We start from the raw sequence: 72089 nt of genomic DNA on the forward strand, positions 1-72089 counted from the left end.
TATAAATGTTGCCCCATCATAGACACTCTTCATCAATCTCCCTGCCATACATACCAATAGTGCCACATTTATACTTGTGTTGTGTACATTCTCACAATCCTACAGTCATTCCTTCTCATTCACACTCATACTCTCCCTAAAAAACCTAAGCAAATTATTCACTAATGAAAATTATTTTACATAATTCCAACAACACTTTGTTTGTACAATAGGCCATCGAAAGATTCACAAAACAGTAAAAAAAATTGAAAGGAATTGACTTTGCAGAATTGGCCTAAAATATCGTCGTCGACGCGCTTCGAATCCCTTTCTTCAAGGAATTCTCCTCAGGACCAAAGATGTATTTAAAAAGACTGACAAATCGACTTGTATTGACCTTTCTTGTGACTTATTTGGAAGTTGTAGGCATGAAGGGCCAGATGTAGGTAATTCATATTTACCGACTCTTAAATACCGAATTTTACCGATTCGGTATTTAAGAGTCGGTAAATATGAAGGGGGGAGATGTAGGTAATTCCAGATGTGGAATTACCGAATCGGTAAAATTCGGTATTTACCGATTCGGTAAATACCGAATCGGTATTTCCTATTGATTCCTATGGGCTTCACAGCCCATAGGAATCAATGGGAAATACCGATTCGGTAATTACCGAATCGGTAACTACCAATTTTTGCAAGGATGCAGGGGGTGTCACTTTGACACCCTCTTGCACCCCAAAAATTGACATGTGCGCAATGTGGCACACAGACATGCCCTAAGGGCATGTCTGTCTGCCACATGGCATAGGTGTGCATGCACACATGTGCATGCACACCTGAATTCAGTATTTTAACACCCAATTGGATTGGGTGGTAAAATACTGAATTTGTAGGACCTTTGGGACTCTGAAGAGTCCCACCTACATCTGAGATTTACCGAATCGGTAAAAATACCGATTCGGTATTTTACAGAATCGGTAAATTTACCGAATCGGTAAATTTACCGATTCTGTAAAATTGTGCCCCTACATACCGAAAACCCATTTACCGGTCGGTAAATGGCTCCTACATCTGGCCCGAAGTGCCTAAGTGTGGGCCACTGCCCCAAATTTTGGATATGTTGCAACCGTTCTGCTTTTCGTCACTGTGCGTAGTAAATTAAGCCCCGAAATTCTTACTTCGCTACGGCGGGGAGAGCGCGGCCATTCATTCTGGAAGAAATCGGATGTATCATACATTCATTCTGGAAGAAATGGGATGTATCATACATCCGATTTCTTCCGGAATGAATGGTTGCGCTCTCCCCACCGTAGCGAAGTAAGAATTTCGGGGCTTAATTTACTGCACACAGTGACGAAAAACAGAACGGTTGCAACATGTCCGAAATTTGGGGCAGTGGCCCCGCTTATGCACTTCATGCCTACAAATTCCAAATAAGTCACAAGAAAGGTCAATACAAGTCGATTTGTCAGTCTATTAATAACATCTTTGGTCCTGAGGAGAATTCCTTGAAGAAAGGGATTCGAAACGCATCAACCACGATATTTTAGGCCAATTCAGCAAAGTCAATTCCTTTCAAACATCTTTACTGTTTTGTGAATCTTTGGATGGCCTATTGTACAAACAAAGTGTTTGTTGGAATTATGTAAAATAATTTTCATTAGTGAATATTTTGCTTAGGTTTTTTAGGGAGAGTATGAATGTGAATGAGAAGGAATGACTGTAGGATTGTGAGAATGTGCACTACACAAGTATAAATGTGAATGTGAGAATGTACACAACACATGTATAAATGTGACACTATTGGTATGTATGGCAGGGAGATTGATGAAGAGTGCCTATGATGGGGCAACATTTATAAGATATATTCAATTTTTCTGTGTTGGGGAGAAAAGAGTAGTTTTTTTATGGTTTGAAGTTTTGTTGGAATTTATCTATGTAAAATAATTTTTGGAAAACTGAAAATAAAAGAGATTAACTCAAACGGAAAGAGTGGTTTAGAAAAGAATTGTTCTATTCTGTTTTTTCTAGCGTAATAAGGTTAAAAATAAGTAGCAGTATTGGCATTTCTAGTTGTTATCTCTCATTGTGGCGTGGTCTTGCTGCGTTTAAGCCAAACCCTTTCTGATAACACTTTCAGAAAGTGGGCGTTTCTCTGCTCTGAAAGCTATGTGTGCCTGCAGCCTGTCTCCAATACATGTATGGGGTGGGGTGACAGCTTGACTGTGTGCATTCCTTCTAGATACCCACACACAATGGAAGGTTAGGTGTGTCTGAGTGCCCATGTGCATCCTTATGGCTCATCTTTGGCAGGATTGGAGGGAGGAGCTGACACGTACACCTGAATAGGCAGCATCCTGTTCCATCACAAAGGTTTGATTATCCCCCTGTAGTGAGTCTGGAGCCAGGGCTAGGAAGAAAGGACCTTTTCCCACTTCAAAGAACCCACTTTGAAGTAACCCTCATGCCAAAGGCACAACTGGGTAGACGTACTTGGTGTCGGACCCTACCAAATCAGACACTTCTGGACCTGTAAGGTAACTTGGCCAGGAGAAAGGACTGCTCTGGTGCTACAGGGACTGCCCCTCTGCTGGATCGCTGCTCTGGAAGAACTACTTTTTCTGTTGTGCTGCTCTGCTGCCTGCTTCCCCCTGGCCCTCCTGAGGAAGAACTTGACTCTGCTTTAACCCAGAGTGATCCCCAAGGGCTTGTTGGCTTACCTCCTGTTTTTGAAACTTAGGGACATCAAAGTCTCACATCCTGCTTCTGTGTCTGGTCCATTGGAAGTGGACCCAGGTGTTTGATCCAGATGAACCAATGCATCTCCTGTCTGTTTATAGCAGAACTGATGCATTATTGCAGTTGCGGGAGTAGAATTGGCGCATTGCACTCGTAATCAGACCACTACCTTAAAGAATCAATGCATCAGAACCAAGGCATAGCCGCCGCTGCAGTGTGGGAAGATCAATGCATCCCCTTGACTGGATGGAGAAACCCCACACATCGTCTATGCAAGCAAAGCCTCTCAGCTCGGCGCATCTTCTTTGGAACCATTATAATTACAAAAAGGGGGCGGTGATGGACAGAGTATCTGAGTTAATCAGAACACTCCTACCCAGTCAACAGATCAGGGCTTGATCCATCACCGTTTTTTAGCTCACTGCACCATCCCAGTTCAGAACCTGGCTATATGCAAATTAGTCTGTCCCTGGCCCAGTGCATCATGGGAACAGGGCAGACCAAACTACCAAGCCAATTCTTCACTGGAAAGGGAACAAGCTTCCGGGGACCGGTTTCTGGCATTACAGCCGTCTTCGGCCCGGCTTGCTTGAATCCTGATGGTGCAATGAGCAAGGGACTCATGTCTGAGCATACCCTTCCACACTCATGGTGGCCAAAATAATTACAAAAAGGGGGCGGTGATGGACAGAGTATCTGAGTTAATCAGAACACTCCTACCCAGTCAACAGATCAGGGCTTGATCCATCACCGTTTTTTAGCTCACTGCACCATCCCAGTTCAGAACCTGGCTATATGCAAATTAGTCTGTCCCTGGCCCAGTGCATCATGGGAACAGGGCAGACCAAACTACCAAGCCAATTCTTCACTGGAAAGGGAACAAGCTTCCGGGGACCGGTTTCTGGCATTACACCCGTCTTCGGCCCGGCTTGCTTGAATCCTGATGGTGCAATGAGCAAGGGACTCATGTCTGAGCATACCCTTCCACACTCATGGTGGCCAAAATAATTACAAAAAGGGGGCGGTGATGGACAGAGTATCTGAGTTAATCAGAACACTCCTACCCAGTCAACAGATCAGGGCTTGATCCATCACCGTTTTTTAGCTCACTGCACCATCCCAGTTCAGAACCTGGCTATATGCAAATTAGTCTGTCCCTGGCCCAGTGCATCATGGGAACAGGGCAGACCAAACTACCAAGCCAATTCTTCACTGGAAAGGGAACAAGCTTCCGGGGACCGGTTTCTGGCATTACAGCCGTCTTCGGCCCGGCTTGCTTGAATCCTGATGGTGCAATGAGCAAGGGACTCATGTCTGAGCATACCCTTCCACACTCATGGTGGCCAAAATAATTACAAAAAGGGGGCGGTGATGGACAGAGTATCTGAGTTAATCAGAACACTCCTACCCAGTCAACAGATCAGGGCTTGATCCATCACCGTTTTTTAGCTCACTGCACCATCCCAGTTCAGAACCTGGCTATATGCAAATTAGTCTGTCCCTGGCCCAGTGCATCATGGGAACAGGGCAGACCAAACTACCAAGCCAATTCTTCACTGGAAAGGGAACAAGCTTCCGGGGACCGGTTTCTGGCATTACAGCCGTCTTCGGCCCGGCTTGCTTGAATCCTGATGGTGCAATGAGCAAGGGACTCATGTCTGAGCATACCCTTCCACACTCATGGTGGCCAAAATAATTACAAAAAGGGGGCGGTGATGGACAGAGTATCTGAGTTAATCAGAACACTCCTACCCAGTCAACAGATCAGGGCTTGATCCATCACCGTTTTTTAGCTCACTGCACCATCCCAGTTCAGAACCTGGCTATATGCAAATTAGTCTGTCCCTGGCCCAGTGCATCATGGGAACAGGGCAGACCAAACTACCAAGCCAATTCTTCACTGGAAAGGGAACAAGCTTCCGGGGACCGGTTTCTGGCATTACAGCCGTCTTCGGCCCGGCTTGCTTGAATCCTGATGGTGCAATGAGCAAGGGACTCATGTCTGAGCATACCCTTCCACACTCATGGTGGCCAAAATAATTACAAAAAGGGGGCGGTGATGGACAGAGTATCTGAGTTAATCAGAACACTCCTACCCAGTCAACAGATCAGGGCTTGATCCATCACCGTTTTTTAGCTCACTGCACCATCCCAGTTCAGAACCTGGCTATATGCAAATTAGTCTGTCCCTGGCCCAGTGCATCATGGGAACAGGGCAGACCAAACTACCAAGCCAATTCTTCACTGGAAAGGGAACAAGCTTCCGGGGACCGGTTTCTGGCATTACAGCCGTCTTCGGCCCGGCTTGCTTGAATCCTGATGGTGCAATGAGCAAGGGACTCATGTCTGAGCATACCCTTCCACACTCATGGTGGCCAAAATAATTACAAAAATTCAGAGACTCTGTCCATCACCACCCCTTGTTGTAAATTATTTTGTCCACCCTAAGCGTGGAAGGGTATACTCAGATGTGAGTCCCTTGCTCATTGCACCATCAGGATTCAAGCAAGCCGGGCCGAAGACACCTGAAATGGCAGAAACCGGTCCCCGGAAGCTTGTTTCCTTCCCAGTGTAAGAATTGGCTTTTGTAGTCTGGTCTGCCCTGTTCCCATGATGCACTGGGCCAGGGACAGACTAATTTGCATACAGCCAGGTTCTGAAACTGGGATGGTGCAATGAGCTAAAAAACGGTGTTGGATCTAGCCCTGATCTCTTGACTGGGTGAGAGTACTCTGCTTAATTCAGAGACTCTGTCCATCACCACCCCTTGTTGTAAATTATTTTGTCCACCCTAAGCGTGGAAGGGTATACTCAGATGTGAGTCCCTTGCTCATTGCACCATCAGGATTCAAGCAAGCCGGGCCGAAGACGCCTGAAATGGCAGAAACCGGTCCCCGGAAGCTTGTTTCCTTCCCAGTGTAAGAATTGGCTTTTGTAGTCTGGTCTGCCCTGTTCCCATGATGCACTGGGCCAGGGACAGACTAATTTGCATACAGCCAGGTTCTGAAACTGGGATGGTGCAATGAGCTAAAAAACGGTGTTGGATCTAGCCCTGATCTCTTGACTGGGTGAGAGTACTCTGCTTAATTCAGAGACTCTGTCCATCACCACCCCTTGTTGTAAATTATTTTGTCCACCCTAAGCGTGGAAGGGTATACTCAGATGTGAGTCCCTTGCTCATTGCACCATCAGGATTCAAGCAAGCCGGGCCGAAGACGCCTGAAATGGCAGAAACCGGTCCCCGGAAGCTTGTTTCCTTCCCAGTGTAAGAATTGGCTTTTGTAGTCTGGTCTGCCCTGTTCCCATGATGCACTGGGCCAGGGACAGACTAATTTGCATACAGCCAGGTTCTGAAACTGGGATGGTGCAATGAGCTAAAAAACGGTGTTGGATCTAGCCCTGATCTCTTGACTGGGTGAGAGTACTCTGCTTAATTCAGAGACTCTGTCCATCACCACCCCTTGTTGTAAATTATTTTGTCCACCCTAAGCGTGGAAGGGTATACTCAGATGTGAGTCCCTTGCTCATTGCACCATCAGGATTCAAGCAAGCCGGGCCGAAGACGCCTGAAATGGCAGAAACCGGTCCCCGGAAGCTTGTTTCCTTCCCAGTGTAAGAATTGGCTTTTGTAGTCTGGTCTGCCCTGTTCCCATGATGCACTGGGCCAGGGACAGACTAATTTGCATACAGCCAGGTTCTGAAACTGGGATGGTGCAATGAGCTAAAAAACGGTGTTGGATCTAGCCCTGATCTCTTGACTGGGTGAGAGTACTCTGCTTAATTCAGAGACTCTGTCCATCACCACCCCTTGTTGTAAATTATTTTGTCCACCCTAAGCGTGGAAGGGTATACTCAGATGTGAGTCCCTTGCTCATTGCACCATCAGGATTCAAGCAAGCCGGGCCGAAGACGCCTGAAATGGCAGAAACCGGTCCCCGGAAGCTTGTTTCCTTCCCAGTGTAAGAATTGGCTTTTGTAGTCTGGTCTGCCCTGTTCCCATGATGCACTGGGCCAGGGACAGACTAATTTGCATACAGCCAGGTTCTGAAACTGGGATGGTGCAATGAGCTAAAAAACGGTGTTGGATCTAGCCCTGATCTCTTGACTGGGTGAGAGTACTCTGCTTAATTCAGAGACTCTGTCCATCACCACCCCTTGTTGTAAATTATTTTGTCCACCCTAAGCGTGGAAGGGTATACTCAGATGTGAGTCCCTTGCTCATTGCACCATCAGGATTCAAGCAAGCCGGGCCGAAGACGCCTGAAATGGCAGAAACCGGTCCCCGGAAGCTTGTTTCCTTCCCAGTGTAAGAATTGGCTTTTGTAGTCTGGTCTGCCCTGTTCCCATGATGCACTGGGCCAGGGACAGACTAATTTGCATACAGCCAGGTTCTGAAACTGGGATGGTGCAATGAGCTAAAAAACGGTGTTGGATCTAGCCCTGATCTCTTGACTGGGTGAGAGTACTCTGCTTAATTCAGAGACTCTGTCCATCACCACCCCTTGTTGTAAATTATTTTGTCCACCCTAAGCGTGGAAGGGTATACTCAGATGTGAGTCCCTTGCTCATTGCACCATCAGGATTCAAGCAAGCCGGGCCGAAGACGCCTGAAATGGCAGAAACCGGTCCCCGGAAGCTTGTTTCCTTCCCAGTGTAAGAATTGGCTTTTGTAGTCTGGTCTGCCCTGTTCCCATGATGCACTGGGCCAGGGACAGACTAATTTGCATACAGCCAGGTTCTGAAACTGGGATGGTGCAATGAGCTAAAAAACGGTGTTGGATCTAGCCCTGATCTCTTGACTGGGTGAGAGTACTCTGCTTAATTCAGAGACTCTGTCCATCACCACCCCTTGTTGTAAATTCTTCTTTGGAACCAGCACATCACCACCACTGCGTGGATAAAATTGATGCATCACCTCGAATGCGGGATTGATACCAAAGCATTGTTTGACTGCATCCAGCATCCCACTGTTGCAATCAGGATCAAGGCTCTTTGTTCAGCAGGCCTTGCGTGGCTCTTGTATCTGGCCCGTGCTCCATCGTAGTTAGCCTGAGCTTTAGACTTTGCCCCATTCCAGAGTGAACAGATAACCCCTACAAGCACGTATTGCTTCTTAGTGCTATTTTTACTTTAATCTTTAAAAATTCAGATCTTGGATTCTACTTATTGGATTTTTGCTGATTTAGACTTATTTTATTTGTAAAAATCAGATCTGTTTTTCTAACCTGTGTTGAGTCTTTTTTGTGGCGTTTTCATTGTGTTACTGTCCGTGCATTGCACAAATAACTTTAAACATTGCCTTCTAAGTTAAGCCTGCCTGCTCTGTGCCAAGCTACCAGAGGGTGAGCACGGGTTAATTTATGACATGAAACTGACTCACCGTGAATAGGATTGTGGTCCCTACTTGGACCGTGTGTATACATCTGCCAACTAGAGACCCAATTTCTAACATTGGTGATCAGCGGTGAGGATAGGACACGTGTTTGTGCCGTGCTACACAATGAATGATATATACTACTATCCATAGCTAAGACCATTGTGAGTTTTAAATTCTCTTCTTTCTGTCAATTGCTCATTTTTCTAAATGTGACTCCTATTTCACTTTCATCAACTTGGGACGTCTTTTGTTGTTAAACTTGTGATACCTTGTCAGAATGTCCATAGATCTCAACTGCCTAGCCTACTACACTGGGAGTGAGCTGATTGAGTTCTGAAAGGAGAGGGGGCTGAATGTGGGCAGGAAAGCTTCCAAAGTAGACCTACAGATAGAGCTTCATGCCTACGAAGAAGTCAGGAGGGTACAAACAACAAAGGAGGAAAACCCTAAGCTAAGGGAAGGTCTCCCGCCTCTAGAAGGAGAATCAGGATACCCAGGATGGGGCAGGGAGCAATGTATCTCCCAGGGGCCTATCACATATGGAGTTAGACATCAACACCATTGAGAGCTACTGTATGGCTGAGGTGAGGAAGATGTACAGAGAGAGAAGACTGAAGATTCCTAAGGGTGAACCAGTGTTTGAGTTCCAGATAGCCCATAAAGTCTAGGAGGAGGTCGGCAGAATGCAATCTGCCCCACAAGAAAAGTCTGAAGAGGGATACTTCAGCACTCTTGAGAATGCAGAAACCTGGTTGTACCTGACCTCAGAATCAGGCCCCAAGAGGGTAGTAGCCCTGAATAGGGGGGAGAGGATCAGAAAATGACCTGTGCAAAGGCTCTGGAGGAGAGCGTTATGATCCCACAGAGTCCCATGTTGGATCCTATGTAGGAAACAGCGTCTCCTCCCAAACCCTGTCTCCTGAGGAGTAAAAGGACAGACAGGCTGAAATGGACCTGAGGCTGCAGCTGACCCAGATGGCTGTAGAGAAGATATATGCTGAGTCTGAGAGAGCTTTTTAAAAGAAAAAGGACCTTGCTGGGTGATGAACTAAGGTGCTGGTATTGAAGACCAAACAGCTGGTAGAGTCCAGTAGACATGGTAGCAGCAATACCACAGTGTCCAGTGGTGGAGAAAGGATCCACATTCCCATGGACATGGTGCCTGACTTCAAGGAGGGGGGTGACATAGACAGGTGATAAGAGGCATATGAGATTACTCTAGATTTGCACAGGATACATGAGGAGGTTTGAGGAGCTGGCATATGTCTGCATATACCTAGAGATGGTAGGGAACCCCTACTGGCCCTAAAAAGCAAGCCAGGCTGAAGAATGCCACAGTGAAGGAGACCCTTGTCAAGAAGTATGGATTCTCCCCAGAAGAGTATAGGTTGAACTTCAGGGGCAGTCACGAAACTGTCTGACCAGTCCTAGGAGGATTTTGTGGGCTGTTTTTTCATGGTGCTGGATGGTTTGGTGAAGGGTATGGAGGTAAATGCGTACGAGGGGCTGTACAATTTGATGGCTAGAGACCACATGTTCAGTCACTATATTGCAGAGTCATGCCAACTCTTGGTTGATTGTAAGTTCTCTGACTCCGGGGAACCTGCAAAAGAGTCAGATCTCTGGGTTAGAGTGTCTGAGAAGGCATTGGTGAGTAATCCTAAGGAGAGTGGTTCAGGTTCCTCTCAACACAGTGAGAGGGAGGTACGCAGTGACCCATACAGGCCCCAGTATAGTGAAGGGAAGGATCCCATGTCCCTCCTAAGAGTAGGAGGAAAGTTGGGGAGTGGGCAGGTGTCCTCTTTCTACCTCCAAGGATTGGATCACTCCCAGAGGGGTCACAAGCAGGGGGACTCGGTGTGTACCAAGAGGCCATCCACTCGTGGAAGCTTCACAGGCTCAGGTGAGCAGAGGGGTCGTTGCAGGTGCCCTACCAGTTCTGCCTTCTGGGGGTACCACGCCACAGAAGAGAGTGCACAGGCCCAGGGTAGGGACAGGAGGTGGAAACAGTCCACAGTGGGAGGACCAATGGGTCAAGGGTTGCAAGCTCTGAGATCAGAGCACCGCAAGAGTGACCCTGGTGAGGTCACTTCTGACCTGGAGGGAGCTCCATGCACTGTCACACGGACAGAGGGCTGGGGACGTGCATCAGGCAGACTCTTTAACAACACATGTGTAAGAAGCTGGCTTTTTATGTAGTATACCAAATGAGGTAAACTACTTACAAAAGTCCAGACAACCCTTATTGGTTTACAGACCTTAAATGAATATTCCCAAATGCTCTCTTGTGTGGCAGTGTGGGCGATCAGTTTAGTCTTATCAAAGGGTAATTTTAGTGCATTTGTTGAACACAGACAGAGTCAATAAATGAGACACACACACAAAAAAACTGAGACCAATTTAGAAAAATAATAATATTTTTATATTTATTTTAACACCAAGAACTTCGTAAATGGGTAAGCACTTTTTGTAATAGCAATTTTAGCAGGTAAGTAACATTTTCGCTTAAATTCGTTTTTACCTGTAATGCTTTCCTATGGAGAAAAAGGCATGTTCTGCATATGGTTATTTGCAAACAGTTCTTCAAGGTCCCCTTTAAGACTTATGGTACTAGGGTGCCAAGGTCCAAACTATCACCAGTATTGCCCTTGAGTGTCCATTGGCAAAGGTGCTGGACAAGATGGTAACCTTACACATAATATCTGAGGTGGGTACCCAGATGCAGCCTGTAGAGGGGGACAAGTCCAGGAAGGGTGCTTGGTTCGTGGGGTCCTGGGAACAGGGGAGAACTGTTGATTTTCTTGGACCAATGCCGACGTGCTTGAGTGCAGAGGGATTTGGACGGATGGTGCACATGTGTCTAAGGTACCCATAGTTCTTGATTAGACCTGCAAAGGGGGGCATATCAGGACATCTGGGCCGCTCTTGGTGCTGGCCTTTGTGATGCTGATGTCCCTCATCAGTTGCACAGTTCTGCGGTCTTGAAGTCTGGTTTGGACTCAAACAAGCTTTGGTTTTTGCAATGAGCCTGGTACCCCAAGTATTAGTGCAGGGTGGCTCCGATTGGGGTGGTGTCTTCTCACTTGGTGGGGAGATGGATGTGATCTCAAGAAGCATGGTGACCTCTTCCTGGGTAGCTGCTGTGTTAGAGGACCCCGTGAACAGCAGAACAGTGAACCTGACATTGCAGTTAGTGCCTGCAGAGAAGTAGCTCCTCCACTTCAAGGGAGATGCTGACGGCTTGGCGAAGTGCTAGAGGCCCTAAGAGACTTTTGGAGGATGCATAGCTGCTGGACGAATCGGGTTGTCGCAATTGTAGGCACAGGAGCAGTTAGGCAGGCAGGGTCCACCAGCAGTGTGCAGTTCTTGCTTCTTCTGCTCGTCTTTGTCCTCATCTTTTTCAGTCAGTCAAATCTGAATTCCTGGTGTCAGGTGGCCACCTAAATGCTCAATTTAGGGGTGTTAAGGGGAGTGAAGGGTAGTAGCCAATGGCCTACTTATCCTTGGGGTCCACTTCCTGTGGGTAGCGGGCATAAACCTGTCCCAGAATTCCTATTTCTACCAAAATTAAAAGTGGTGGAACCCTTCCTTCGCGAGGCACATCAGGCAGCCTACCTTAGAGGTGTGACTGACCTGGTAGGGTACCACACCTCCTAGCATAGCCAATTTCCCACCTGCACTGGTGCCAAAAGGGTCTCAGAGCATGGGCTGGCATCTCCCAGGTCTAGGGGAAGCTGGGGTTGCATATTAAAGACGGCAGGGACTTTGAAGGTCTTGGTATGCAGATTTACTAATCATCCTGCTGGAGGATGTGTGAACTCCTTCCTTCAGAGCAAAACAATTTTTTTCTGGCCTTAGAGAGCACGGGCCCTCAACTGCAGGGCTTCAGGATCATGTATGTGGTAGCATGCTGGACAATACTAGTCAGCCAGCACACTGAGAGACTGGAAGGTTTTCAGGGGGCACCTCTAAAGTATCCTCTGGCTCCATGTTTTATTAAATCCATTACTTGCATCAGTATGGACTAATTAAGAACAGGCATTTAATACTAAACATCATAAGTTACAGTGAAGCCATCAAGTAGCTGGGGAACACGTAATGGCCAATGCCCAGTACATATGGCTTCCCTCCTCACTTGTACTATCTAGCAATTGAACTAGCCAGCACAGGATCATATTTGTTCATGCAGATATATCCTCACATGTGATATAATGCACCCTGCATTAGGGCTGTAAGGCCTGCTGTAGGGGTGACTTAAATATGTTGCCTGCAATGTCTGTGGGCATGGCAGGGTATGCTATAGCCCTTGGGAACCCTCTTCAGTATCCATACCCTAGGTACCAGGGTACCATTTATTAGGGACTTACAGGGGTGCTAAAGGTCTGCAATTGGGAAACAATTGTTCTGGTATCTTGTTTTGCGGAAAGAACACTGGGACTGGGACCTGGTCAGCAGGAAACCAGTGCACTTCAGTCAAAATTGCATCAAATACTAGACAAAAAGTGGGGGTGAGCATGTCAAAAAGGGACAGCCATGTGCTGGTCCAGCTCTGGAAAACAAGTATCAAGCATGCGCTCCTTCAAAATTAAGTTGTACAGCCCTGAATAGTCATTAACCTTGCTGCCCCTCACCCAGCCTAATAGTTCCTTGCTAGCATAGTCCAAGAAACCCACCCATGTTTGTGATGAGATCTTGTGATTGCCCCTGAATATCTGCCTATATCTCTCAGGGGTCAGACCAAACTTGCTTACTACAATGGCTTTTGCTATAGTGCAGTGTGTCTCGTCACCTACCTCCAGTGTTAAGAGTGTGTCCCTCCCCACTGTATGAATGTACCTCCACAAACTACCCCCTGGACTCCTCAGGAATCTTGTGCACCCTTAGAGCCACCTCATAGGCTGCAAACCATTTATCCATGTAATTCCCCACAACATAACTGGGCATCAAGTCTTTTGGTATGCAGGCTCTTACTTAACCAGTGGACACTGTAGGTAAGCTGCCACAATTACTGCTGGACTCCACCTGTAGTTCTCTGCTGTCCATCTCTCTGAGGCTTAGCTCTTGAGCCATCTTCCTCTCCTCTAGAACTAGCCTCTTCTCAGATAGAACCTTCTCCAACTTAGCAAGATACAGCTTCAGTTTTCTATCCACTCTCCCTCCTGTACTCCAGCTCCTCTGGGGACAGGATGCTTGGTGAGACACTGCTCCCTGCCCTGGAGGCAACCACTGCTCCTGACTAGATTCTGGCTTCCTTCTCCCCAGATAGTCCCAGATCCTCCTCTGATTGCAGGATCAGCTCCTCATGCTCCTCAATTGTTTGAACCTCTTTTCCCGGGGTCACATGCCCTGCACTTTGAGCTTCTCCACAGACTCTCAGTGCCTTTTGCAGGTCCTCCTTCCTGAGGAAGCCATTAGAAGACAAGTCAACCCCTATGCAAAAGTCCTTCAGCTGGACCGCAGTGAAGGTTTTCAGCTTGGCCAGCTCAAAATCCATCTTTGCAGGTACAGATGCTGCTTCTCCAGACACAGTCTTGTTTTTGCATAAAATAAAAAAATACCAATTAGGGAGAATTAAAACGGTTTCGAATTGGTCTAGGTATGGAGTAGTAGTGTACAATAAGTCACTGTATGGCACTGAACAAACATAAGTTCTATCCTCGCTGCTGATCACCAATGTTAGAAATTGAGTTTCTGATCGGCAGAGGTATGCACCTTATACAAGCAGGAACCACAATCCTAGTCAGGGTAAGTCAGATACACACCATAAATTAACCTGTGCTCACCCTCTGGTAGCTTGGCAGAGAGCAGTCAGTCTTAGCTTAAGAGGCAATGTGTTAAGAATGTGTGCACCACTTCAAACAGTAACACAGTGTAACACATAGAAACTCCACACCAGGTTAGAAATAAAATAGATTTATATTTATTTCTGTTACCTTATAAAGTACATGACTCACTCCTGGAGGAGTATATGTGTGTTGTACTGACCAGGCAAGCAGAATCATTCTAAAACAGCCAGGTTTTTAACATATTCTTGAAATGTATACCACCTGGGCAGATATGAAGATCAAGAAGGTGTTTATGCCAGTAGTGTGGGGCCATATATGAAAAATATCTGTCTCAAATCTTGAATTATGAATGCATGGGGCGCTTTGTTTGAGGACCTTAGCTGCCTAGAGGGATGATAGTGACTAAGTTGTGAGTACAGACAGACTATACGGGCCTTGTAGAGTGCCTTCCATGTCATACAGCAGAGTTTAGAAACAGCGCAATTTTCTTAAAATGGCGGTCGAAGACGACCATGCCGGTATTGTAGATCAGCCGAGCAACTGTTTTCTGTACTTCCTGCAGCTTGGTCAGCAGGGTGTGATTTACTGCTACCAGTAAAGCATTCCAATAGTCCAGGTGACTGATTATAAGGGCCTGTAAGAGTTTTTTTCTGGACAGGTCCTGAAGTCAAGGAAAGTTTTTTTATGTGCCTCATTGTGACAAAACAAGTGCCACCTGTGGCATTAACTTGGTATTTCATGGACAGTGATTGATCTATTTTTACTCCAAGATTTTTCAGCACATGCTTAGGAGCAGGGGCTGAACCAAGTTCCGAAGGCCACAGTCCATTGACCACATCTTGTTGGCTTTGCCGTATAACATGATCTCTGTCTTCTCGTTGTTTTTTTGAAGGTAATTCAACCAGACAGCGATTTTCCTCATGCAACCCATGATTTTAGCTTTCCCTTTATCTGGGTCACTGCTGGAGGAAATTTGAAGATGAGTGTTATCTGTATGTGACACGATGTCCACACCACACGTTCTCACAATTTGGACAAACAGCACTTCATAGATATTAAACAGTGGTGGCCTCAGGCACAATCTTTGAGGAACGCCCTTTTTATTTATATTTAGTTTTTTTTATTTTGAGAGTTGTATGTAGCGCTGGCTAGACCCGGAGGTATCAGAGCGCTTTACATAAGGTTCCACAGAAATTACAAAATTACATCAGTTACACGTTACATCTGTTACCAGGAAAACATTTCAAGAGTGTAGACGACTAAATAAAGGGAGCTTAGAAGGATAAGGGGGTGGGGTAAAGGGGTAGGAGTTAGATAGGATGGAGAGATGAAGGAGAGTCTGCCCAAAGTCCGGCTGGGTAGGTGACGGCCGAGGGAGAAGTCCACAGCCCTTCTCTTTAGCAATCAGGTAGCTCCACCGGGCATCAGCTAAACAGCTAGGTCTCAACGGAAAAACAATTAAAGAGCAAAGAGGAGGGATAAATGGGGTGTAAAGGAGAAAGGGGGTGGGGTAAAGGGGTAGGAGGGAGAATACAACGGAGAGACGAAGTAAGTTCTGTACAAAGACCGGCTGGGTAGGTGACGGCTGAAGGGGTAGTCCACAGCCTATCTCCTCTTTAGATATCAAGTAGCTCCACCGGGCAACGGTAAAAAAGCTAGATCACTACGGTCAGAGGTAGGTTCACAGATTCCTTATCCAGAGGGAAGGCCGGATAGGGGATGTGTTTGAGGACTGGCCAATGAATGTTTTTTCTAAGAGTAGTAGCACAACGTTGAAGTACCTAAATTTCACCAACCCCCAAAGGATTATACTTACAATTACCAAATACCATTCATCAATAATCAGTCGATTGGCAGTGTAGAAAGTTCAAGCGTTTATTAAACAAATAATACTCTGCCAGAGGAGCTCCCAACGACCTCACACCCCGAGGACCGCAGAGAGACTGCTGGCACATTGTCAGCTCTTCACATATATACTATCACAATTTGCAACCGTTACCTAAGATGGAAAAGTACAAGTTGGTGCAGGAGGTGGCAAGGAATATGCCCATATATGGCACACAAAGCGTCTATCTGAGCTTAGTATATCAAGGTCACGCTGGTCGACTCCCTTCTGGTAGTTTCGGTGAGAGTCCGCACAGCGCTTGCAAGAATGTGCTTATCTAACCTTGGCGGGCCCAAAAGCAGAAGCAGCTGCTTGCTACATGTGTCTAGCTATTTCTCATGAGAACGGGGAGATGCGAAAATGCAGAGCCAAGGAGGTTTTTACAATTAGTGCTATGTGTTGACTAAACAAAATGGCGCCGGGCCTGTTGACCGACGCTAACCTATTTACAAGGAGAGCGGAGTGAAATGATTATACAAGGAATGACAGAATGTAACGAAAAGAGTGTTTTATGCCATAGGAGTGTTCTCAGCATGTTAATTAGTTGCATCGCGCTGATCACAGACGGAGAGACTACAATCTATTTCCCAGTGCTAGGCCTAATCTAATTCTGATTCCTCAACGTAGTGGGGACCCTCTTATCTCTGGGGGTCCCCTCTTTGTGCTGCGGGTAAAGGACGCATCCATTGAGAGTTGGCCCAGATATGGGTCCAGGTCCTTCTAAGCCCCTGAAATGGTGGGTCTCCTCGAGAGTACTGTTACCGGCCATCTTAGGGTCAGGCATGTGCTGGGTGTTTCCATGTCTCACTTCTGACAGTTTCGGCGAGTAATCGTACTCGGTGCAGCAGTGATATTCTTGCAGCCCCACACTGGTTTAGGCGCTGATCTGAAGTTGCAGGGAGACGCTTCGTGTTGCTGCTGTTGTGTGGTGGGGCCCGAGGAGAACCACAAGCCCGAGGACGCTGCGGGGCTCGCACCGGCCCCTCCCCTGTAACCGGGGGTTATTTCTACTTCTCGCGTCTTCCGCTCCGCGGGAGCCACTTCATGTTGCTGCTGTTGGGTGGTGGGGCCCGAGGAGAACCACAAGCCCCAGGACGCTGCGGGGCTCGCACCGGCCCCTTCCCCCCTGTAATCGGGGGTTATTTCTACTTCTCGCGTCTCCGGCTCTGCGGGAGACGCTTCGTGTTGCTGCTGTTGTGTGGTGGGGCCTGAGGAGAACCACAAGCTCCAGGACGCTGCGGGGCACACACCGGCCCCTCCCCCCTGTAATTGGAAGTTCTAAAAGCGCCCAGACCTCCTGCGACGCGGGATGCGTGCGGGCGGGTGCCGGGCTAAGCCCGGGCAAAGGGAAGACCGTCTGTGTCCGTCAGGGGCTGTTAGAGGCTGGGCTGGGCCCCCCCCCCTTTCAAGGAACAGTATGTTGACCTTTGAGGGCACGTTGGATCCCGTCGGTGTTGACTCTGGACCAATGAAATAAGAGCTAGCGTCCTGGACTGTGAGTGACTAGGTGGAGTTGCCACCACAGAACTTTTGTAACAAATGCAAATAGTGGGGTGGAGCTGGGTGGTTTGAGAAATTGGTTACCAGGGGCGGGTTTATCCAAAGTACAGGTCTTTTTGGGGACTGGGAGTTGCATTTTGGCTGTGTCTGCTAACTTGGCACCTATTATTGTAGGCGTGTGTTAGATCTGTAATATAATGGCCGGTACTGTGCAAACAAGATCAGCCAAACGGTGTCACAGTATTCCATCTAACCCCAGCTCTGCGACCAAACAAAAGAAAACACTTCCCCCTACAACCGCTCAGCCCACCACAATTGATCGAATGTTGCAAAGGGCGATTGGGGTGATATCCAGGGAAATAGAGCGAACCAAAAGACGCCTATCATTAACCCCACAGATCTATCTGACCATAATGACTCAAGAGACTGAGAATTATATTATGGTCAATTCCCCACATAGCCCAGTAGCGTCGCCAGTTTCGGAGATTCCATGTGCTCAGGTGGCGAATAAAGCTGATCCTGTGAAATCTACAGCCGGGAGAAAGGCATCTACCAGTAAGAAAAAGGAGGCTAGTCTCAGAAAACCAAGTCTAAGAAGTGTAAAACAACCCCTGCTCCGAATAAAGTAAAAAGTGTGGCAGGGGAGGAGGTCGGGCATGTGCCGCAATTGCAAGTACCCCCATCTGGGTGTCCCAACTTATAATTGTTCTACAGTGCCATTTTGACCAATTGGTTAGTACTCAGATGAAACTAATTGTGAGCAGATTAGACAAAATAGTAACCCTAGTGAAAACAATGGGGGGGGGGTCAGAGTGGCATTATGCCTCCCACCATTGTAGCTAACCCCAATCTCCCTATTGCTGGAAATGTACCTAGTAGACCTCCCGCTGTGCAAACTACCATCAATACTACCCATAACTAGCCAACAGCCAAGCACTAGAGGTCCCCCCCATTAGAAGCACCATGAGTACAGGGAAGGTAACTACTGCCCCATCAACTACTGCCCCGTCAACTACTATTACATAAGTCCTAACTAGCGGTGCCCCTATTAGAAGTACCCCTAGCACAGGAAAGGTACCTACTGCCCGCCAACAACTATTGCACAAGTTCCAGCTCACAAGTGGACCACTCCGGAACACCCAATCCTGGGTCAATCAAGAGTGTCACCCCTTTAGACGGCTATTAACCAACCATCTAGTATAAATTTACCACCTGAGGCGGCCTCATATGTATCTAGCACCTTGACGCCTACGGGTTTAGTTGCGCTCTATAAATTTCAATTAATAATAATAATAATAATAGTCATACTTGCGGGGATGCCAGAACTGAAGCCAGAACACACAGAATCCCACGAAGTATTAAGGAATAAGACTATGTTTTGGCTAAATAAGAACAGGCCGCTCCCAGGGAACGAACAGGGGGAAATCTTGCATGTGCGGAGAGTGAGCTGGTTGGGGAATAGGAATAAGGACATTACCGGTAACTTTGCGGTGGTTAATTTTAGGGACCGTAGAGTAGTTAATCACATCCTGAGAGGGGGACCTGTAAATCATTCAAGCATCATAAGATCCTTGCATTTGGGTTACTTCTACTTGAGGGGAACCCTGATTTACAATCAAGGCCCTGCATATCCGGGAAGAAGGGACAGTTTCGACGATAGGATGAGACCATGTCACCAATTGCCAGGTGCCTTCCCAGGAAATCTGGGTGTACTGAGTCTAAGGAACAGTTTTGACCCCTTGATGTCTTTAGAGGAATCGGACTGACTAATGAATAATAGAGTTCCTCCCAAGAAGGTCTCAGGGGAAGAGGGAGGTCCTACCATCACCCACCAGGTTGCACCCCTATTCCCCTACCCCGCACTGAATGAGCTCACTAGTGTTGAAGATGATTTGAGTTGGGGCTCGCAGTTGAAGTATAAGAATGACTTCTGGAATTTACCAACAACGGTAGAAGTGGCACCAATAATTGAGTATCTTAGTAAGAGCTCTCTTGACTCCACTACTGTTTCAGGACACTCATTCGGGTATTTTCCGTTGATACTAGGGAGTGAGGACGTTTTGGGAGTAGATCAATCCTCCACGTCATCCCATAGACAAATGACCCAACCCGGGCCTATAAGATTCAATGCTGATTTGAATTGTGTAAGATCAATTGACAAAATCCCTGTTACACCCCAGCCCACAAAAAGACACATGCAAGGGGGGCTCAAACTAGTATCATGGAGCGTAGCTGGTTTATCAGCTAAATTTGATAACTCAGAATGGAGGCAATATATCACAAGGTTCCAGATAATCTGTTTGCAGGAGACCGGGCGGTAGATTGTAGTCCCTTCCATCTAGCAGGGTATAAGCGTTTCGCTGTGCCCGCTCAGAAATCAGTGTCTGGGAGAGCCATGGGAGGGCTTTTTATTTTCATTGATTTGCACATAGAGGGAGTGTGGACCAATTTAAACTGGACCTCAAATAATATGCAGGCTCTTGGGTTTTCTAGAAATGGGATGAATGTGATACTGATTAACCTGTACAATGCTACTGCAGTTCAGGGGAAAGAACCCATAATACAGGAAGTAGATAATAGGCTAAGTGCTGAGACGGCCCGGAACAATGGGGCGGTTGCCCCGTTTGTAGTATTAGTTGGCGATTTTAATTGCCATCTATGCCCCAACCTATTACCCTCCAATGAAGAGTGGTCTTGCTGCCCGGTGGAGGAAGGCCCGCACTTCGAGCACTCGAGTGAGGGGATTGAATTGGGCAAGGTATTGAAAAGTAACACTTTAGAACATACTATTGACCTGGTCACCATCGGAAGGGATGGTGTTGTTACCCCAACATTTAAAGGTAGAGGATGTAGCTCATACATAGAATACACTGTGGTGTCTAGTTTATTTAAGGGCTGGATAATAGGGGCTGAGATTGAATGGAATGCATTTAGTGATCACAACCCTTTAGCTCTCGAGATAATGAATTTGCCCTCTAGAAAAGACAGGAGAGGGGAGATGGCAGGCAGTATTGAAAAGGTAAAGGACCAGGGAAGACATCTGAGATGGACTAAAGTTGATGGGGAAGCCTTCTACAAATCACTAATGGAAACTGGGAAAGAATCCATCAGAGAGTGTTTAGACCTCTCTGTGGAGGGGCCGTTTGTGGTCAGGGCATTTGAGGCAGTGGCCCACCTGATAGACGGTCTACTAAAATCCACTACCCTTGTGAGGTCAAACACAGCCCGAGGTGGTTCGACAAAGATTGTTCCCGAGCACAGAGGGATTTAAAAATCAGTCTGAAAAGCCTTCCCCGCGACAAGTCTAGAATTGCGCAGTGTAGGAGCGCATATAAAAAGGCGATCAAATATAGGAAGACTCCCTCCAATTTCAAGCCAGGAAAGATTTAAGGGACACAGCAGAGAAAAGAGATATGACTGCGTTCTGGAAAACAATAAACAAACCGTGTTTCCAGGACAATAACACTCCAGAAATTGACACAACTATCCTGCCTGAACAATGGTATGACCATTTTAAAGCCCTGTATAATTACTCAGAGGAGAATAATTATAATACAGGGGGGGACAGCCAGTGAGTTTCCTCAGTTGAATTTTCTCTGGGGGAAATTATAGTGGCCATCCTGGGTTTATCACGAAACAAAGCCCCGAGTCCAGATGGCATCCCACATGATCTCTTTTTAAGCAATGTTGAGTTATGGGCCCCCATCCTTACAAAGGTGATAAATCCGGCTGTTGCAACTGGCCTCCAGCGTTCATGGTCGTCGGCAACAATAGTCCCAATTTTTAAAAAGGGGAATAGGGATAACCCTCAGTGTTACCGACCTATCTCATTGATAGACGTAACAGCCAAAGTTCTGGGTAGAGTGGTCCTTATGCGCCTTACAGACTGGGCTGAGGAACATCGAATTATCACCGATGTCCAGTATGGATTTAGATCAGGGAGATCGACGACAGATCAGTGTTTGAGCCTCTATTTGTTGGTGGCTACGTATACCATAGCCAGCAATGGAGCGGCATATCTAGGGTTTATGAATCTCACCGCAGCCTATGATCATGTAAATAGAGATAAGTTGTGGACCCTGATGACCAGTTTAGGAGTGGACCAGGGCCTGGTAATTATTTTCAGAGCTTTGCACTGGAACACCTCCGCTAATGTGCGTTTTAATCTGGAAGGGGGTACTACAGAATCATTTCCCTGTAATAGCGGGGTAAGACAGGGATGTACTCTGGCCCCCTTCCTGTTCTCTCTATATATAAACAACCTAAATCAGGCGTTAGGCAAATTAAAGGTGGATGTCCCAAGAGTAGGAACTCGACCCGTCCCAGTGCTGTTGTACGCGGACGACGCGGTACTGCTAGCCCGCACGCCCAGGGGACTTCAGTGTCTGATAGACGGGTTTGTAGGTTTCATGGACACCCTAGATTTATCGTCCAACTTGACTAAGTCCTTTGTCATGTTGGCTGGTACTAAACCATGCAAGATGTTTTCCTACAAAATAGGTGCACACAAAATAGGACAGGTACAAACCTTCACCTATCTTGGCCTGTTATTTGATGGGTTCTTAAACTTCAAAACATTATTTGTAGAGCGATATACCACGTTAGTGGCCTCGACCGGTGCTATAATGAACTACGGGCGTAGGCTGGGAAGATGGTCACCGGAGCAAATTATAAATCTGTATAGCTCAATATGTTGTTCAAAAGTGACTTATGGGTCTGAAGTCTGGGGCTTTGCAAACACACAGCAATTACAGCTGGAGGAGAATAAATATTTGAGGAAGGTGCTTAAGACCCCAAAAAGTACTTCAGCCTTGATCGTCCATGAGGAACTGGGCAGGCCCTATATCGAGGATTTGGTAAAGGTTAGACCCCTAATGGCCTGGTTAAAGATTTGGTCCAATACGGAGGCAGACCTGAGTAGACAAATTATCAGAGATTGTCTGGACAGGGATAAAGGAATAAGAATCTCATGGCTAAAGTATGTTAAGACTTCCCTCGAAGGAGTTGGCTGTGAGGATCTCTTCACAAATCCAACGAAAATTCTCCCTCAAGATAAACTCAGAGTCAAGAGAATATTCTTGGAGCAGGTAGCCTCACGTAGAGCAGTAGTGGAAGGAGGTAAACCCGCAGTCTGCACACACAGTTTGGTCAAAACAGGGGAGGGTATGGAACCCTATCTCGCTCTCGTGTCTAATGCACAGGACAGATTTTTAATCACTCGTTTTAGGCTCAACCTTTTACACCATTTACTGGCCGATCCGCCAGATTTTACTTTAACTGTTGAGCAGAAGGGTGCCTGCGGCTGCGACAATCGGTCTCCGCAGGACACCCTTCATTTTGTACTATTATGTCCATTTTATGCTTCACCCAGGCGTAGTTTTTTAGTAGGTATTTTAAAACAGGCTAAGTTTAGACATGCTAAGGTTGCCCTATTATTCTTGCAAAGGGCCAATGATCCTCTAAAACGGTTTTGTATTATGAATTTCATTAAGGTTGCTTTAAGGCTTAGGAACACAAGAGGGTTGTGCTGATTGAATTTCCTGTAAATCTTTTTTAAATCTAACTCTGTAGTGGGCATGTGATGTTTATGAATTGTATTTTTTATTGTCCCCACTTTTTTAGATGTATAAATATGTACTTTTATGGTGTTTTTTTAAATACCAAATAAAGGATTATTAGTTGCACCCTGGTGAGGATAAGTCCACTTTGCCGGCAAGGGAGGGCAGCGCAAGCCCCAAGACACCGGACAGAGCGCAGCGAACCTTCCCTCCTCGTGGCTCCCCCCCTGTTACCTCGCTCAGACGCTGCTATTCTCTCTGTGGGCAGCTCCGACGCAGCTCTCTAAACGGGGGAGGCTCCCAGTGCCATAGTTAGATCGGATGAGAGTCCCGTTCTAGCTCCAACAAGATGGCGGCTGTAGATATTCCAGGTCCGAAGTCCCAACACCACGATCGGATCACTATGCATCCTTCATGGCTTGAAGGGGCCAAGACAGATATATTGTGTGTGGTTATCCAGGAAGTCCCTGAGCCAATGTAGTACTCTGCCATGGAGACTAGCATCATGAAATCTACACATTAAAATGGAATTGTCAAAGGCCATGGAGAAATCCAGTAGCACTAACATGACTTGCATGACTACATCTAAAGAGAGCCTGAAGTTATCAGTGATTGCCAGGAGCTCAGTGTCAGTACTGTGTAGCTCTCAGAACCACAATTGTGAGGGAACTAAGACCTTTTGCTCTTCTAGAAAGGATATGAGCTGTTTATGAATCTAACTTTTTAGAGGGTTTGCGAATAGAGGTAACAGCGAGATTGATCTTTAGTTAAGGTGGACATCGGGGTTTGCTGAGGGTTTTTTAAGAAGCGAAGATTCTTGGGCACCCTTCCATTCGTTAGGTACTTTGGCAGTGGCTAATGAGAGATTGCACATTCCTTTCACTGCTTGTGCCAGATGGTTAGCTAAACTGGCCGTTATCCTAGGAGGGTCCTAAGGAGAGCCTGATTTTGCTTGGGCTAGCATGTTCTGCACCTGATCCACAGAGCAGAATTTAAAATCGCTCAGGCTAACTGTGGCATTAGGGTGAAGATGACTTACATCAGGTTCTATTTCGAGTTGTTCTGGAATGGCTGAAAAGTTCTTGTAGATTGTGTTAATCTTAGCTTAAAAAAAAGTCAGCTATGAGGTCGAAGCAGATTTTTTAAGAGGAGCTATTTGGTCAAACATGGTTATTATGAAGTCAAGGTAGGCAACAGATCAGTGTCAAAATCTGTGTAGGATGCTAGCGAGAGTGACTGTTTTTCAGGAGCGTCTAGGTCTGGTGATCTCTTTCCTAGGGTTTACTAGGATGTTCTTTTGTGGGATGGAAAATATAATCAGATAGCGATCGGACCAAGTGATGGGAAGTGGTGCTTCACATGTTACTTCCACAGTGTACTTAAAAATGAGATCTCCCTATGTGTAGGGCCAGACACTATTTGCTTCAGCCCTAGTGTCATCAGATGTGCTAGAAGTTGGGTCACTCCTAAATCGTCAGTGTTCTCACCATGATAATTGAAATCGACCACCAGTAGAAACTTATCAGAAGCTAGAATGTGAAGCACAATGTATTTAATTAGAGCCTGACTGAAATCTTTCCTAACGTCAAATGGGCGATAAATCAGGGCCCCCTCATACTTCTGTAGCAGAGATTATAATTGTAAAAATGCATATTTCTGTCCAAGCTGACCATAAGGTGTTAATAGCTCAACCATTATAGAGTCATGGAAGGCGATAGCAATGCCACCACCCTGATGCTCTAACCTGTCTGATTTAACCAATGACTAATGTTCTGGTATGTCCAATGAAATACAAGGGAGAGCTGCATTACAAAGTCTGGTTGCCATAAATAATCATAGCTTGGGAATGAGCAATGAGATAAGGTCCCCATATTTCTATGGCTTGCTTGGACATAGACCTGATGTTACAGTATAGGCCATCCATCTTCTTCATGTTGCCACTGTGAGTAGGGCGGCTGACATTATTGATCTGGAGGGGAGCTCTCCCAGGAAAACTGGAGAGCAGACACAATAGTAAAATAGAGTCACCATTTCTAAGGTATTATTGAAGTAATTGATCAGGAGAATCTGCAGTTCTTACAGGAGGTTGGGCCCTCAAGGGTTAGGAGCTGTTGACTGCAGCATATGCAAGGGCAATTAGCTCCAATGCAAGCCTGTGAATTAGTTTTAACTCAGTGGAGGAGTACTTCCTCACCATGCTATTGGCCATGTCACCAAGGTCTATGGAGAGAAGAGGGGCAGGAGTCCTGGCATTTGGTGTCACCCAGGTACCGATGGGCACAGACAGGCTTGCTTTCGGCACACCAGCGGTGCATCTTTGTCTTGCAGCAGCTTATATGTGGCGTTTTCAGTGTGTGCCGTACGACATATTATGATTTTATAAGTAAAACAATACTGAAATGACACAAAATCCAGTAAGTAGAAGTCAAGATATGAACTTTTAAATATTAAATGTAAAAATGGTACTTAGAAGCAATAAGCGCCTATTGGTGTTATCTGGTTGGGTTGGACCGAGACACCGTCAAAAGTTCAGGGTGACCACGATGGAGCCAAATATAGGAGACAAGCAAACCCCGCTGAACAAAGTACCTTGATCCTAGTTACAACAGCAAGATGCGAGGTGCAGCTGAGGAAAGAGTAGGTGTAGGTCCCTCAGTCCAGATGATGAGTCAATATTCTTCATGCAGTGGTTGCGATTCGCCGGTTCTGAAGATGATTTGCAGAGCCGAGAAGCATTGGTTTCATAGATGTAGCGCTGTTTTTTTTTTACTCAGTCAAGGGAATGCATCGATCTTCCCACACTGCAGTAGTGGTGATGCTTTGGTTCCTATGCATCAATTCTGTAGTGCGATGCAATGGTTCTGGGTGTTATGTACTGATTCTGCTCCCACAATAGCGATGATGCTTTGGTTCAGTTACACGCAGACAGGAGATGCATCGGTTCAACTGGAGCAAGCACCTGAGTCCCCTTCCAAAGGGCCAGGGACAGGGGCAGGTGGTGAGACTTTGATATCCCTGAGTTTAAAAAAAAGAAGGCAAGGCACTAAGCCCTTGGAGATCACTCTGGGTTCAAGCAGAGTCCAGTTGCACAATCACAGGGAAGGAGGCAGCAGGGCTGCACAACAGAAAAGTAGTTCTTCCAGAGCACCAATCCAGCAGAGTGACAGTCCTTGTAGTAGAACATTAGTCATTTTTTCTGAAAGAGTTTCTTTACAGGTCCAGAACTGTCTGAATTAGTGGGGTCAGAGACCAAGTACTTATACCTCATTGTGTTTTTGAAGTGAGGGTGATTTCAAAGAAGGGTCAACCCTTCCCTCCCATCCTGCCCATGATGAGCCATCAGGATGCACATGGGCTCTCAGACACACATAAGGGTTGCTCCCCTTGGGGGAGAATATTTTTTTTTATTCCAGCCCCCCAGAGGGCAGATTGGCTGTTTTTAGGCTGATCTGCCCTCTTGGGGTGGGTCCAAACCCCTAAACCACGAGGAATTGTTTTCTTGTTCGGGGAGCATCACCTTGGGAAAGAGTCGCTGCCCAAGGTGTTGAATATTTTTAGTTATTTCATCCACCAGAGGGCAGATCAGCCGTTTTAGGCCGAGCTGCCCTCTGGATGGGTGGAGTCTGCTGGAATAGCTGGACATGGGTGGGTGTTCAGAAATCTATGTTCGAGAGCAAGAAATAGCTATGGAGGAGACTTTGGTTCCTGTTCAAGGGTTGATTAGTTTTAGGCTGTACATTTCTTGCAAGAGGGCACGCTATGGAATAACAATGTATATGCTGTCTGAGAGTAGTACTGGATATGTCTATAATTACAGGTTGTACATGGTAGGAATTCCAGTATTGATTCAACTTGCTGCTTCTGTCTTGGGCTGTGAAAGGAATGGACAGAACTTTCTGCACCTTCTTTGTGCAAGTTTCTCCAAGGGCTTGAGGTAGAGCTTGCCTCCTGTTCAAGAAGTCTCAGGAACAGCAAAGACTTCAAGTTCATCTGCTACCAGCATGTGGTTTTTGTGCTGCAACAGAAGAAAAAGCAACCCACCGCCGTCAAGGCGACGCTGCCGACTCTGTCTCCTGAAGGCACCAGAGAGGGCAACGCCACACTTCACACCGCAACCATGGTCTCCCTGACGATGCCATCTGGTGCTGTAACCGGGCCGGTGCCAGCACTGCGACCTGTGGGAACGCTATCCGCTTCACCTCGCTTCACGCTGCCACCCTGGTATCATAGAAGAAGTCCCTCCATGCTGACATCAATGCTTCTGCTTGCACCGTGGTTCGAGGGCACCACTCGTAAGTTACACAGCGCACCACCCTCATCCCACACCACAGTCTTGGCTTACTGGTGCCATCGACCTCAGTTCATCAGCCGTGACATTGCTTCCACAACGACATTGATGCTTTCACAGTGACCTGCCACCACCAGGATGTGCATTGCATGACTTCGCACCGCAGCCCTGGTCTCATTGACACCGCTGGATGACTATCACTGAGCCGCTGCCTGCCCTGTGACCTAAGGGCACTGCTGCACTTCGCACAGTATCCCTGACACCTGCTGACGCCAGCGCTCCTGACTTTAACCACGACAAGTTTGAGCTGCAATGCGTGTGACTTCAAGGGCCTGATGACTCTTACACTGACCTCCGGACCGCCGAGACGCCGGCTCTTCGTGGCTCAACGAGAGGTCGGTGACACCCTGCATTTCTAAAGGTACTGTTTTATGGGTCTTCCCGATAATGTAGCTGGCCCGCAACGCCGCAGTCAGCCTGTTTGGATTTGTTGTTCATGATTCCATGATAGCCCCGGACTGAGCTTTCAACTTCAAGGAGCTGTACTTCAAGGCTATTTTGGTGTACTGATATTTCTGAGAACTGTATGGTGGATTTGTATTGTTCTTGGCCTTACTTGCACAGATAAAATATTAGTTATTTTTCTAAAACTGGTATGGTGTCCTTTTATAGAGTTTTCACTGTATTACTGATGGTTATGTGCAAATGCTTTACACACTGCCTCTGAGATAAGCCTGACTGCTTGTGTGAAGCTACCCAGGGTGTGAGCAGGGCTTATTTCAGTGGTGTATCCTCCTTATCTTGACTAGAAGGAAGGGTCCCTATTTGGACACAGGTGCAAACCATTGTCAACTAGAGACCATCATTTCCAACAGATAACCACAAAATCAGAAATGTGTAATAACCACGGCTTCTAAACTTATCTTATTCCAATTTTGGAAATACATAGATTTCCTTTATATCTATTTTTCCCTCTTCATACTCAGCCAAATGCATTGCTGTATACCCGATACACAATCAAAACCCTTTGTACAGTGCAGCTTAGTTATTGCCTCGTGGTAACTTGAATTCTTGGTGAACCTACAAGCCTTATATATACCCACAATCAGAAGTGTCCAGTAGATGTAACGGTATATTTCTTTTGAAAATCTGCTATATTTAGAAGTTGCAGATGAAAAGGTAGACACAATGGGCTGTTGTTTTCAACTCAATTTCAATATTTTTTATTTCCTCTGCTACTTTCTACAGGAAAACCTTGAAGGATCTGCACAAATGACCCAGCTGAATTCAACATTTTGTCTACCTTTCAGAAATCTATAGCTTTCCAGGATCCAACATTGGTTTTCTACCACTAACCGGAAGGAGGTTGAAAGCACAAATAATAGTAAAAATGGGCTATATCCAAGTAAAATGACAAAACTTTGCCGACATAACTCTGCCTGTTCCTGAAAGCTAGGAATATGGCGATTTTAGCACTGCAAACCTTTCATTGATACCATTTGCAGGAAACAACCAGACTCTTTCTTCTGCACCACTTTTTCCCCCCAAAACCCAATATTTTGCTGTATTTTATCTCATTTCTCGGTCCCCTCCAGTGTAATATACAAACCCTAGTTACCTTTAGAATCCCTAGGATTCTGGAAATAAAGGACACACATTTGGCATGAATACCTTATGTGGACAAAACGTTATGCAGACCTAAGTGTGAGCTATCCCAAATAGCCAAAACAAATCTTGACAGGGGGAAGCCTGGCAGTGAAGGGGTTAAAAAAGTCTCTATGTTCTTTCTAACCTGGTGTGGAATCCTTTTTTGTGGGGTTTTCACCTTATTACTGTCTAAATGTTGCACAAATACTTTACACATTGCCTCTAACTTAAACTTGACTGCTCTGTGCCAAGCTATCAGAGGGTTGAGCACAGGTTAATTTTAGGGTTGGCTTGTGCCTCACCTTAATAAGGAATGTGATTGTGGTTGCTGCTTGACCAGGGATCACACTCCATTCAACTAACAACCCAATTCTTTACAATACCATTCTCCAATGTATTCTGGGGCTAGTCATCTGTAGCGTGCACAATTGCGAAAGATTAGAGAGTCATGAGTGCTCCCAGGATAATGGGCAACAATGACCGTTATAATATAATCAGCATTGCACACCACTTCATTGTTGAGTGAGTACTGATGCTTCCTGTTTCTGCAGAGTAACTCAGTTCCTGATGGGGGAATTATACGGATGTGTGTACCATCCAAACACTCTATGATGAAATTGTGCATTTTGGTAAAAACGTAATTTAGTAGACTGCAAATCAGCATAGCTATTTGGAAACAAAATATGAACATACATCCATCATCTGTTCTTTTTTTGCATTTGTGGCCCTCAGTGGGAACGGTATGCCCAGACGTGGGTCCTACGCTTGATATGCCACAGAATTCAAGCTAGCCTGGCTGATGAGGGTAGAAACCCTGAAACCGGTCGCAGGATACCTGTTTCTGGGCCAGGGGGACCTGTCTTGGCAGATCAGGTAGGACAGGTCCCATTAGGAGCAGGGTCCAAACTGGAATGGAATGGCAAGGAAGAAAACAATGGATTGAACCCAGATCTGTAACTGGGGTTGAATTTTTGATTTGCTATCATTCCGCCCATCATCTGTTCTTTTTGCCTTTGTTGTTTTAATTGGGAAGGGTATGTCCAGTCGTGGGTCATATGCTCACTGTGCGACTGGATTCAAGCTAGTCATGATACTTGTTTCTGGTCCAGGGAGGACCTGGCCTGGCAGTTTGGGCTGGACTGTTCCCACATGGGATCAGGGTCAATACTGATTTACATATGGCTGGGTCCAAACTGGAATGGCACGGTGAGCAAAGAATTTATGTATTTAACCCAGATCTGTGGGTGAGGTGAATCTTTGATTTGTTCAGCATTCCGTCCATCATCTGTTCTTTTTTAATTGACTTTGGAGAGCATTTCATCCAAACCAGAAATTTTCAAAGAACTGTGGACATTGCACTCTGGGATATACCACCAGAAAGTGCAGTATTTTGGTAACTCCCTGATGCAAGCAGATGTAGGGATTACAAAACCCAAAAATACGTTGGGATGGCTTGACCACATACGTTGGACCTTGCTAGCATTGTCCCCAATTCATTGATGATATCCATAATAAATTCTTTGGTGAGTTTGTATGTCACATTCACCTCCTCATTTTGATCAAATAAAGTTATATGCTGAATGTTAATGTGTACTTGTCTCCTTCTCCTCCTATGTAGAGCTCCCAGCCCACGCCTCCTGACCACCATTGCTTGGAGCGCAGCCATTGCGGATGTTAGGCCTGGAAGTCAGCTTCCTTTTTATACCTGCCACCTGCTCACCACCTGCTTTCAGTTGGTGGTAATTTGCCTTTCTTTTAGAGGAATCCCAATTTGTGAATGTTTGGTACATAGGAATAACAATTTACAAATTATGATTCCTATTTGAGGGATCATGAAATATTTCTCTATTTAGTTATTAATTATTTAATCAGGTTTATGTGCAATTTTAGGGAATCCTTAATTTAACCCTTTGGTGCTTAATGGTTCTCTATTTTAGCATTCGTAAACCGGTTTGCGAATGATTTTGTATTCTCTAGAACCTTTGAACATGAGACCCAAAATCTTTATTCCGCCCCTTCCCTGGGTTGATAACGAATTCTCCCACAGAAATCTTCAACCCCACACTCCCATATAGCCCAGGATTGTAAAAAGGATGGTCTCCAGTCTCCCTTCATTAATTGTTGCAGCTGAAAGCTTGCAAAATGTCAATTCAGCAATCACTGGAAATCTAGGTTGGCTTCGAAAGGCAAAACGTAGCATTTCAAGGAAGAGAAGCAAGCAGTGTCAAGGGTTAATTTGGTCTGGTCGGGGCAGCTCCCTGGGTATGGTTAAGGGGTATCCTCCTTGCCCACGTGGCCCGAGTGGACTCCAGCAGCTAGCGCCAGGGGATTGGCCTTGCCTAGTGTGGGCACCGTGTGCTCCAGCTGCTTGGGGGGGCTGATTGCCATGTTGACAGCCTGGGGGTCTTCTGGCGGTTGGGGGGCAGTGGATGCTGCGTGGCCCTCCGCCTGGGGCCCCAGTGGGTCGCTTTGCCCCAGTTGGGGGCACCGATTGACCCAGCGGCATAGGGGGCCGTCTCCGGGTCGTGCGCATCGGTCACAGGAGGTGACCCAAGTCCAGTAGCTATCGCTGCGGCTGTGTGCTCGTTGCCTCCCAGGGCAGCCTAGAGTGTTAGCAGTGTTATGGGCCGACTGGAGTTTTTTTTTTGGTAGCTCCCGATGCCCTGAGGAGTCTCTGCCGGTCTGCCCCCGGCCCTGTGTGGCCTCCGTGTACGCCGGGTCGGGAAGAATTGGGGTGTCGGCGGTGCTCGAGATCAAGCTCCTCCACTTTCTGGTGACCGTTCCTGGGGGTAGATTTAGAGCCACTTCCCTCTCCGCGCAAAGTGAGGGGGGGCGGATCGGGCCTAAGGGGGCTAGGGCTACGGTTGGCCCTCGACTCTGCAGAACGGGGACGATAATTACTCCGCTATCCATCACCACTCTGAGACCGAGTACGGGTAGAATAGCGGTGTATCTTTGGGTTGTATTGTCGGGGGCAGTACAGTTATCATGTTGCTGGGGTGAGGTTGGGTGCAAGGCTAGAGAGGCCGACTATATGCGCGGTGCAAGCGGGTACGAGCCAGATGCCCACCTGCCATCGTCATGCCCAGCTTGGGTGGGGGAAGGAGAGAGGTATAAGTGCCTGCCCTGCCCATCTAGCGGCCTCATTCTCCTCACCCCTGATGCCATTCGGACGTGCCCCGCGGGAGCTGCCAGCATTACTTGCACGGTGAGTACATTTGTCCAGTCCCCCCCTAGTGCCCGGTCTCCCCAACGGGGTTTAATCCTGTGGAAGGGCGGACCGGTGAGGCAAGCCGCCCTGTGGGGGGCTGGCCTGGTCGGTGCAGCTCCCGGGGGATGGTTAAGGGGTATCCGCCTCGCTCACGCGGTACGAGTAGACTCCAGCAGCAGGCGCCAGGGGATTGGCCTTGCCCAGTGTGGGCACTGTGTGCTCCAATAGGGGGTAGATTTTGAGCCACTTCCCCCTCCGTGCAAAGTGGGGGGGGGTGGACAGGGCCTACGGAGCCTAGTGCTATGGTTCGTCCCTCGACTCCACAGACCGGGGACAGTAAATACTCTGCTATCCATCGCCTCTCTGCTACTGAGTACGGATAGAATAGTGGTATATCTTTGGGTTGTATTGTATGGGGCAGTACAGTGATCATGTTGCTCGGGTGAGGTTGGGCGCAAGGCTAGAGCGGCCGACTATATGCGCGGTGCAAGCGGGTACGAGCCAGATGCCCGCCCGACATCCTGTATTTAAAAGATGAGCATGCCATGTTGGTGGGTTGTATAAAACTGAGGATCGAGTCACTCACTTTATATGACTCATAAGAGGTGATGGCTGCTACTGTGGCAGATTGGAGCATGTGGTCGACTGTCGGATTCTGGGTCAGGGCATCCTGCGGGGGGAGCTAGGCCCATGCGCCGCGTGTGACACCGAGGATTCTGGAGGCATTGGGAGCGGTGCTTCATGCGAGGGCACCGTCCACGGAGGTTTGGGCCTGGGGCCGCCTGCTCCTGTGCCGGGTCAAGCACGCGGCGAATCCCCCCTGCGCCATGTTTGCGTTCGGTACAACATGCATTCAAGCCCTCTGCCCCCTGTGCGGTGGCCCTCTGCCCTCTGAGCAGTGGCTTTGGTGTTTCTGCAGGCCCTCGTTGGCTCCTCTCTGTTGTGTGGGTGGCTCTGTCTCCTACACCCACCCCTTAACACCATCAGGACTGCGCCTCAGGGTGTGTGCCATCCAATGCAGCAAGTCTGGCATTGCTTTGGGGCAGGTACTCGTATCCGCACGGGAGCTCGTGGAATGCGCGCCAAAACAAACGGGCTAGTTTGCGCTATATCAATCTGAAAGAAAACTCAACGATGGGTTTCTTGGCGTGGAGGCAGAAGCAGCGCCCTGGACGCTTGTGGTGAGGGCCTGCCCCTTTCATGTCTTGTATCAAGGGTTGGCCTGGCAAGTGCCCCATGCATCCAAAGAAGGAATTTGGAGGCGCGAGTTTATAGACATTTCTACCCTGCTCATGTTCGGCCAGGATGGTCTGGACTCCAGGAAAATAGGGGCGAAGGAGAATGATAAAAAAGTAAACTACCAGCCTTGGCCTGAGAAGAACATAGAGAACTGGCTCGAGGCTTTCTCTATCTTGGCCACTGTGACGATGGGGAGATTTCTAGAGTTGGGCCTGGCCTGGTGCAGTACTCCAGGACGATAAACAACGAGGCTATGAAGTGGGGGAGAAGTGGCTGGTTGAATTATGACAGGGAGTTCAGGAGGAAAATGTCCCAGTGCCCGGAGATGGGGTGGGACCAAAAAGAGGTTCAGCTTTGGATGGAACACATGGGCTCCCACACGCAGCAGAGCGTAGGGTCCCAGGTGAAAACACAGGTGGGACAGTCTTCGTCCAGGGGGTCCTTTCAGGCGGGCACACAGGTCTTCAAGCAGACTTTTCGGGGAGCACACGGGGAGTCAGAGGGGTGTTTCAGGAGATCTCCCCCGGGACATGCCGCCTTTTTAACAATGGATCCTGCTCTTGGGGGTAAGACGTGCAAGTTCTTTCACGCATGCAACATATGTGGCGGGACCCACCAGAGTGTTCTTGCCACAGGAAGCAGGATCGACAGCCAGCCGGCAAAGGGCCAAAAGATCCAAGGCCAAGACCAAAAGATCACCAGTATCTCAAGCTCCCTTCCCCCACCCATCGCCTGCCCCTGCTCCCCATCCTGTCCCTGTGACCAACTCAGACCGAACCGTGAGCTTTCTCATCACAGCTAGCTCCTCAGCATCCTTTCACACAGTCAAAGGCCTGTCCCCTGTCAGCTTGGCCAACATCACGCCCCTCCTCATACTGTACACCAACAAACCAGACAGCTGCCTGTTGCTGTTTGGTTATAACTAAAGCTTCAAAATGCCCTATGTGGGCCTCCTGGGAAGCAGGGAGGCCGACAACCTTAGAACAGCACAGGAGCGACCTGAGGTAGTTCGGGCCAAGGCAGAGAAAGAGAGGGCCTTGGGCAGGGTGGCGGGTCCATTCCTGCAACCCCGTTGGACAACTTTGTGGTCCCTCCCTGGGGGTGGTGCCTAAGAAGGAACCAGGGGCTTTTCAGCGAATTCACCACCTTTCATACCCGGAAGGGGCATCAGTTAACCATGGGGTGGAGGAGGGCACCTGCTCCATGTTGTATTGTACTCTGAATGTGGCATTGGACTTAGTCAGGAAGGCGGGCAAAGGGGCCTGGTTAGCCAAGGCAGACATCAAATCTGCCTTTTGCTTGCTACCAGTCCACCTGAGCAGCCATCACCTGCTGGGTTTCAAGCTGGAGGGCAAGTAATTTTACGACAAATGCATGCCCATGGGTTGCGCTGTGTCCTGTGCATATTTTGAGGCGTTCAGTTGCTTCCTGCAGTGGGCTCTCCAGGAGACCTATGGGGTGGACGGGGTGACCCATTACCTAGATGACTTACTGTTCATAGGGAGTGATGGCACACAGGACTGTAATCAGGCCCTTGCGGACTTTGAGAAGTTGGCCAGTCACTTGGCGGCCCCCCTCACGCCAGGTAAGATGGTGGGTCCGGTGCAGGTTTTAACTTTCCCGGGGATTGAGCTTGATACCATGGCAGGGGTAGTCCAGACTGCCGACAGACAAGGTCCGTGACCTAGCACAACTAATCCAGTCAGCAATGGGGCAGGACAGGCCCACCTTGGAATCCATCCAATGACTCCTGGGGAAACTGAATTTTGCTGCCAGGGTCATCCCAACGGGAAGGGTGTTTGCCAGAGGGATAGCCAGGGCCACTGCCAACGTCCAAAAGAAGCACCACATGGTAAAACTAAGGAAATGAATGAGACAGGACCTGTTCATATCGGCTGATTTCCTTGTCAATTTTAACGACGCAGTATTTTGGAGGCCTCCCTGAGCAGGCAGCCTGGACCTAGCGTTATTTACAGATGCATCAGGCAGAGAAGGTTTCGGGCCATCTTAAATAGAGAATGGTGTGCTGAGAACTGGCCCAACTCTTGGCACAAGAAGAAGATCACGGCCAACATCACAGTGTTAAAGTTGTTCCCAATAGTGGTACCTTTTCACCTGTGGCCTGCAGTACTGGTGGCTAAGAGGGTCCTCTTTTGGTCTGACAACCTGGCAGTAGTGCAGGCCATCAACTTCCTGTCAGTGAGTTGCCCTCTGGTTTTGTGCCTCTTGAGGGAGTTGGTGCGGGCGTGTCTGTACAATAACGACGAATGCAGAGTGCAACATATTCAGGGGGTACAGAACACAGCGGCTAACGCTCTCTCTTGTTTTCAGTGGCGCCGTTTCCAGGAGGCGTGGCCAAGAGAGGAGATGACTCCTTTCCCACCACACCTCTGGTTCCTGCTCAAGTGGAAAACTGACTGAGGGGGCTGGGTGAGCTGTCCCTAGCACCCAGGACCAGTAAGAGATACAGGTCCTGCGTTGCCAAATTCTGTTCAGTGGTGGGTTCCTGGGAGGATGGCGGGTCATCTCTAGAAAGCAGGGTAAAATCTTTCATATTGTGGGCCAAGGACAATGGGAAGAGTCATTCTTGGATTTCAGGCCATCTGGTGGCAATCAGTCACCACACTAGACTAAGGGGCCAGTCTGACTCCACCAAATCCTTCTTGATTAAAGCAGCATTAAAAGGATGGGCCAGGAGTGAACCAAGGGCACCAGACAATTGGTCCCACATAGACTTCAAGACCCTGCAGGGGATGCTAGACTGGATGCACAAGGCTACTCACTCAGCGTTTGGGGCAGCATTACTTGCTGCCACCTTCAGCCTGGCTTTCTACGGGGCCCTCAGAATTAGTGAGCTAGTTCCTAGATTTAAGCACGACATGTCATGGGTAGCTTTGAAGATTCAGGATGCTGTGCTCTTGGGGGGTTCCCTCAAATTATCTCTAAGAAGATCGAAGACAGACCAGTCCGGGGAGGGAAGGGTATTCTGGCTACACAGTCTGGGTGATGCCAGGTATTTCCCAGTGGGCCTGTTCGCTGCCTATCTGGCCCTGCGCCCGGCAGCAGAAGGGTATCTTCTTTTGCATGCAGATGGCACACACCTTACAAAGTTCCAGGCAACATTGATCCGGGCAAGCGCTTCTGCAGTCACTCTTTCCGCCTAGGGGCAGCAACAACAGCATTTAAGGAAGGCTTGCCAGCAGAAGGTATCAAACAAGTGGGGCAGTGGGAATCCCAATGTTTCAAGAGATACATACGGCCATGAGTCCACAAACTTTGATTTTGTTTCAGTCACCGGAGTCCCTGTGACTGGCAGCAGTGTGTTTTGGAGTGTAATTTACTGTTTGCCTTTTGGTGTGCTGTGGTGTCAATAAACGTTTGCCATGAACAAAGGTCTGGGTGATTGAGCATTCTGGTGTCTTGAGACTGGCACAGTGGGATGAACGCAGAAAGTGGAGGCATGGCCTTTCCAACTCCAAGATAACCCATCCTTCCAACGTTCAAGTTATACATCTGGGGGGGGAACGACCTGACTGCCTTGGGGAAAAGGACATTGCTTCTAAACATGAAGACCACAATGTGCAAATTAACCAACCATTTGAGGGCATGTGAACTTTCGTGGTCCGAGATCACCCCTCGGCTTCTGTGGCATGGAGCTCGGTCAGGTGAGGCAATGGAGGCTGCGCGCTGGAGGGTGAATGGCGCTAGAATTAGCAGGATGTAAGTAGGAATGCTGGCCTTGGTGGGGGGTTCTGGCAGCGACAGTCGCCACACCCAGGGCTGTGGCGGAGTTACAGGGCGATCCAGAGGCAGAAAGGTACTCAGGGGTACCCTCTTCAGGAGCACAAAGGGTGCTGAGGCCTAATATCCCAAGGAAGTCTATGCGGTGGACCCTGAGCTGCGATGGTGGTCTGCCTGTCCTACAGGCGGAAACGTGTACAACCGGGGGTCGCTTGAACACTCTGCCCCTCGTAGGGAGGGCTGTGAGTAATGGGGTGGACCGATGGTTCACTGGAAGTGGGAGGGGCTATCCCCAGACCATAACTGCTAAGCACGCAAGGGGCGGCTTGCCTTTGGATCATCTGTAAGATAACCCACCATGTTGGCATAGTTGGTATGCTTATAAACTTGCAGTAATTTTCTCCACAAAAACAGTGTCTTGTGTGTTTATTTATTGGGTATGATGCTGCATGAGAGGTGATGAGTGTTGCCGATATTGGCACTATGTGGGCTGCCCGACATCCACGAAGGAGACCCTCCTAAGAGGGCGGCCCCTTTAGTGCCACACGATTGCACACGGGACAGCCTAGCCTCGTGAGACCCCTTTGGGGTCCCGCTCATCATGTCCGGCCTGGTAGGGGGAAGGGAAGAGGTATAAGTGCCTCCCCCACCAACCTAGCGGCCTCTTTGTCCTCACCCCTGACGCCGTTCCCTCCCTACCGCTTACCCAGCGTAATCAGGGTGGGGCGAAAGAAAGTTCTAATCTGTTGTTTTATGTAGCAGGTGGAGTTACAGGGCAATCCAGAGGCGGAAAGGTACTCAGGGGTACGTACCCTTTTCAGGAGCACAAAGGGTGCTGATGCCTAATATCCCCAGGAAATCTTCATGGTGGTCCCTGAGGTGCGATAGCGCCCTATCAGTCCTACAGGCAGTTGGAAACCTGTACAACCGGGGAGTCGCTTGAACGCTCCGCCCCTCGTAGGGCGTAATGTGGTGGACTGACGGTTAACCGGAAGTGGGAGGGGCTCTTCCCTCAACATAACCGCTAAGCACCAATTGGCTAAGGCCACGATGCAAGTTGGCCCATCAGGTAGTAGGCCGCGAGGGGCAGCTTGCCTTTGGATCGCCTGTAAGATAACCCACCATGTTGGCCTAGTTGGTATGCTAATAAACCTGCTGCAATTTTCTCCACAAAAACAGTGTCTTGTCTGTTTATTTATTGGGTATGATGCAGCATGAGGGGTGATGAGTGTTGCCGATATTGGCACTATGAGGCTGTGGCATGGAAAACAGTTAAACACACCATGAAGCCTCTGTCTTTTCTACAGACAAGAACGCGCAAACTTGCAATGTTACTTTATTGTTGAGATAAAGCCTTGGCTGACAAAATGGCTCCTTGTCTCCTCTCCTGACAGTACGCTATGGTGCAATTACAGAGAGAGAAATGAAGCATAGGCAAGAAAGAGGGGGATAAGGTACATTGGAAGTAGGGCAAAGGATCAGGTGAAGGAGAAACGGAAAAGGAGAGAACATAACAAAAAGACGCGAGAGAGAGGGGGGGAAGTAGAAAGGAACAATGAAAACCAGAGAAATGGAAAAGACAGAGAAGTGAGAAGAGAGAACATAGGAACATAGAACAAAAGAGGGAGACAGGGAAAAAGAGAAGCGAAAAGATAACGAGATAGGTGACAGAAAAGAGATATAAGAATGGAAACCAGAGTGAGGCGACAAGTAGGGGAGATGAGTGAGATGAGAGACCCAAGTCAAGACAAAATTGACAAGGTAAAACATTAAACTGGAAAGGAGTGATATAGGGAGAGGAATAGAATATATCTGAGAGACATAAGGGTTAGCACACTTGCTTATGATTAGCCTGGCACATTATCAAGGGTGAACATGTTTTCTTATACAAAGATAACTAGAAAATGCCATTGTAATATAATATTCTTAGCATGTATTATGTGATAATATAAATGTACATGTATTCTACGGCAAAATGATGGATACAGGTCATGGAAAAATGATGGTGCATGTTTAATGCTAAATAATTAATTGCTATACTGTTTGGCAGTTAACCGCAATTTCCTTGGACATTTGAACTCACTTAAGTTTTTTAAAGGTATCCTACACCAAAACAGTGTAGTTTTGGTAAGGGCATCTATTGGGAAGCTCGATACCCAATTTTGAAACAGGACCTTAATTATCTTCTGCCTTTTCTTCAGGTTATAGGTGAGGTCATCAATGGGTGAGTGAAAGACATTGTAAATAAGAGTTCAGGATCTCTGACACCTGAAACCACGCTTATTAGGAGTTTAAACGCCATTTTACCTTTCTGCTGCTTCTGCACACGGCACATATTGTTATTACAGCTTTAAGCCTAGTAGAATGATTTGCTTCACACGAGAATAATATGTTTGCTATTGTATCAGCTTTGCTTGGTAAGCTATGTCTGTACAGTGAGTGCCGCGGCCTTCAAGGATATTTCAATACAGTGGTTGTTGTGAGGTCTGATCTTCGCACATTCTAGACATAACATACATGCAGCTGCAGCCAATTCTGGCTTTAGGTGTGTTTTATATTGCACTGCACATAGTATACACACACACTTGATGATGCTTCGCATGCAGAGAGCCGGTGGAAGATGATGTGATCCCCTTCCACTAGGATCAGAGGTATGAGGTCGCCCTGCTAAAACCCAAAGAGACCTTCTTAGATATAATATAATATACTAGCAAGGGAGGGTGAGATTTAGGTGTCTTTTAGCCTTCTTCCCTCTAGCATTTTAACATGCTTTCTCCCTTTGTATTCTATGGACTAGTAACTATGCTGATTACTTTGTTGCTTATAATATGTTTGCTTGTATTAGCTAAGATACTGCGCTTGAGAACACTGCATTAGAAAATAAACATTTCAAATGTGCACACGTCCTCATTTACTCCTTGTTCTGGGTTGATATGGTTGTATAACAAAAGAGTTTATGTGTTCCACGTTACCTGAGGTGTTCTAAGTCCATGTTCTGGGTTGTCTAAACATTGGGAGTTTGTAAGAACCAATGAGACATTGATTGCTAGTCTGGTAGGGGATTTTGGGTACTAAGGTGAGTTTTGGCACACCCTAATTCACTCAGGTTCCAAGTCTCTATGCACAGATCTGTGTAGGAGCAGAATGCCTGCGACATGGCGCCCAATCGTTGGTGGTCTTATTACATGACACTTGAGTAGTGCAATATTCAGTCCTTAACCACTTCACTATTGTTTCCGGTTAACAGTAGTGTCGGACAAACCTACCTATAATTAAATAGGTCTTTTCAAGCTTGATTCTTTCAAAATGGTTTCCTTGAATTACTACCCAGTTGTGCTACGTAGTTTTCTTTGTACCTCTTCCTTTCTGTGACACTATGGCCGCGGTGGACATTCCGCAACATAGTCGCATTGCGGTGCGCAATCATTTGCAGACTTATAATGTCCCCGTGGATGGCATGGCTGTGATCATTGTGGTGAGTGCAGAGGTGGCTTACCCGTACGAAATTTTTTACTCGTGGGTGACCTTCCCGGTTGTGAACGCAAATACTACTGTGTTCGGCACGTACACTCCCACTGCTGTGCCGCAGGAATATGCTCCGTATAGGGCACAGGAAGTTACGATTGACGCTTGGCAGCACCGAGTTTGGTTTAATGGTGCCCTACCCCATTCTTTGACAGCTCCGAGGTTAGGTCCTTTGTCCATTCCAGGTGCGACTTGGCCGGTTTTGGCTGGATTTACACCTCATCCTCAGCACGGGGCGTGTACCGTTGCTGAGTTAAGATGACTACATGTAGTCACAATTAGCGTGATTAGGTCGTTGGTGCAATACATTACCCGTAATCTCCCGGGCGGGGCCCCAAGTGGTGCAACACTTCCTGCCGGACAGGGCGGAATGAAGCTTAGTCCTGTAATGGTCAACGCTGTAATGGGCAAGCCCCCCAGAATAAGGATGATTTTCGTTTCTGGCTTGCCGAAAAGTTTGACCAGCTGGAAGCGGTATTTCCTAACACGACTCCTGGTGAAAAACACAGGATTCTGACAATTAGCATGCCAAAAGACTTGACCCCAGAAATTGGTGACTGTGAGTCGTGGGGAAAAACCTTTGCGGCAGTATATGCGAGGTGCTATGGCACTCCGTCTATGACTGTCCTTCCCACGGTCATTAAACGTGTTCAGGATGAGCATCGACCTGAATTGGGTACGCGTCTGTGTGGCTCCTTTGATGTCGTTTCCGATCTCATACTTGCGAATGTCAAGGGAGATGCGGTGACATTTGTATGTATGTATGTATGTATAGGCATTTATATAGCGCACTACTTACCCGTAGGGTCCCAAGGCGCTTCGACCGCTGCGAAACCCTTCCTGGCTTCCCTGAGAGATGGTCCCTTAATGGGTATCTCCAGGGTGAGACCAGGCATCCCCGGCGGTCTGGTGGGGCCGTTAGTGAAGATGAGGCAAGCTAATGCCCAGAGTTGCCGAGTGTGATCGCTGATCAGAGTGGGCACCGAGGCGAGAGAATTATCGAGTCCGCTGACCTTGGTCCAGAAACCTGCCGCGCCGGGAATCGAACCCTGGTCCCAGGCCGTCCTCTGCTCTCGGGTCTGCCGCCTCTAACCAGTGAGCCACACTACTTCACTTTTCAGGTGTCCAATGCTTTGCAGGCCCTGCGTCCACTACTGAAGGTGACAGAGCCTGACCGATATGTTGTTGTGGAGACAGCTGACACTAGAGTAGCTCCCCCTAATAGACTATATGAAGTAGTACTTTAAGTTGAAGGTGACATACAACGTACTTTAAAAGGGGTATTTTGGGAAAATCTTACAACTTCCTATGACATTTTGTTAGCGGAGGCTGACTGGCCCCCACCTTTTGTTCTCGCAGCTCCGAGAGGGGAGGAGGTGATCCTCCCTAGTTTCGCGCACACTGTCTCGAAGGAGCATGCGCTGAATTTTGCAGAAGAGTGGGCTAAAGCCCTTGCGCCGGCTCTGTACCATACACACTGTGGTTGGGATACATTTTCCCGTACCACGAGATTCCATTACGGTCTATGCCACAGCCTCAACCTCAATATCCCATTAGACGTGAAGCTAAGGCTTCCGTCGAGGAAATCCTTGAACAATTGGAATATCAAGGAGTGATTGAAACATGTGTGTCACCGATGAATAACCCTCTTTTTTTTACTGTGACAAGCCTGACGGGACATATCGTTTGGTATTGGATTACCGGCATTTGAACTCGCATTGCCGTACCTGTGCAGTACAGAATACTCACAGCTCAGCCTTAGTGGATAGTCTTGTGCGTAAGCGGTTTAAAACCACGCTTGACATATCCAACGGTTTTTATGCCCACCATTTGGATGGTCTGAGTTCCAAATGGACCAGTTTTACGTGCGGCGGCGTACAAAAACAGTTGAGACGTTTACCAATGGGCTATAAGAATAGTCCAGGCGTATTTGCTGCCCGCATAGTCTCTCTCTTGGAGAGAGTAGACCCAGATGCGTGTTCGTATGTGGATGACATTTATCTCACAGACGACAAAATTTGGGCGCATCTGTGTCGCGTTCACCGTATAATTTGTAGCTTTGCAGACTTCGGCTACAAATTCAACTTTGCAAAGTCTCCCATTGCAGAGTACACAGTGTTGTTCCTGGGCTACGAGCTCAACAATGAAGGACGAGGATTGGCCCCTCACTTCTTGGAGAAATGCGCACAACTGCGCGCTCCGACAACTCTGAAAAAATTACAGTCTTTGCTGGGATTTTTTAATTTTGGGCGAACATACATTCCTGAATATGCCCAGCGTATCAAGCCTTTGTATGCTTTGATACAACCTACTTTTACCAAATCGTGTTGGCTGCCAGAACACTCAGCTATTCTGCAATATTTGCAGGCTGATCTGCTAGAATCTAAATTCTTACTGACTCGTGATTACCAAACCAACCTGGTGATAAGAATCATCCCTGGGGCGGTGGGTTTCACTTACCTTTCATTTAACGAAGGAGACACATTACCTATTTCTTACAAGTCACACTTGTACACTTCGGCTGAGATGCGATTTTCCACTGTGGAGAAAGTCTTAACAGCAGTGCAGATGGCGATTCTTAAAGAACATGCTCTATCACAGGGAAAACGCATGTTGGTTGTTACACCATTTCCTGCATTAGAGGCAGTGACGAATGCCAGTGTACCAAATTCTAAAGCTTTGCACCCTCGGTGGATACAATGGGCGGCATCATTGACATCTCCGGATGTCACTTTTATTTTTGATGCCTCCTTACAGTCGCAGGAGTTTTTGCAATATGAATTTGTTCATCCTGCACCTTTGGCCATGCGACCTTTGGAGGATTTCCATTGTATCATTTACACTGATGGTTCAGCGCAGGTTGCGCATGGTTCTAAACATGCATACGTTTCCGCTTGGCCATTGTGGTAGGTGCCATGGTGAACGATGAGTTCAAGTCCAGAGTCGTGCACACGCAGACTCTAGGGGACTGCACCGCACAACTGGCAGAGCTTCGTGCTCTGATGCTTGCATTGGAGTACGCTGATCCTAGTGTGACGACTCTTATTGTGAGTGATTCTTACTACTGTGTCCAGTCTTACAATGAAAACCTGTTCTTTTGGATTCAGAATGATTTTCCTGATTCCAAGGGTAGCACAATAAAACATAAAATGATCTGGGTCCGAGTGGCTGAGCTTAAAGAGCAGTTGCCACTCGTGTTTGTAATTATACTCTTGGTCATCAGCACGTGGGAGTCCACGCTGTTGGCAATTCGCTTGCAGATGAGGCAGCAAAATCAGCAGTATCCACATATTTTGTTGCAGCGGTTACACGATCCAAAGTAATATTGATGATGATATCTTAGCAGCTGTTGCTGCGACTGAGAAGGGAATTAAATATCCTAAGGGGTTCCCTTCGAAGTATTCATACCACTTAAGTCCTGATAAAGTTCCTTATGTGAAAATACCTGGCGTTGGGGAGAGATTGATTCCCAACGCGGATCGCAGACACACACTGCTCACAGCGGCCCATGAAGGAGTTGCGTCTGCGCATTCGGGCGTTTCGGCTACTGTGGCTCAGTTGCAACAGCGTTTCTGGTGGCAGGGACTGTACAAACAAACGTGTGATTATGTCCTTCAATGTGACATTTGCCAGCAGATTAAGCCTTCAACTGCTGCGCGTCCGCCACAGACACAATTGTACATATCTAATAAACCACTTGGTTGTGTTTATTTAGATCATTGCGGTCCTTTTTCTTCTGATACTGCGTATAAGTAAATCTTAGTAGCAGTTGATTCATGCACACGCTTTGTGTGGGTATGGCCTCACCGCAGCGCTAATTCACGGACTGTCATAAGAGATTTGCGTGTCTTTGTAGGGATTCTTGCCTGTGGTACCTTCCATTCGGATCAGGGTCCTGCTTTCGCCTCAAAGGCGTATAAGGATGCTATGACCTTGTTGGGGGTCTAAGTCAAGTTTTCGTCTCCATACAGACTTGAGGGTAATAGTGTTGTGGAACGAATGAACAGTGACTTAAAGCAATCTTTGACAGCTCGAGTTATAGGCACTGGCAGGAACTGGCTAGCCCACCTCAATGGCGTGTAGCATGCTCTTAATAATCTCCCTAGAAGGTCTCTGGGTGGGCGGACCCCATACGAAATGCTCTTTGGTATCAAGATGTATGTACCGGACATTGACGGTCTAGACTCGGCGGCTGTTGCTGCCTCCTTTGATGTAGATGCACATTGCAATGTTTTACAGACTCTACAAGAGACGAGAGACAGTCTTGCAAAGGAACATTTGCCCTCCACCTGTTGCGTTGCTGATCCCGGTAGTTGGCTGGCTACCCCAAGTTGGAGAATTGGTTCGGGAGAAGATCGAAAACAAGAAAGAATTTGGTCCCTCTTATCGAGCTCCAGTTCCAGTGCTTGGAGTGAAGGGCACAAGAACAGTCATTTTACCACCACTTCCAGGTCGTAAGGAAAACAGGTATATCTCCATTGACAATGTCAATATACACAGAATGGCCGATTCTTCTTAGTATGACACCGGCAGTCTCATGTCCTTCGATTGTGAGAAATTCTGTATTGGCCACGGCTTCGAATCTTGAGCCTGAGGTTGCCCTCGAGACGCCTGCAATTTCAAGTACTTTGTTGAGTACATTGCCTGGTACTCACCATGATGAAACTGACTACACTTACCCAACTGACTTATCGATGCCTGATTTACAAACTCGCTTGGCCACAGAATCCAGATTTTCTTTTGACACTGTTTCACACACATCAACAAAGCCTTCAAGAATTACAGTTTATACAAGACTGTTTAAAAAACATTTTTTAATTCCCCCTTGGACTTATAATTGGCTGGTGCTTTTTTCGATTTACCTTTTTATGTCAATTGGTTTTGTGTTTTATTTTTTCCATATCGTCAATGGACACTATGTCGAAGAGAGAACATGCATTCAACATCTCAATGGAGCATTGGCACCCCATTCCTCCTCGCACACTGCACACAGATTGAGGAGAGACTTGGCTTTTGTTAACATCACAGATTGGCCTGTCCTGGATGGGATTGTATGGGATGCTGTTAAATTTAAAATCCATGGCCCCACTGAGGTTATAAATGTCCCTAATGTGCTTAGAGTTAACATGGGGGATGTAGTTAAACAAAACATATGTTCTGATGATTGGGATGTTCAGGCCGTAGAAGCATTATTTTCTGATTTGAAATATTATGCTGCCTTTGATGCTGAAGATTTGTATTCAGAATCTGCTAATTACGGTGATTTATTTTGTTACCAACATTTTGGCAATCACTACCTACATAAAACTAATACCAGGAGGAGCAATGTAAATTATACACAATGGGAACATTGGCCAGCTCCTATACAAGGCAGTTCTGTTTCCTTTTTGAAAAAGTACACTTATTTTACTGATTTTAATCAGTCCAATCCCAAAGCATTTTATTTTAAAAATGACTGAAAAATCCATATCCAAAGTTAGACTTGCCGATGCTAAATTACTGTACTCGAAGTCCTTTCTAGACCAGCTAGCTGTTGGAGGCTACGAGTAGTGGAAGGAAATAGTTGACCGTAAATCTGTTTGGGGTTCTAAAAGTTGGCAGGTGCAAGGCACTGAGGCTTTGCACCGTGCATGCCTCATCCCGATTCATATGTTGTTTTTGAATTCTACAATTTCACATACAACATGCTTTGGATTGGCTACCTCTAAAAAATTAAATGCTCCTTCTTTCCCTGATTTAGAAGAATATTCAGGTTGGGGTAATACTACAAACTTTTCGATCAGAGAGTTGCAAACTCTGTTGCTAAATTCTTCTTTTAACATATCCAGTTTGGATCCTAATGGCTGGTTGCTCTGGCACAGAAGTGCTGACTTGTGCCAACATCATTTTCTGGGTTTGGCTCAAGGCTTTACACAAGTCTGTGTGGATCCTCTTTTTGAAAGTACCAATTCTGTAACTACCTATTCTGTAGGCAAATTATGTCAGAATTGGCCCAAACATTCTACCTTGGCTTCAGTTAAACTGCATTTATCTAAACTGACTGACAATGTGTATCTGAATGATTTCATAAAAGGCCCGGCTAAAGGTAGATCTAAAAGATGGATATATGCTGTTTATAACGAACTCTGGAAGACATCCCAGACTGAGGCGGCTACCCGCCTTAGGGCTATAGATCAAGCCAATTTGGAAAAGGTGCTAGCAGTTGTAGATAATAGCATTAACACCATTTCTTCCCGCATTTACACATTGGATAATATTGTGTCATCTTTTGTTGATATTGTGCAAGATGAAGTGTCTGTATTGTACCATGGTCAAAATCAATTGTGCTCTGCTATGCAATTTGCTTGGACCCTGCAGACGCTCAAGGCCGGAAAAGTGCCATGGCATTACATGAATACCTCTTCCCTATTTGCCCCATTTAAATTGACTGATAAGCAACGTTTATTATCAATGAAGGATGCTTCTTTTTCCATGTTACACATTGAACGATTAGAGTCCTTACCATTTTCTGTGGCAGAGGCCACTACTGCAACGTGGCTTATCCATGGATTATTAACTCTGCCATTTCCTCTGTTCGAGTATAAAAATTGTATGAAGTATTTTGCCATTGGTAGATACGAGCCTCTTGGTAGTTCTTATCTCCATGAAGCCTGGTCGCTTCAATTTACATATAGATGCCTTAGGGAGGGCAAGGAAGTTTATCTGAATGGTGAAGAATGCACTGAAACACCAGATCGCTCATTAATGTGAAGACATATCCAATTAAACGGCTCCTGTAGTCAAGACAAGCCTAATTTAGCCTGTGTTTTGAAAGGTACCCCCGTGCCCGCTATCGTTCCCACATTCACATTACTGGCAAATGGGAGTTATTTACTATTAAACAATGAGGATTGCTGTGGGTTAATAAAAGGCATTGCTTATGTCGTTACCGTCAGTGAGCGTGTGGTTTGCTGTAAAAATGTGATGTATCCACCCACGCATGGGAAACTGGATGTTTCCATCTGGCCGAGGATTCCGACCTTGAAAGCAGAGTTCAATAAGATGAGTCGCATAAGAGCTCTATTGTCCCAAAAAGAAGTTGCCCTCACATCTGCTCGTGAAACATTTGTCCTTCACGTAGCTAACACCCGCACATAGGTGCATGCTTTATTAAATACTGACTTGCTATTACATTTCGGTGAATTAATTCACACAATCTTTAATGCATCCTCCACAACTGGGCTGGCGCACTTTTTTTAAGTGGTTAGCAGCGGCTTTGTGACTTCGTTTCAAAGTATATTCGGGGTCCTTCCTGCTTTCTTTCATTCAATCTTTTCCAGCCTGTTTGGTGGATTTCCCATTTTACTGGCGCTGGCTGCCTGCGTTCTTTTGCTGTTTTGTTTCATTCAAAATGGATGAACATCCTGTGTTACAAGACGAGCTGTCACGACTGGCACTGTTTCGCAACAGAATGCTTGAATACTATGGAGCGCTGCCACTCGCCATCTTAAGTGCAGTTTATGGATTATCATTTCGATTTTCCTATTTTACATGTGTCCAGCCTGTCTTTCATTGCCTGAGCTGCGATTTCGACTAGGCCCTGAATTTGTGTCTCTGCAATACGGTGTCTCCTGATGTGGATTATAACCAGCTCATGAGCCCCTTAATTGCGCGTGAATTGCTTTGTTCTGACGGAGGGATTATGGCCTTTGCAGCGATGCATGGAATGCTGGGTCGTTGGAATATATTCGCAGCGGCGCAAGATTTCTTGGCACACAGCTTCATTGAGAACCCACCGAGTTGTCCACTGATGGTGCTAGAGGCTCCGGTAATTGAAGAGCATGTATGTTCTTTCCCACTATTAAATTGGATGGCTGAACTATTTTCGGATGAGAACAGTGACTTCCTATTGGAAGCTGTTGTTGCATATTTTGCATATTCAATGTTAGGATGAAGTATTTCATCACCGTTAATTGGACATTGAACATTTTTTTATTTTATTATTATTTTTTCTGGCATATGACAATTTTCTCTGCCCCAGGCCTATTGACTTTGCCCAAGACTAAACTTTCTTGCTTGTGAGATTTTGTTTTTTGGGCGACATTTTTTTACTTTTTTCACTTGCGCAAATTTGAACTGACTGTTGTTCTTGAACTCTGCATTTCAAAATGTGCCCCTTATCTTATCTTATCTTATCTTATCTTATCTTATCTTATCCGTGCTCGGATCAAGGGAGGGTGTCATATAGATACGTCTTGCCTTCACACTGTGTTAAGTTAGCATGAGCTTATTAGGAGTTTAAATGCCATTTTACCTTTCTGCTGCTTCTGCACACGGCACATATTGTTATTACAGCTTTGAGCCTAGTAGAATGTTTTGCTTCACACAAGAATAATATGTTTTGCTATTGTATCAGCTTTGCTTGGTAAGCTATGTCTGTACAGTGAGTGCCGAGGCCTTCAAGGATATTTCAACACAGTGGTTGTTGTGAGGTCTGATCTTTGGACGTTCTAGACATAACATACATGCAGCTGCGGCCAATTCTGGCTTTAGGCGCGTTTTATATTGCACTGCACAGAGTATACACACACACTTGATGATGCTTCACATGCAGAGAGCTGGTGGAAGATGATGTGATCCCTTTCCACTAGTATCAGAGGTATGGGGTTGCCCTGCTAAAACCCAAAGAGACCTTCTTAGATGTAATATAATATACTAGCAAGGGAGGGTGAGATTTAGGTGTCTTTTAGCCTTCTTCCCTCTAGCATTTTAACATGCTTTCTCCCTTTGTATTCTATGGACTAGTAACTATGCTGATTACTTTGTTGCTTATAATATGTTTGCTTGTATTAGCTAAGATACTGCGCTTGAGAACACTGCATTAGAAAATAAACATTTCAAATGTGCACGCGTCCTCATTTACTCCTTGTTCTGGATTGATATGGTTGTATAACAAAAGAGTGTTTATGTGTTCCATGTTACCTGAGGTGTTCTAAGTCCATGTTCTGGGTTGTCTAAACATTGGGAGTTTGTAAGAACCAATGAGACACTGATTGCTAGTCTGGTAGGGGATTTTGGGTACTAAAGTGAGTTTTGGCACACCCTAATTCACTGAGGTTCCAAGTCCCTATGCACAGTTCTGTGTAGGAGCAGAATCCCTGCTCTCTATTTCAACTTTAATCGTTTGTACCACCTAATGCATTAATCAATACTCAAAAATACTTTTTTCGCGTGTTTATGTCATTATTTACACACCATTATCAATGGTCACAAACAATTTTTGACAAACATCATGATTTTTGTGGTATACAACTTTTACAACGCAACTTTTACCACGACCTACCATTACCACGCATTTTTTACAACGCAGGATCCATTACAACGCATACCATTACCACGCATGTATTTACAACGCAGGTACTTTTACAACGCATACCATTACAACGTAAGTATTGGTAAGTATATTATTTTATTAAAAATATTATTTGGGTTTTTTGGTAAAGGGGTATTTTTAGGGTTCAGGGTCAGTTTTGGGTTTTTGGGTAAAGGGGTATTTTTAGGGTTCAGGGTCAGTTTTCAGTTTTTGGGTAAAAGGGTATTTTTAGGGTTTAGGGTCAGTTTTCAGTTTTTGGGTAAAGGGGTATTTTTAGGGTTCAGGGTCAGTTTTCAGTTTTTGGGTAAAGGGGTATTTTTAGGGTTTAGGGTCAGTTTTCAGTTTTTGGGTAAAGGGGTATTTTTAGGGTTCAGGGTCAGTTTTCAGTTTTTGGGTAAAGGGGTATTTTTAGGGTTCAGGGTCAGTTTTCAGTTTTTGGGTAAAGGGGTATTTTAAGGGTTTAGGGTCAGTTTTCAGTTTTTGGGTAAAGGGGTATTTTTAGGGTTCAGGGTCAGTTTTCAGTTTTTGGGTAAAGGGGTATTTTTAGGGTTTAGGGTCAGTTTTCAGTTTTTGGGTAAAAGGGTATTTTTAGGGTTCAAGGTCAGTTTTCAGTTTTTGGGTAAAGGGGTATTTTTAGGGTTCAGGGTCAGTTTTGGGTTTTTGGGTAAAGGGGTATTTTTAGGGTTCAGGATTAGTTTTGGGTTTTTGGATAAAGGGGTATTTTTAGGGTTCAGGGTCAGTTTTGGGTTTTTGGGTAAAGGGGTATTTTTAGGGTTCAGGATTAGTTTTGGGTTTTTGGGTAAAGGGGTTTAGGGTCAGATTTGAGGTTTTTGGGTTAGGGTTTAGGGTCAGATTTGAGTTTTTGGGTAAAGGGGTATTTTTAGGGTTCAGGGTCAGTTTTGGGTTTTTGGGTAAAGGGGTATTTTTAGGGTTCAGGGTCACTTTTGGGTTTTTGGGTAAAAGGGTACAGGGTAAAAATTAAATATAATTAAATTTAAATTAAATTAAATTAAATTGATTAAATTAAATTAAATTAAATTAAATTACATTAAATTAAATTAAATTAATTAAATTAAATTAAATTAAATTACATTATATTAATTTTAATTAAATTAAATTAAAAAAAATATTATATACTTACCAATACTTACGTTGTATTTGTATGCGTTGTAAAGGTATATGCGTTGTAAATACATGCGTGGTAATGGTACTTCGTTGTAATGGATCCTGCGTTGTAAAAATTGCGTGGTAATGGTAGGCGTGGTAAAAGTATGCGTTGTAACGTCATACATCCGATTTTTGTACAACCAATAATTCAACTTCTCAAAAAAATCACATTTTTGCGACAGTAGAAGCTTTTTGATGCTGGCAGCAGGACCATGACGGCCAGCAGTGCAGCAGGTGCAGTGGCACTGGGGCTCAGGGGGTTTGCGGGGCCCATTGGTTCCTAATAAAAACTGGGAATGAGACTTGTTATTCTTGTGTTCATTATGACCCATTGCCACTGGCCCATAGACCTGGGCCTGTGAGTGCCTGGCAATCAGGTTTGTGATGAAGGTCGCTCCAGGATCTCTGTTTCGGATGAGGATTAAGGTGAAATTACCTTAGAAAGAGAGTCTACAGCAGGGAGATGTGTGAAGCACCTGGAAATAATGCATGATTTAGGGCCTTATTTATGAAGCCCTGCGAAACAGTTATGCTGCTGTTGTGTTACTTTTTGTGACGCTGAGGCGAAGTAAGTAATGTGCCACGTTGTGCCATACTTACGAAGTTACGCATCCAGGGAGATGCGTCACTTGTAAACCCCTGTGCTACATTACACCTGCATCAGGTATAATGTATTCAGGGTGGGCGCTCTCCCGTATGAAAGCCTCATAGAAGTGGCGCATTGAAATATATAAGATTTCAGTGCGCTATTTCTAGGTCGTTGCGTCAAAACCTTACCCCTGCCTCACGCCAGGCATTAGGGTGACGCATACCCTTTGAAAGGGCACATTGCTGGAGTTGCATCGGTTTTCAGACACTGGGAAGTGTTGCATCGCTGCATTGTTGCAGCGATTAGACACTTCTCTTAAAAAAGGCCTTCAATGTCCAACACACCACTGTATGAAATGTTAGCTGAAACACAGAGATATTTTCTTATGACTCTCCCCTATTTTCCCAGGCTGTTAAATCTGAGCTCAACACTAACGGGGAGTTTGATTCCATTCCCAAAAAGATTATTTTGCAGGACATTTTCAGCTTGTAGCTTTTAAGACCCAACAAAATACAGAGACAGCTTCAACCTTAGCACTAAGGCTTTTGTTGTTTTTGAAAATAGCAGAGCATTTATATCTTCAGTCCAACTAACAATACTATATTGAGCGATTCACAAGCATTTGAAAGTTTAAACGGGGGGCATTGCCAAATATTTTTCTGCAGAGTGTGTGGGTATTTTGATTGCAATCGATTCTTGGGACATAGTGTCCACATGAAAATCGAGCATACCTTTCCTGAGATACACACCTCTGTCAGTTTCTCAAGCTCTGCACTCGTATTTAAATTTAGTGTATGGCCACGGAATCATGTGAACTTCTAATCTTTTGCATCAGGCACAGTCTTACAAGACCCAAACTGATGCAAGAAACAAATAAATTTAGTGTAATCTAACCAAGTTTAAACTAAGAGGAGCTAAAACATTTAAATCTATTGTAAGTGCAACTGAAGAAATAGGATATGAGGAATATGGTAAATATGTTACTTTGTCCACCCAGCGGCAAATCAGACAATTTGATCTCTGGTTCCCATAGCTTTTATGTATATCATATGTATATCATTCTTTGGGGGCTTTCAGCTAGATCTCTTCATCCATTGGTTTGTTATGTGTCACTCGCATTTTTCTTCCGTTCACTACTACAGCTTGTGGCAATTGGTCAGCCCACATCAGTCATTGACTAACTTCATTGTGAGTGACAGCATTCTTCCTTCCACACTGAGCACATCCATACAGAAAGTAGCTCTTGCTGAATACAATTGCTATGTGTACTTTTAGAGTAAAAAAAAATGTATTTTTGCATGTAGCAACAGTTTTTTAAATTGACAAGGGCACAGCAGCTTCCCCAGCAATAGAGATTTGCAAAAAGCATGACAAAACAATCATTGAGAAGATAAAAGGCTGGCAGTGTATTCCGGAACTAAAGTCTATGTAGATATGTGTTCAAAGTGATACTGGGTGAACAGAAAGTCATAACTGCATATTTTTTATTGATATAAAAAATGCAAAGGATTCAGTTTGCATTTATTTTTCATTGTAGGTTATGAAATGTAGCAAACATGTTTTTTAAAAGATCAGTCTGGATTATATTGTAGATCAAGAAATGGGGTTTATTTATTCTGCACTATTTTTGCCAACCTTGCACGGAAGGAAACATATACATTTTATCCACATTTCACTTCTCAAACAGGGACCTAATTTGGGGTAAATACTTTTTTCTTTGATCTGTAAGCATAGAGTAGCAAATGTAGTGCAAGGTAAGATTCTCGACGTACAAAATATGTGTCCTTTTAAACACACTGTGGGCATATTCAAAAAGGCATTTAGAAGTACAAAAAGTAGTACTTATGTTGTTCTCCTGCATGCTCTTACATGCCTTTGTGAATTGGGATAACTGATACAGTATTGTGATAAAAAATATAGTTGACAAAAATATTGTGTGTAAATAGCATTAACCACAGTATTGCGTTCTATACTTGAAAAACATATCGCCGACACTAATATCAACCCAAAAGATATTTTTAAAAATCGAGTTTTTAATATAATTAAAGTTTAAGGTAGTAAATGTTAAATATTATATATATGTAGTTGCTGAAGGCAGTAGCCGAAATGCGTCCTGCGAGACTCGGTTGGCAACACCTAGCTGCTGAATATTTGCCCATCCAGGGTGAGCTAAATTCCAATAATGAATTAAAGTAATGTATTGCTAAGCGGTCCCCTGAGGGCATATAGGCCCGTGCAATAAGCAAGGTTAGTGCAACAGTAATTAACCCATTCAGGGTGAGATTCATGTTAGTCACTCACTGAGGGAACATACTTCCAGTATACATGTAAAGCAAGCGAAATAATAATTGACCCCCACAGGGTGAGATTGTATTTGATGTGATTTCATATGCAGATTTAGTGCGCTATGATAATAATTCTGTTTACTATTCTGTCCATAAGAATTTTGCTTACAAGGTGTACACGGGATGTCATTTATAATTTGCATGAAAGGTATGAGACCATAAGAGAGTGTCAAAATGGCGGAATTATTCGTCTCCCTACAGTGACTGTTACTTTTAACAAATGTGGTCCCTCTTTTATGTTGTCAACACGGAAGTGCATGATGTACGTGCACAATATAGAAAATGGTGGTTTCTGCATTTCTGATGAACATCGAAAAAGGCGGTTGCCAAAACGCAATTATGCGCCCTGAGTCCATTTTGTTAATAAAATTACGGAACTGGCTCCCATGAGTGTTGTCTTCCTTGGTGGGTACGATTACCCGGTGGAGAATGGTAGCGATTATAATTATGTGGGAGCACCCCCGCATTGTCAGCACCCGTTCGTGAGTGCACCAAGCTGGCGAATTTGGAGCTGTAATGTTTGTTTAGTCCACTGTTCTAATAGACGAGGGTCGGGATTCTTGTAAGCGGGCACATTATAGATGCGCAAGCCACGTGGGACTCTCTCAACTTCGATGTAGTTTTGGAAAGAGGTTTCCTACCACCACTTACGCATCTCCCGTTCGTATAGTCTTTCCAACTTCGTAAATTGTAATGTTAAAGTGTCTGGGGTCTTTGAGCTCTTCACAGTGTTAATGCGCGTTATGTCATTCCTTTTCTTTTTAAACATGTCAGCAGCCGCCTCCTTATGCGTTGATTCACTAAACATTATGATGTTTAGCAGAGGAGTACCGGTCCCGGTCTCCGTCAAGGTTCAAAACTTATATCTGGTAACGTCCCCTCACCAAGCCCTGTATAGTTGTTATTTAAATATATGTACACGCAATGTTCATAGGCATGCAGCTTACCGGGCTGTCTTCTGAAACAATTTTGTATTAACAGCTATCCGGAACTCTCCGTATTGCCTGCTTCATCGCCAATTCCACATCCAGGGCGGTGCCTCTGTTGAAATAGATTCACGCTCCTCTGCACCTTTCAAACAACGGGACACTCGTAGGTGGGTGCCGCTTACACGGTGGTGCTCCGTGTCAATATCCTGCTCCAAAACACTCTCTCCCAGCCGGGAAGAAAGTAGCAGCAATCGCGGGATTGTTTACCAGATTTTAGTTTATTTCAACACTTCACAAACGCGTTTCGGATTTCTCCCTTCTTCAGTGTGTTCCATGATATGTGAACTGCGGCGGCATTTATTTAAAACCATAAGTAACAAATGCAAAAGTGAGGTAGGACTGCTCGCCGTTACTGTTAGGCGAGCGCCATTTTGTAGTGTGCAAAAACTACTATATACAATATACATCTAAAATATATATACATCGCTATAAACATTATATACAAAAATGTATTTAGATTATATACACTCGCGTAATATTGTTGCGGAATTCGGCATAATGCCGGAAATTAGTTTTGATGCACACCACTATTCAATGGATCGGCAAATGGCGATTCCTCTACCTGGAACCGCCTGTTAACCTCTCAAGATACGCCATGTATCGGCAATTCACACCTGTTACTGGATTTCACAAAATTGCATATTCTTAGACATGTATTTAGAATGTTTAAGAGGATGGCTCACCCTAGCTCCCTAAGTGAACTGCCAGTTCCTCTCCACTATTCAGACCTTTAGGGCTCTTAGTTTGTAAATTTATAATAAATCTAGATTCCAATCTTCTCAATTTCAGTACCCTGTCCCCTCCTCTAGCATGCAGTGGTACATGATCTAATCTGAAGTATTGGAGTAAATCTCGGTTACTCTGGTGTTTAATGGCAAAGTGTCTTGCCATTGGGTAGCTCATATCCTTATTTGCAATCGCATGCATGTGCTTCAAGACCCTCACTTTAACACATTGTATTGTACTTCCTATATATTTTAATTTACAGGGACAGATTAAGCAGTATACCACATGTGTTGTTTGACATATTATGAACTTATTTATTGTTTTTCGTTCCTTCAATCGAGGAACATCAAAGCCTAGCACCCGCTTACTGAATGCACAGACCTTACATCTTCTACATGGGAGGAATCCTTTCATCTTGGCTAGGGTAATACCGTATTGGATTTCACAGCATTGTGAGCAAAAGAACGATAGGTTGGAGTGCTACCTCAAGCTATTGCCAGTGGTTAGACTTATTGCAAGCAGCCTCACATCACCTTGTGTGTGTTTCATGTACCGCCCTAAGTGGCATGGGTATGCCCAGATGTGGGTCCTATGCTCACAGTGTCAATGGAATCAAGCTATACCTGGCTGATGAGCTCATAACTAAGGCGAAACTGGTGAGGTGAAATCCAACAAATTTAGAGCCAACGTCTTCAAGGGGTCAATATCATCAATATCCAACTAGGGCATAATGACAATATTATATTCCTAAATTAGTGATTATCCAACTACCTGACTTATTTGCAACACTACCCTTAAAAGTTGCATCTAGCTGTGTTTTTCATTAGGATGGCCCTTTCGTTCTACAGTTCTGATCAGTATAGACAATCTTATGGACCCACCTTTGGATCTTAAATAAATCCAAGCACTCTTTGCTAGTTAAATAAGTTTCTAGTAGAATAATAATTTGTGCTTGTGAGTCCCTTACAGAATTCTGGTACGACTCTCCCTTGTATGCAACCCATTAACATTCCATGAAAGAATTTTTACTGGTGCTATTTTACCTCTAGCTTTCAGACTCATGTATACCAATATTTGAAATAGGCAGAAATAGCAATGATACTTCAACTGCAATACCTGAGGTCTTTCTTTATTTTTACCCCTTTATGCTCCCCACGCAGTGCACCTACCCTTCCCGCTCCTACTCCCTCCCCGGAGAAAACTCCCTGAATTCCTCATGGACTTTAAAGCACTTTTGAGTTCCCCTGGGATACTCTTAGCACCAAGTGAGAGAAAAGAAACAAAGAAAAAGAAAAGCAGATAAACAGATTAAGCAAACCACAATAAAGTAAGCCACCTAATTCGAATTATATATATAAAAAAGAATATATAATTGATACATATGTATGCTCACAACACTGCCACATATTTCCTATGCAGAATTGCACTTCTTGATAGTCCCAAGCAACTCATCATCCTCTTTATGATCTCTTAAATTGTACATTTCATTATTAAAAATCACGCTTATTGTAGCAGGTACTCTGAGTCGGGCAGTTGCACCTAACTTTTTTAAGTCTTCTAGACGCTCCCCCAACTCCCATTGCCTGCTCATAGTAGCCTGACAAATATCAAATCTAATCTCTAATGAAACCCCGTTTGCTTTCAAAGTTTTCAGCTTCAAGATTTTTGACAAAATCTGTTTCCTAACTAAGTAAGTATGGCAATTTACTAAGATATTCCATGGTTTACTTTTATTTGGGCACTTTTCAAACGGATCCCAGTGGACTCTTTAGATGTCCGTTGCTAAGTCTATCTCATTGTCTTCCACATGAACTCCTGACTTTATCAAAGTTATAACAAATAATTGTACGTCCTCTCATTCCACTCCCTCTGACACATGCGAAATTCTTAAATGATTCCTTTTAGAGTTGTCATTAATATTTTTAACCTTTCCAGGTGCTCCAGGTAACCTAATCTTGATAAGTGTGCTTACTCTTGTGCAACAATTAGCAAAAAGTCACTAATCTGAATTAATTTGTACTCACAGCTAATTTTTTAGTGAATCTCCATCTAAGGGGCTGATTTCGACATCAGACGGACCTGAGTTTGTCCAACATCGATTGGGTACTGGACCCAACCGATCTCCTGTCGGCAATACCAACCAAGCAATTAGGATGTGACTTAACACTGTTCAGTCAGAGGTTCTATTCTTTACAATGGGAGCATGCAATCTCGACACTGAATGCATGCTCTCATTGTAAAGAGAAGACTTGCAGTTCATTCCTGCACCCTGTGGCAGGCACCTGAAGGTGCCTTCCACGGGGTGCAGGGATCAACAGGGGGGTACCATATGGTACCCCTCAGCTGCCATCCGGAGGCCTTGAACCCATGGGGGTCCCTGCTGGAGACCTACAAAGTTGACTTTCAACAGCCTTTCTGTGTTGGAATGGCCAGCACAGAAATGCTGTCGGAATCGGACATTGTAATCCCTCAGGCGGAAAGAGCTGCCCTTGGGATTACATAAAGCTTTCCAAAAAGCACATAAAGCTTTCCAAAAAGCAGACAGGCTCTCCAAGCCTGTCAATTGGAAATTGAGTTTGGATTAATTACCGAACGACTCCATTCAAATGGGTCGCCTGGAAATGAATCCAAACTGCTGATTACGTTACCTTAGGAATGGCTACAACTGAGGGTCGGAGTCGTTTTCTACGGCATTATAATCAGCCCCATAGTGTGAACTTGGTATCTCAAAAAACACACTTACCTATAGCAGACTAGTGCCAATAGCAAACATATATCTCAAGATCCTAGATTTATGACAAAATCCATTTACCAAACCTTAAATCCTAGCAATTAGCACATACATTGCAATAAATGCAGCCAAGAAGCATGAATAAAAACTCTAAATTCTGTGATTGGTGCAAACCCTCCTTGAATACAGCATGAACACTATGTAGGCGCAACTCAAAGACAAAAAGTAGCAAATACACAATTTTAAGCAGTTAGCTCATTGATCACAATAACAGCATTCAATAAACAGCCCTCTCAATCCTGATTTTCACACCTTGAACCCATAATTCAAATATAGGACAAAAGCATAGGAACCACATTAACCAACATTCCTGCAACTTCACAAATCAATGCTGCATAGCCAAAGTGCTCAAAGCCTGCATGCATTTCTCATGACAATGAAACCCAAACTTCAAATCTCACAGTGCCCTGTATAAAACATAAAATGCAATGCTTTTAATGGCACATTGTGCCACAATGCATCACCCTACTAACTTTTCCTGAGTTTGTGGTTCAGCTTCTGGAACACTACACTGAGAATAAAATGCACATAATGAAATAGCAGAACAGAGTATTATTCAGTTCTTTTAATGAATCATAAATCAAAGATAGACTGGCAGAGTGTCGCCTTCTAAAGATGAGAGGAGATGGAGCCCAACATCCCTTGGCTAAGGCTCGTATTGTAGGCTGAAATACAGTAGGGTTTATGCATTTCACATGAAGGTGTGTGGAAGCGATGTCATCTATGTATTTGTATAATCCTTAATAATTAATTTAAATGTTTTTATGTTGGATCTAATATACAAATAAGGAGTTAATATGATGACAGTTAAAACAGATTTAATATGAGTTATAGATTTATGTTTATTACCATCATTTACATGTGGCAAATTTATGTGAAAACCACATCTTGGAAAAATGAATGCTGTTCCTGCATTCACTCCTGTATTTGCCTGCTTCCAACATGTTTCCCTGCACATTTTCTTTCCTCACAAGCTCTGAGAAGCGAAGACAGCTGCTCTAATAGTTTTTTTCTAAGTTATCAAATACAAAACTTGGAATTAACTTTCTAGTGTTCCTGATATGTTACAATATGCAAGGTCTTTCCGCTGTAGCTCCGTTGCAAGTCCTATTCATTTGCTTGAATTGATATTATTGAAATGTTTCATATTTTGTTCAAACATCTCCTGATGACAGTAGCACTGAAGATGCTAGATTCTATATTAAAATGGGATAGTTCGTGTGTGCTAAGGTAATGGGGTTTTACTTGCTGATTTGCAAAAGATGTGTTACTTGTGATCATGCCATAGCAAATTAGCATTTTTTATTTATTTGGTATGCAAAAATGATGTATAAGAACCCATTAATTTTAGGGTGAGCATCTGAAGACTTTCCTGTTCCATTAGGATGCTGTCCAACCCTTTTCTGATTTTGCTGATCATTTAGACTTAAATTGATTTCGCATTTCAGCCTTCACAGCATTTTCTCTGCGTTGCTTGATCTTGAAATTTCTGTAATGAAACCCTTTAACTTTTACATCAATTTAGAACTCCATTATTGAGTGGTCTTGGGGCCATATGTATCAAGCTAATTAGCATTCGCAAAGGCCGAAATTCTGCGAATTTCGGCCTTTGCGAATGCTAATTAGCAAAATGGTATGTATGTAACATGTTTGATGCAAAATAAGGAATCGCAAAATTTGCTATTCCTTATTTTGCGATTGCACTTAAGGAATCGCAAATTTTGCGATTCCTTAAATGCAATGTATCAAAGGAAAAATATTCAAAAAATGCCCATAAGGATTCGCAAATTACCACCAACTTCTAGTTGGTGGTAAGTTGCGAATTCTTTTGAAAAAGCTTTTTTCAAAAAAACCAAAGGTGCCATATGGCGCTCATACATGCCTTAGGGCATGTATGTGCGCCATATGCCCCCAAATGTCATTTTCAGGGGTGCAGCAGGGTGTTCTTCAGACACCCCTGCACCCTTGAAAAAATGCCTAATTTGCGATTAGCAATTTGCTAATCGCAAATTGCCCCTTCATTCCTATGGGCCTCCTGGCCCATAGAAATGAATGGGTAATTTGCTAATCGCAAATTAGGAATGGTAAGGAATCGCTATAAAAAAGCGATTTTGTACATACATACCGTTTTGCGAATTCTAAATAGCGATTCCTTAAAAATCGCTATTTGGAATTCGCAAAACGGAACTATGATACATATGGCCCTTAGTTACTTATTTTGAAACTATGCTAAACTGATGGTGGGGTGGGCGAACTGCCACCAGTGGAGTGGAGTTTATTACCACTCTTAACTATTGGTTGGTTTGGTTATTGAATTTGTCAAAATTGAAGATCTTGAGATATTGTGGCTTTACTTGTCTGCATAAGGTAGGCTGTAGTGTAGGGCGCCTCATTCACATTCAAGTTAGGGGGTTTCTAAACTAATGAGTTTTCCATTCGAGGATAATTTGTTATTCTAGGTTGGTCCATCTTTACTCTTAAGTGCACAGGACTAAGAACATTACCCAGGGTGTATTGCTGCTAGATAGGGGTCCACCTATTATAAATTGAGATTTAGGCGGGACCGTGCCTAGTGAGGATCTTATTAGTTCTTTGCTATTGATTGGGAGATTTGATTTGTCTTAACTTGTTGACTTCATCCTATCTAGGTAGAGCAGACACACATTTCTTCAGTTTAAAATTGATTTAGAAAAGTTTTGCAATTGTTTTCCTTGTTTCCAGAGAAGGCATCCTGTGATTGGTTAGTTAACCAGTGAGCCATGATGGGATTGGTGAGGCATCACCACAAAGCTGCACTGTCATAGGTTGGTTGCTCACAGAGCAGCACTGTTACAGATTGACCTTTGCGAAAGCCACACTCTGATTAGTTGCTGTTTATTAATTTGTTATTGTGATTCAGTGACTATTTGAGGTGAACGTAGTGGGAAATGTTTGTTGTACTTAGTACTGATGGCCAGAAAATACCAGCTGAGGGAAGACCTGAACACAAAATGATTACATATTTTAGATTTTATACTTATGCATGGATTTCTGAAAATATGAATATATTTCATCAGATAAAGTTTACTGCTTCCTTTAAAGGGAACCCTTTACATAAGACTGTTGGATTTCCTTAGACAAAGTATGAATGACATAAAGAAGATGCCTAGACCTACAAAGTTTAAGGCAATAAATGAATAGGATGAAATCTATACAAAAGTGGAGAAAAAAGAAAATGTCAAAGGAAGTGAAGGGTTAATTCAGACAGTGATCGGAGATTACATGGGATCAACAAGAAAAATGTAGGAGGAAGGATATGATAGAAAGGGTAAAAGCTTGTTCTGCTATAATTAAAAAAATTATAAAACAAGATAAATGAAGGACGGAAGTAGTGCGATGATTCTGATGCAGAGTATAATTTCCTTAATGATCTTTTGAATTCCAGACCTCTTCCATATACAGCAAGAGTAGCCAGAACAAATGGCTCTGGTTGTTTACCTGACATGGGAGTGGGAAAAGATGACACTACAGTGTAAGCACTTACGGCTGTGGTATTGAGTGCACTGATCGAGACAGTAATGACAGTATTGCCAAATACTAGTAGAGAAATTCAATCTGTTGCTGAGGTTCATATTGATTCACCTGCTAGAACAGTAGTGGTTGAAGAGCCTCCAAAAACCAGGTACATTGACATTTTAAGAATTAAGTTTGCTGAAATGTTACAGGGAAACATTTATTTAAACAGGCTGTTGACACAATGCTGATGAAATTAGATATTTCTTTAAAGAAGCAGCCCAATGTGCAAATTAACCACATAGTAAACTAGAGGAGTTAGCTGATGAATGTGAAGTGCACATCAGTAAAGTGAAGAACGTAAAGTGAACATATTAAAAGGATTTGAGTCATGATAAGATTAAAGAAATGAGCTTGATCCCTTTGAGAGCGTATATTACGGATGTGATTGTAAAAACAAGGAAATGAAGTGACCTGTAGAAATACAAGGAAAGATGGAAGAAAGGAATGGCAAGTAAAAAGAAAGTGAAGGGTATTGAAGGTAGGACAAAGGTACAACAAGTGATTTAGAAGCTGGGACAGAAGCAGTTTTAAAATGTCCATTGAGAAAGATGAATGGAGGGAATCTAGGGTATGTGCCATGGACAAGGGCTGATGTTTATGCTTTTACTACAAATGCTCCTAAACTGCTAGAGGAACCAGAGAAGTGGTACACAGAAGTACACAGGCTGACAAACATATAACACTAACACTGTGGACTGATATCAATTTATTATTCGAGATTGTAGTTCCTAGTGATTGGTGGGCGAAGTTCAAGGCAGTGGCTGCATGGTCAACTGAAGAACCAGCTAGGGTTGCACCTAATAGCTCTCCTTCTGAAAACAGGTAATTTATCATTTGAAGAAAAGAGTGCCTGAGAAGTATATAAATTGGGTAGAAATCTTGTGAACTTCATATGAAATAAAAGAGTCAGTGCATGCTTTTCATGAGAGGATCATGCAGATTTTCAAGAAACCTATTGGAGACGGTGATCTTGAGAAGGATGGTGTCAGTGGATTTCTTTCTGTTTCTATTGTGGGTTTGACACCAGAGCCTAGTAATGATATACCACAGAGTAAATTGTGCTGACAGACAAAAGCATGGATAAAATCTTGAAGCTGGTTAAGTAAAGTAGCGAATATTTGACACAAAACAGAAAAAGATTACGGAAAAGCTAATGATTGCTCAGACAAAGCTGTCTGTGAGAGGGTTTAGGAACCCATTTGGTTCAAATATGAATAATGTTCAGCCTGGAATGAATGAGATGGATCAAATTCAAGCGGCACTAATGGGAAATAAAGCAATGCAAATGATGGAAGATGAACTATGAACAATTATTGAAGGAATGTGAATGTTGAAATGATGAAAAGAAACACTGCTTGTCATTTTTGTGGGAAGGTCTGGCACTGCAAACACAAGTGTTGTCAAAATCCTAATATAATTAATTGTAAAGCTGTTTCTCAAATGCAGAAAATTAGATGGTCCCAAATATTTCCAAATTCTGAGCAGGGTGTACAGAATCAGAAATCATTTTGAATTTTGTTGCCTTCAGCACTAATGAAGCAGCAAAATAATGGAAACAAATTGTTTTATTGAGCAGGGTACCAACAGCATCCATTGATTCTGTATGATGTTTCAGCAGGGAGTAATTCACAGTGACAGTGCCACAGGGGGTAGGAATATTGCCTTATCATAGCAGTTCTGAAAGTAGGTCAAAGTGGTCCATATGTTGACCGAGAAGTCAATGGCCCTCCCCTTTAATTTTTGATTGATATGGAGGCAACCCATTCTACAGTTCATTTTGTGCAAGTGTTAAACCTACCCCTTTCTGGAAGAGAAGTCTATGGTGTAGGGATTAGTATTACACAAATTGTTAATTGGGTTGCAGAAGATGTTCCAGTTAAAACTAGTCAGATGAATAGTGTTATGATACAAACACATGATGAGGATTAAGTGGTTTAAATTCAATCACATTAGACCACAGTTCAGTTGTTTCTTGCTTTATCAAAAGACGATCTACCTCTGGATTTAAGACATACTGGCAGAGATAAGGCATTGGATTTTTCTGGAAAAGAAATTGGATTGATTTATAATGCTGAGTCACTTAAAATAAAGTTGGCACCAGATGAAAGTCTTTTGAAGGAAGCAGAAAAGTGAATGAAGCCAGTGACTGAAAAGATGATTGATGTCAGGACTCACTTTCTAGTGCCTTAAGATTCCACAGGTGCAGATGCTGGTATGCTGGTTCCCAAACCCCCCCGTATGTCCGCACAGTTCCCATAAATTAGTCTGCACCAAACACCCACACTGGGGAAGGGGGAATGAGAGAGAAAGAGAGACCGCCTTCTGACCCAGGATTCTGCCTGCACCTCATTTACGGTTCATAAACGGTAAGGTGGGATGTTCGCGTTGGCTTGGTAGTACTGTAAGCAACCTGCATACAAATAAACAATCACTTAATTTATTTAAACAATTCTATTAAACAATTCTAGTATTTTCCTCACTCATGCATCAATCTCTCTATGCACCTGAATCCTAACAAAGACTAGCCACTCTTTGAGTTAAGCTGGGAATAGTTCTTGTATAATTGCAACAACTGTTGATTATGAGCTGAGGAAACGAATCTGAATTGAGGAGGCTCAACAAAGTCTCATTTCTTAAGGAGCCTGACTGAACAAATGCTCCTCAAAGGCTTCTCTGACCCCTGACCCTGCTTGCAGGCCAGGCCACCCCCCTCCTGCCGGACGGCTCCACCCGTGTGTGAGCGCTCTGCTGCTGCTGCTCTGAGCTGGTGTTCGCTACTTCTCTGCAAGGCTTGCCGCTGAGTATCGGTGCGTCTGCACCTGTACTTTTTGTACTGCTTGCTCTGTTTTCTGTGCCCATTGTTGTGCTCTTGTACCCCCCACCCCCTTTCTTGCTTCTGTACCCTCACTTCCTGCTGCGGACCCCTGCAGCCACGCCCCCTCACCGTCCCACTCCCGCCTCCCAGGTGCTCCTCCCTCCCCGCCTTATATGGCGGCCGCAGCCCGGTCGCTCAGCGGACGTGCCGCTTGCACGCGGAAGGCATGCCAAAGGCAAGCCCGTCTGCGCCCGTCCGCGCCTGGACAGCACTTAGCACCAGAACCCCTGGACTCCGCACCCACAACTATGCCAGACTCCAATACGATGCCAACACCCTCCACGCTCTCAACACCGGCCGAGACCACAACTGCTTTCAGGCCACCCCGAAATGCACCCAAACTTGCAACTTTCCCTGCGACAGAACCACCAAACCTCCAAGGACCGGACCCAACCACCTCCGCTGCATACTCCTCAACACCCGTTATGCACGCAAACACGCCGCCGAGCTCTGGGACCTGCTGGACACTTCCGCCACAGACGTTGCCTTCCTGACCGAGATCTGGTGGAACGACTCCTTGGCACCCAACATCGGCATAGCCATCCCGGGCGGCTACAAGATCTCCCGCAGAGACCGCACCAACGGAATCGGAGGAGGAATAGCCATCATCCACAAGTCCACCCTCTAGGTCCACACCCTCGCAGACGACTCCTTCCACTCTGCCGAACACCTTCACTTCCGGATCCACACCGACACCAATACCACCCTCAGAGGAACACTCGTCTACAGACCGCCCAGACTCTGGACCCTCTTCAGCGACTCCATCACCATCCTCACCAGCACCCATGCTCTCGCCTCCACGGACTAAATCCTCCTTGGGGACCTGCACTTCCACCTCGAGAACAACAACGACGCCAACTCCGCCACCCTGTGACAACCTCGCCAACCTCGGCCTCTGACAATTCGTCACCGAACCAACCCACGATGCCGGCCACACGCTTGACTCCGTCTTCTCCACAAGCACCCACATCGCCTTCAATCACAACACCAAACTCCACTGGACTGGCCACCACTGCATCCACTTCATCTTCAAGAAACCAACCACGCACCACCACACACATCAGCTGCCTCACCGCTGCTAGAGCAAAGTCACCGATGAGCAGCTGACCTCCGCCTTTGCCCAGAACCCACCCCTGACCCACCCGACACAGACACTGCCATCCAAAACTTCAGACAGTGGATCGACAACTGTGCCAACACCCTCGCCCCGCTCAAGAAACCCTCCATCAACCACTCCAGCAAGAAAGCCACCTGGTTCACCGTAGAACTCCTAACCTCCAAACGCACATGCCGGAAACTGGAGAAGAAATGGCTCTACAACCGCACACCAGACAGCTATGCAGCCCACAAGGATGCTATCCGCAGACACCACCACCTCATCAGAACAGCCAGGAGATCTTCCTTCAAAGCCCGCCTGGACAACAACGCCAGGACAGCAAAGAGCTTTTCAAAATAGTAAAGGAACTCTCCAACCCCAGCTCCAACACCCCGCCCTCACAAGATCTGTGCGACTCACTGGCCACCTTCTTTCATCGCAAGATCGCCGACATCCACGACAGCTTCAACACATCAACCGCATGACCGCAACAGACCCCACCCCGAACACCACCTGCACCAACCAGCTGACCTCCTGGTCCCACGTCACCGACGACAAGACACGCAAGGTTATGAACTACATCCACTCAGGATCTCCATCAGACCCCTGCCCACACCATGTTTTCGGGGGGGTTATAGAAAACAGGGTTAACCCATATAAGTCGCTGGGACCTGGGTGAATGAACGTTATAGACAGAGTGGTCCCGGACAGTGAAAGGGAGGAAATTGAAGGAATTAGTGACACATTCATACATACATACATAAAGCCAAGGAATGATGTACAGAGTTTTTATTCACAATGTACTGAGAACCATAGTCAATGGCTGTGCATTTAAATACATTTAATGAGAATTAATTATAAGTAAATGCCCAAAGAACAAGAGGAAGGGGGGGAAGGAAAAGTAGGTGTAAATATACAAGCGATCTTCTAATATTCAATCTGAGAAAGGGAAAAAAGCAATGTATACACTTTTTTATATAGTTCCCAACAATGATAAAGTGATCTCCTGGTCCCAGGGTCACAAGTGTAGTATGAATCAATTAAGCAGACTTTAAAAACACCATGCTCCTGGGACAGCTGTAAACATCATGCTAGGGGTGGAGGCTGGTGGGGTGAAGAGGTAGTCTACGTTTCGACCCAAAAGTGAAGTGCAGGGAAATTACACCTTGCTAGGAGGCTCTTCTTCAGGACAAGGGGGGAACCGAAGGAAAGGGCAATCCTCCTAAGGGTAAGGAGAAGAAATCTTTTAATCAAAAAACAAGGAGGTCTTATCAGAGATCACTCGACATAGTGGATATATCTAAGATTGACTAATCTAATTTAAAGGAGAAACTCACATGACAGAGAGCCTGGGGGTAGTGGCTAAAAAGCACTGTGGACCTCAATAAAGTAAGAGTCTAATAGACATATCAGCCAAGTAATAGCCTAAGTCGGGGCCCTACCAAGAGAGAAACAAAAGCAATCAGACTTGTGGGAGTAAATTGTAGAGTCAAGGCAGGGGGACAAACCTAATAATAAAGTACATTCAAGACAAAAAGGATGTACAAAAATTGCAGCTTACCTAACCGTCCGTGATTCCAAAGACGAGGAGGGTTAGGTTGTAAGGCTAAAAAACTGCAACGTCTTAGACGAGTGTTGCTAAAGGGATTATTATATACATACTATTAGGGTGCTAGAAAAAAATCAAGATGTTATAAAACGTCATTACACGTGGTCAAGCTCACCTGCCCGGGAGGCAGACGTGTTGCAAGTTCACAGTCATCAGGGATATCAATTATAAAAAAGGGAAGGTGCCTCGGCAGTCCAGCTAGTCTAAATGGGTAGAAATCAAAACACGCAATGGTCACTGACTCGAAAAACATAAATGTGATTCCTATCATCAGAAATATGCTTGGTTAAAACCTTACCTAATTTCATTGTGAAGACAATTCACGCAATGGTCGCTGACTCGAAAAACATAAATGTGATTCCTATCATCAGAAATATGCTTGGTTAAAACCTTACCTAATTTCATTGTGAAGACAATTCACAATGAAATTAGGTAAGGTTTTAACCAAGCATATTGTTTTGACCACGTCCTTCCTCTCCAGCAGAACCCAGCGAGTCCGCCTCCCATCATTCCGATCGGAAGCCACTGACATCAGCTGCAGCATACCCCAGGGCTCATCCCTCAGCCCTACCCTGTTCAACGTCTACATGGCCCCCTCGCACAAGTGGCCCACCAGCACGACCTGAACATCATCTCCTACGCCGATGACAGCCAGCTCATCCTCTCCCTCACCAAGGACCCACACACAACCAACCTCCACGAGGTACTGAGGGCTGTCGCCGAATGGATGAGGAAAAGCCACCTGAAACTGAACTTGGACAAGACAGAAGTCCTCATCCTCGGCCCCACCCCCCCTGCATGGGACGACTCCTGGTGGCCGACCGCACTGGGAACAGCTCCAACACCCACGGACCACGCAAGCAACCTAGGATTCATCCTCGACTCCTCCCTCTCCATGTCAAAGAAGGTCTACGCCATCTTCTCCTCCTGCTACAACACCCTCCGCATGCTTCGCAGGATCTACAAGTGGATCCCGTCCGAAACCAGAAGAACGTTGACCCAAGCCCTCGTCAGGAGCAGGCTGGACTACGGCAATGCACTCTACACAGGAATCCCGGCCAACAACCTGCAATGACTACAACGCATCAAAAACGCCTCCGCCCGACTGATCCTCAACGTCCCCCGCCACAGCCACATCACCTCCTACCTAAGAGACCCGCACTGGCTCCCCGTCAACAAGAGGATCACCTTCAAGCTCCTCACCCACGCACACAAAGCTCTCCACAACACCGGACCAGCCTACCTGAACAACAGACTCAACTTCTACACCCCCGCCCGCTAGCTCCGCTCCACCAGCCTCGCCTTTGCCGCCGTCCCACGCATCCAACGAACAACCTCCGGTGGCAGATCCTTCTCCTTCCTCGCCTCCAAGACCTGGAACACCCTCCCCACCCATCTGCGGCAGACCCAAGACCTGCTCACCTTCAGAAGGCTCCTCAAGACCTGGCTCTTCGAGCAGTAGCAGCACCCTCCCCCCAGCCCCTTGAGACCCTCACGGGTAAGTAGTGCACTTTACAAGTTCCATGATTGATTCATTGATTCTCCAAGTTTCCCAAAAAATAAATATTCAAGTCTTTCTCTTATTTCCAGGAACTTAAAAAGGAAGTCCGTAGACAGAGAGAAAAGCAGGAATAACTCAATAATAAATAATTCTTACTGTCCTCTTCTCAGGAATGTGAATGAGTGCTTCAAACTCAGGCTAGCGCGGAATCTTGACAAGGAGCAAAAAACGAAATGAGACGCTCTTCTCATTCAGGGAAATGTTTCCCTTGGTTTGCACACCAGTTGCCCAATGGGGGGCTGAGCCCGAAAAACTAAATACAATTCTCCACAGAAAATGAGCGAGAACGGAACACTGCTCTCTCACTCATGAGTACAGTTGAAGTGCCCGATTTGAAAGGCACACACGCCATGAGAAAAACACAAGCGCAAGGATTATCCCAAAAGACTAGAGCGCTAACTCTGAATTGCATGGCGGCCTCCATCTTGAGGGGTAGGTACCTGAAAGTCTGTGCATCAACCTCTGAAGGAACAGTCTAGAGTACAAATGCTGAAACAACCAGCGGGGATACAGGGAAAATAGTAATCTTCTCCTTCTGGATGACTGATTCATGGTACTGGCAATTGACTTCCTGACAATTGAACAGGGAATTCCCGGGGAGGTACTTGTTAGTACTTGTTATTTTCCAGTAATGGGGATAAAGAAACCTAGTAGAAAACTGAGAATTGTTGAGGACCCACAAAAGATAAACAGAATTGCCATCCCAGTAGTGATTGTTTTTTCCGATACCTTCAGATGCAGAAAGGTATATATAGGAGAGTAGGGTCTGTTTTCCTATGGTCACCCCATTTTTTGCATTTTGCTTCACTGGTTTTCGACTTAATGTGGCTGTGGGCCAGCTAATCAGACCCACAGCCCTGCTGTTCTCTCTCTAAATTCAACACCATGTACTTTAGGTACATCACCAATTGGTATTTGGATCACTCTTGTGAGTCCTTGTACAGTGTGCCATAGGCACCCAGGGCATAGGTGCATCCCAGGCCTACCAGGGGCTGCAGCATATCTTTTGCCACCCCTGGATGGCCTAGGAATTCGACACAACTGGCTGATCACTCAGCTGGGACAAGGTGGTGTAATCACCCCTTGCTTAGGTAGAGTATTCCTACATCTACCTTTACATATAGACACATATGAACCTATAAGTCACTCCTATGGCAGGCCTTAACAATCCTGGAGGCAGAGTGCTTGGTTTTATGTGAGATGGTGCTCTAGCATGAGCTGAGCCTGTCTGCAGCTTTCAGAACCATGTCCTTATAGCTGTTCTATGATATTGCCATACCATATACTCTTAAGTGCATTATAATCCTTGCGGTTATTGCTAACTTTGGTTTGGCTTTATCAAAACATGTCGTGTAAGGTGTCAAACACTTTGGAATACTACCCCCTCACCAGTTCTGGCGACGGGGGTAGCATTCCACCCTTCTAGAGGGAGAAGACATGTTACTGTACTTAAACCCGGTTGAAACTAACCAGAGCCTCAGCATCACAAAATGGATGCTGCTGCCACAGACACAAGTCTGGCCTCCTGCTGCTGATCGAAACTCCGGCAGGGGAGACCTGGACAAAAGGTTTCCTGGGACAGGGAGGTGCTAACACAACCCCAGACAGGAGATAGTGGATTGAGGCAGGGAGGGCTGAGTGAAACTAGACACTGCCTGGGGCACACAAGGTGTCCCATGCATAGCCCGGTTCAAACCGGTGCTGGGGCACTCTAGCCCCAGCTCTGGCACAAAACTGGACAAAGGGAAAGGGGTGTAACCACCCCCTTCCTGGGTCCCACCCATAGGAGGGACCTAGCAGGTAATCCAGCCCCTTTATTTGGAAAAAAGGTAGGAGCTGTGTCCATGGACTTTAGATTATCCTGACTGAAACTTTGATACATAACTCTGGACCCTTCGACATCCTACTCGACGTAGAAGACTGAAGGATCTCCCTTGTGGTCAAGGAGTTACCCCCCTGTGCAAGCAGGCACCATCAAGCGCTCAAAGGTTTGCTTTGCTGTTGCTCCTGCTGGAGCTCGAACAACAGAGACCAACAAGAACCAGACATCCAACAGCCCGATCCACAGCCACAGCAAAGTTGAGACCCGTGGAGGCGACGTGAGACGTCGGACCGGCCATCTTGGAAAGCCAGCAAAGTGCTTCCCGTGCAGCTCCCAAGGCCCCCTCGAAGCTGTGCATTGGGGATTGAGAAGCCCCAGCCCCGAGCAGCTTTTGCACTGAAGATCACCTCTCCACACTCACCCAGTGCTGCGTGGGGCCCTTTTGCATTTTCCTGCTTGATGCATCTGTCTGGTCACTTGCCCGTTGGCTAGTAGCCTCTGTGACGATGAACCTTCAAATTTACAACACTGGTCTAGTTGCGCCACACTGGCCCTTGCTCCCCTGAAAATAACAGCCCATCAGACCTTGCTGGTCTGATCCAAAAGCCATCTTCGATTTCTGCATGGGTTGCATTTGCCAAGGCCTGTTGACTCAAATCCGGAAGCCGACACTGCCGACAGCGAGAGCCTTTGTGGTACAGTCCATGTCCGACTCCTGGTCATCGTCGATGCCCCTGGGTCCACGTGGCAGCGGAGACAAGCTTCACAAGAACTACCTGATTGCGCCCGACATCGCCTGGTTCCTTCCTGGTTCCTTCATGGTCACTGGCTAGTGACCCAGACTCTATCCCCTCTGCTTTCAGGTACTCTACATCTTCGATCCACGCTTGGATCCGACCGGACTCTTCTCTCCTGGTCGCCTGCAGCATCTTTACCTCCAGGCTCCATAGAACTCCACGACGAAACCCGACACACTTTGACACCTATGCACCCGCTTCCTGTGGGTGAGGTAACGCCAGCATTACGGTGCTCCTATAGAGATTTACATCACTAGTGTCCTAGTTTTAAGTGGTTAAGTTCTAGTCCAGTCGGAAGACTTCCAAAACTGCAACTTTCTAACTTTTACGCACCATTGAC

This window comes from Lissotriton helveticus, chromosome 6, assembly GCF_964261635.1.
Source record: "Lissotriton helveticus chromosome 6, aLisHel1.1, whole genome shotgun sequence".
In the NCBI taxonomy this organism is placed as follows: domain Eukaryota; kingdom Metazoa; phylum Chordata; class Amphibia; order Caudata; family Salamandridae; genus Lissotriton; species Lissotriton helveticus.